This window comes from Pongo abelii, chromosome 17 (genome assembly GCF_028885655.2).
Source record: "Pongo abelii isolate AG06213 chromosome 17, NHGRI_mPonAbe1-v2.0_pri, whole genome shotgun sequence".
NCBI classification, from domain to species: Eukaryota; Metazoa; Chordata; class Mammalia; order Primates; family Hominidae; genus Pongo; species Pongo abelii.
In genome coordinates, this window is record NC_072002.2 from 41,693,916 (window position 1) to 41,766,004 (window position 72,089).

The following is a 72,089-nucleotide window of genomic DNA, read 5'->3' on the forward strand; positions in this document are numbered from 1 at the left end:
ACTCTCAGTCATTGGATGTTCAGGGGGCTGAATTCAGTTAGATGGTATATTGAACATGTGAAAATCTGTACTAGTTTAAAAAACTAATTTAAAACATGAGACTTTTTGTAGAGAATTCATACATACTGGGTGACTCTGAGAAGAATTTCCTATTACAAAATATCTAAAAGCAGTTGTGCATTTGGTTAGAAAACTCCTGTAAACTTGACCTTGCAAAAAAAGGGCATATTTTAGACCATCTAATAAATAAAATATACCTGCATTTGAACTTTTTCTCTATAAAAATGTTAAAAGGAAAGGTTTCAAAACATAAATTCAATGTCTGAGTGAATTGGCTGCAGTTTTATGATCAACAGTAAAAGCTGTCATCTGGTTTGTCAATTACATACAAACTAAAAGGTCCTCAAGAAGTTATCTATATAAAGGACTTTAATGACTCACAAAAAGTCTACATCAAAGTATGTGTCAAGGAACAGCTAATTAATAAGTGTCTGGTAAAGAAAGACTGACATTAATGTAAATTAATGACATTATGGAGTTTAGCAACAATTTGCAATTGAGGATTTACATAATCAGTCATTATAGTTCTCTGTTGTCTCTCAGGTCAATAATGTACAGTTTGAAGACACGCTAATACATATTTACTCATTAATCTACAATGCCTTTTAAGAGAGAGGCTGGGTCTCTGGTTGAATTAATTCCTATTTAAATTATAATAGCAGATAATTGTTTCACAGATTTGAAGAATAATACACGAACTCAAAGATGTAAATTAAACATTGGTCATTTATAAAACTCTTTGTGTTTATGATTAGCGTAGTAAAGACAGCTTATGATCTACCAAACATCATCGTAATTAGAGGCTGAAATGAAGCAGTATCTCAGATCTCTATTTGCTTTGGATTGCCTGAAAAGACTGAAGGGTATCTTTGGTGAGCATGGAGGAGGCAGAAGGTGGGAGGTTGGAAAGAAGAGAGAGATTTGTTACATTTTATTTGGTCATAAAAGCACAGCAGAATCTCAAAGCAAAATGGCAACAGTGATGAGAACAAATTATTCCAGGTCCTAGGTATTCTCTGTGACCCTTAAAAGTGAAAAATCACTAAATGATAATTGCATTTGACACTTTCAAGTAACTAGTCTATTTTTTTCTCCCATGTTACTGTAATCTATCACAAAAATGAATTAGAAATAAGGCTTGCTACTTTGATGGGGCCAATCGTACTGACCTATTTGTTTACATAAATTCAATACTCCCTAAACAATGTACTAGCCAGAGAGACTTACTCCCACTTTTTCCAAGTACAAATTTCCTATGTGCTATACAGTACTATTTCATAACTATCTAGGGGCTATTCTGCTGCCAAAGTCTTTACAGCCCAACCTAGAATGAAAAATATATGATTAACGGTGACTGTGGTCATCGTTAAAATTACTTAAACATGAAAGCTAAGCGCTACTTCTTACTGCTAGTGATAGGGGCCAAACCTCTTCTTTTAAGATCTAAGCAAAATAGTGTAGGCTTATCTCTTAGAAGCTAAACAAAATGTTTTCAGGTTCCCAAATGGCTTATGTTTTGGATGAATGGCCTTTCCTGCTTTAGTGAGTTTACATAGACCAATGTGAGGAAATTTATCATATCATGATTGAAACGCCTCTTAAACAGGTTGCAAGGCAATGCTGTCACAGCATTTGGCTGCACCAACACTTCATTTAGGGATCAGCATTAATCCCTCATTTGCATGGACACTGACTTTGCTCCTCTAATGATATTAACAGTCATCGTAAATCTACTTTTCACTTGCTATCACTATGCCAAGATATAACGGAATGGGAAAGAATTATATGGGAATTACTTTGGACAGCTACTCTATGTACACGGTCAGCATCATTCAATGTCCCTGACAGTCAGAATTTGATAGCTTAAAGACAGGACATAGAACATACAAAAAATAATAATTTATTTGCTCAAGTTAAGGAAAGGCTGGTGCATAAAAATTAAAACCAGACCATCTCAACTGACTGAATGGTAAAGGCGGCATACTATGTTTTTACATTGTGTGAGAACTTCAAAATCCAGGCAGGAGAGAATTTTTGAGGGGATAAAAAATGGGGTAAAATATGTAATAATGAATGACTCCTAGGAAAAAAAACTGTAATCAAAAGCGTTAGATAATTTATAATTAGCTCTATAAATTTGAAGATTGTGCCCCAGATAAAATGGTTGCATACTATATTAATTAGCCATTTTCAGTGGCAATATAGTCTATGTTCAGGACAATGCTTTCTTAAGAGACAAGTAGGGAAGGGAGAAAATAGGGCAATTTTCGGCCTAAACCCCACAGAAACTTTTTACATAGGTGTTGAAATAATATCACTAAAAATGAAACTTCACATAAAACTCAGCTGGATATAGGTCTAGGGTGATCATGTACAATGGCCATCCTCCAGATTAGTCTTGTTTATCCTTAGAGTTTGGAGTTATTTTACTTTGGTTACTCTTCCATAGGATGGATCATGCCTGAGTGCTCTGCCCAACCCCCCCGCTTCAATTTACTTTTTAAAAGAACTGTTCTCTAAAATAGGTCTAAAGAGTAGCTCTCAAAATCCATAGAAGTGTGTATTTCCTGACTAGGTGGATTCGTTTGTGGTAGATCAATGCACACACTATGAACAACTATATGTAAATACAAAATATAAAAGTCATCTTTTTTTTTTTTTTTTTTGAGACAAGGTCTTGCACTGTCACCCATGCTGGAGTGCAGTGGTGTGATCATGGCTCACTGCAGCCTTAACTTCCTGGGCTCAAATGATTCTTCCATCTCAGCCTCCGGAGGAGCTGGGACCACCTGTGTGTACCACCATACCTGGCTAAATTTTGTATTTTTTGTAGAGATGGGGTTTCGCCATGTTGCTCAGGCTGGTCTTGAACTCGTAGGCTCAAGTGATCTGCCTGCCTTGGCCTCCTAAAGTGTTGAGATTACAGGCATGAGCTACCATGCTCAGCCCCAAAGTTATCTTCTAAAGGGTACCAGAGAGTTCCCTAAGCAAGGAGTATGAGGGCAGTTGAGATTCTATACAGAAGATAATTGCAGTCAGCAGTTTTTCCCTAGAGGCACTTGCCCATTTTGAGTGTGGGATACAGGCTGTGCATCTAAGATTTATTTGGGTAGAGAGTCAATGCAGGGGACAGAGAAACCATGAAGGCTCCCAAAGGGTTTATGGAGGTGGAGTGATAAAACTGGATAGGTGATTGACCTCTAACCTCTGCTCAATTCTGAAGGTACACAAAGTGGGAGAATAAATAGCTAAGTCACAGACTTCTGAGAAGCAGAGTCGAATTTTCTTAATCTTGTAGTATGGAGAAGACAAAGATTAGAGTTCAGAATCTGTCATGGATAAGGACATCAATAAACACCCCAAGGCCTTATTTGAAAAACCTGGTGGGCTATCGCCTAGGAATCAGGGTGGACAAGAGACTGAGGCATCACTACCAAACCATCACTACCATCATGCCTGATGAGACTAAGGTGATTAGCTCTCTAACCCCACCTGCTGAGCAGGAGAAAATGTTATTTCTCTTTGGAAAACGGTAGTATTGTTTGTAATCTCTGTAGATTTTTTATACCCAATGTCTACAATTCCATATTAAAAAACATTACTAGAAATGCCAAGGGATGAGACCATTTAACTAAGAGAATGAAAAAAGACTTGTGACTATCCAGATATTAAAGTAAGTAGGCATTCTGTCCTAGTATACTAATAAATGAATAGAAATTTATAGACAGGATTTAAAAATAATTATCATACATATGTGCAAGAAAATAGACACAAAGAAACACAGATGAAAAGATAATTTTATCAAAAAGTTGGAATCTTAAAAATTATCAGTTGGAAATTGTAGGCCTAAACAGAACACTAGCCCAAATTATTTAAAAGGGTTAATAGCAACTGACACAATAAAAGATAAGATTAGTGAACTAGAAGACGATGTCAAAAGAGATCTTCTATCTAACATTGTACTAAAGATTCTAATCAGTGCAATAAAGCAAGAAATAGAAATAAAGAGCATAAAAATTGAAAAGGAGGACATATAATGCTTATTAATTATAAATGGCACACTAGTATACAGTGTGCATCAAAAATGCAAAAAGATTTTACAGACAACTCTTGGAATCAGTAAGAGAAATTATCAAGGCCACTAGAGGCAAGATAGTATATGAACTTCAATTGTATTTCTATATACCAGCAACAAATTAATAGAAAACAAAATTTTAACATTTTTACACTGCATCAAAGACATCAAATATTTAGGAATCAATAGAATGAAAACCTTGGTAATGTAATAAAATTTAGTGAGATTTTAAAGGCCTGAGTAAATGGAGGGTTGTATCATGTTCATGGATTACATTAATTATTGTAAAGTTATAGATGGCTTCCAGATTGATTTATGGATTCAGTGACGCCTAATCAAACTCCTGTCAGTATCGTGTGTATGTAAGAGTGTGTGTGTGTGTGTGTGTGTGTGTGTGTGTGTGTGTGTATAAAATGACAAGCTGATTCTAAAAGGTATATGGAAATACAAAGACCTAAGAGTGGTCTGAGTAATACTGAAGAAGAACAAATACACTATCACTAACAAATACACTAACACTGAAGAAGAACAAATACACTATCAAATATCAATATTTTCTTTACAACTCTATCAAAATTGTGTAGTATTTATGCAAGCATAGACAAATAGATCATTACAGTAGAAATAGAGCAGAATTGCAATAGTTATATTGCACCACAGTAGGCGAAAGATGATCTTTTTTCATTAAATGATGCTGGGTCAATTGGATGGACATATTTTTTAAAATTAATCTGGACACCCTACCTCACAGCACACTAAAAATTCAATTTCAGATGGACGCAGGTATAAATGCAAAAAGTGAAAGAAGGATTCTTAACAATGGCAGAAAAATGCCTTCATAACCTCTAGGTCTGAGATGATCTGAAAAGAACAGATATCTCTAACAGTATATTTGGAAACATGACCATCATCCCATAAAGCTTTGACACCCTTGTGGGAAAAGGAGGACAAGTGAAGGAAAAGCAATAAAAATTTAGCAAATGATGAATCCCTAAAGGCCAAGCACTCTGAACCCAGCCACTTGGTCTGCTTTTCCATCTCAGTTGACGTCCCTCTGAAGGATGAGGAACAGAATCTGTGTGGAGCTTTACAAAGTATAGACAGCCCCTGGAAAAGAACTCATTATATGGCTTGTCCAGGCATGTGTGGTCTCAGGCAATCTCAGTGAGTATCTCTGGATTAAGTGTGGGCGTATCTGAGGGGCAGGGCAAACACTTAGATTCTAGGTATAAGCTGGGCCCGGTAATATGAGAGACAATGGAATTCACCATGAAGTTCAGGAGCCGAATTCAGAACCATATGGAGAATTAGCATCTTCAACATCTAAGATGCAGAGTTGCACATGTCTTCCCTGTCCTAACTCCATCAACTTTCAGTTACCAACTATTAACTTGGTAGTGTCACATAATAATACAAAAACAATAGCTAGAATTTATTAAGGGGCTCACTATGTGTTAGTTCCATTGTAAGTGCTTTTCATATGTTAACTCATTTGATCGTCACACAATTCTATGATAAAACTATTGCTATTATACCCACTTTACAGATGAGTACCCTAAAGCAGAAAAGGTAAAATACCTTGGACAAGATCTTAGAAATAATTACTAATGCAGCCAGGATTGAAACTCAGGCAATTTGGCTCCCACAAGAACACATTTTCATTGTTTGAGAAGTAAGCCTTGAGGATGAACTCAGATTATAGTTTTTATCCCACAGGAACTCAGTACCCTTGAGTTCAGCATTGAGTATTGACAAACTAATAAATCTACATTATATTTCTTACATGTTTGTGTTTGTGGACTAAAGTCTGTATTTGCTTTATAAGCAAAAGTAGAGAATATGCCCTGAAAAGTAGGCATACTACATGCCAGGCATTTTTGCCTATGTAATCTTGAAGGAGAAATTTTTGTTTTAATTTTTGAATGAAGAAACTAGAAATTCATAGATTTATATACATAGAGTTTCCACACATATAAAGTGGCAGAATTAAAATTAAATTTCAGGAATCTTCATGTCTAGTTTATTATTCTTTTCACAATAGTCATTCTCAAACCATTCTGAAAACTAGTTTAACAAAAACTAAACATTATTAATTAATAGATAAGAAACATTTTATGTTCAAACCTCGTTTGACTTCTAGTTATAGGTGATTAGGAAGAAAAACATCAGTAAATAATCACCTAATTGTTTTCTAATTTAGATTATGTGACTTAGCCAAGGAAAAGTAATTAGATATGATTTATTGCAGTTTCTTCTTCTTCTTCTTTTTTTTTTTTTGGCAGGATCTAGCTCTGTCGTCCAGGCTGGAGTGCAGTGGAATGAATGTGGTGCACTGCAGCCTTGGCCTCTTGGGCTCAAGGATCCCGCAGTCTCAGTCTCCTGAGTAGCTGGGATGACAGGTGTGTGCCAGCACGCCCAGCAATTACTGTGGTTTCTAACCCACCTTCTAGGTAGAATGGTGAAAGCCTAGAGATTTTTTTCACCCAAGATCCTAATTTTCTATGAGTTTCCCAAAGCTATTTTCATTTTAAACCATAGATTTCCAGAGAAGAATGAATTTTTTCCATAGCAATATCTACCTTCTGTTACTAAGAAGCAAGAAATAAGGGGTGGTGGCATGTGAGAAGATCCCATCAGGAGAACAATACAGCTTCTATGGCCTTGATTTTGTCCATTTCTGGACTTCACATTCTTCACAACTCAGTGGCAGGTGAGATATATTTTCCCAGCCAGATCAGTCTTCTTTCTATAGAAACTTTAATATAGATTTCGGACCTCAAGTTAAGCCCTAGATCTTCAGGACTGACAAGACTCTCTGGGATGAGGTTTTCAATGCTGAAGATGAAGCCACATTGATGATATTCTCAGATAATCACTGATCATCTTCATCTGATTACATCTTTACAACAAGCCCACAGAAAGGATTCTTTCCCCATTTACCAAGGCTCAGAGAGATTGGGCTGCTGCCTCAAGGTCATTAAGTCAACAAATGGTAGGGCTGGGATTTGAACCTGCATTCTCTCTGACTTCAAAACCCAAGTTCTACACTACTGCCCTGCTGGAAAATCTCTTCGCTACTTTAATGAGGTAAAAAATGGGGATTTTGTGTATTGATATATTGGAATTTTAAAAAAAAGACTTAGAGAAATACAACCCTCAATTAACAATTTGAAGCTGTTAACTTGATGAATGATGTATAATGATAGAACATGAATTGTACAGCACCTGTTAATAATTTCCTGAATAATTGGACAGCTCATTTATTATCTGAGTCCTTTCAGCACCCTTTGGGTATTCCAAAGGCACACTGCTTTTGGGACCAGTCATGTTCAGCTGAACAGAATCCTAAATCACCTAACATGGCTTCGGAGTAGGATGACTGTGTTTCACTTTAAAATGACTAGAAATTTTGTACCTTAAGCTAAATGAATATACTAAATTTTAGTCCATATTGTCTAGTTCTAATGAAACAGTCACTCCTTCCACCAATCTAAGGGCATTAATTGGTCTAAGTCCTGGGGTTAGTCAGTGTTATTAGTTTATTAGTTTCCTGTTGCTGCTGTAACTAATCACCACAAACTTAGTTGCTTAAAGTAATACAAATTTATTATCTTACAGCTCTGAAACCAACATGGGTTGAAACCAAGTTGTTGACAAGACTGGGCTCTCTCAGGAGCTCTAGGGGAAAACATATTTATTTGCCTTTCTCAGTTCCTAGAGCTACATTCTTCAGTTCATGCCCCTTTCTCCATTTTCAGTTAGCAGTGGAGCACCTTCAAGTCTCTCTTTGCTTCCAATATTCTGTAGCCTTCAGTCACCCTAATCTCCAGCCTCCCCATTGTAAGGACCCCTGTGATTGTATCAGGCCCACCCAGATAACCCAGAATAACTTCCCTATCTGAGAGTCCTTAACTTAATTACATCTGCATTGTCTATTTTGCCAGATAAAGTAACATTCATAGGTTCTGGGGTTAGGACATAGACATCTTAGTATGGGAGAAGAAGACATTATTTACATACCAAGTCAGACAACATTTTTCTATTTTACATTTTAAGATAGTGAAAAGAGGTTTTAGGTCATGTCTTAGTTTGTTTTGTGTTGTTGTAACAAACAACCATAGACTGGATAATTTATAAAGGACAGAAGTTTATTTTCTAACAGTCCAAAATCTGGGAAATCTAAGATCAAGTTACCAGCATCTGGTGAGGGCCTTCTTGCTGCCTCATCCCATGGTGGAAGTGGAAGAGCAACAGTGAATGACAGAGAGCAAGATGGGAGCCTGACTTGACCTAAAAAGAACCCAGTTCTACAATAATGAATTGATTCCCACAATGACAGCATTAATCCATTCATGAGAGCAGTGTCCTCGTGACCCAAACAGCTCCCAATTGGGCTCCACTTCCCACTTCCTAGGCTCAAGTGATCCTCCAACCACAGCCTCCTGAATAGCTGGAACTACAGGTATGTGCCACCACATCCACCATGCCCAACTAATTTTAATTTTTTTGGTAGAGATGAGGGTCTTACTATGTTGCCCAGGCTAGTCTTGAACTCGTAGGATCTAGTCATCCTCCTGCCTTGGCCTTCCAAAGTTCTGGGATTACAGCCATGAGCCACTGCACCTGGCTTTGTTTCCATCACATGAAGTTTGGGAGACACATTCAAACCACAACAGGGTGTATTATCAATATTCAACTACTGGTAAGCATTTTAGGAGTGGTTTATTTTTCAACTAAGCTCATTGTAAATAGTCATTATTATAGAATAAGTACTTTATTTGGAAAAACTAATCATAAACTAAAGCAACACGGATGAATTAGAAACCACTTCTTGAAATACACATGGTAATTGTTCTTCAAAGATATAGTGCTCTTCACCTCATTGGTGAAGTAAATAGGAATCTTGCCTCAAATAGTAAAGAATAATAAAAATAAAAATAAAAACACTTAATGTTAGCCACTTGTGATTCAGAGGGTTTTTACAGTGTTAAAAGCTTTTCATAAAACCAGGAAGTTGCAATAATATTTAAATCAATGTCACTCAGATGTCTTTGCAAGGCAAACAAAGCTCTATCAATTGAACAACCAAACCACTGTTCAAATTAATCAGTAGGAACTTGATAAATTCCACTGATGTAGAAAATTAGCACTTTGCATGTTTCCCAGATTTTGATTTCATTTGGGCGTCTGGTCATGAATTATAACCACTCTTCTTGGACTCGAGCTATTTCACTTGAAATCCATTATTTCTAGCAGAATTATGAGTCTTGTTAAGGAAATGCCAGCTATTTCCATTTTGAGCATCTGCACTGCAGTTCTATTATTAACATGGAGTTCATTTTAAAAAGAGGGAAGAATTAGATTTGTGTCTTAGGGCATTGGGGAGGGGGCAGGTGGTGGTGATTGGAGCTTCAGTGAAACAAACAAGCTCACAAGGTGGCTTCCAATTGACACAGCTGTCATGTAAATATCTGTCCCTGCTGTATAGCTAAGGGATCCTGGGCTTAAAGACCTTATAGCCATATGTAAACAATGCAGTGCTGATGACAGGTCTATAGCACTGGAGAGAACATGTGCAGCTGTTTCATCTTCCTTCCTATGGAGAGATACAAATGTTCAGGAGGCAGATCACAGATGCTTAAAACTCAGTTTTAGAAGCTTACAAGGCTAGTCCTGCTTTTGTGATGCACTTCACATCACTGCCTTCCGGGTCATGCCGTAATAGCCCATGGTGTGAATGCTTCTGTGCGGGCTCCCTACTGGGTCTCTCACTACCTCTCTCTTCTGCTCCTCCAGCTTCAGCCCAATTGTTTCCCCTGAGTGGCAGTTAGGCAAAGCATCTCTTTCACCACTGGATGCAGAGGGAACCCCTGACCCATGCCTCTGCATGTTGCATTGATCAGAGGGTTCCCCAGATCAAAGAATCGAAGATGCTACTGCTCAGATAGGTCATTTACTCTGTTCTCTGCTTACTGCTCTCTTCTCTTCACAGCATTTTTTCCAGTATTTAGCCCAGGCTTATTACAAAATAATCAAACAGGAAACAAAGTATTGCTTCAGCTAAGGTTCACTTAGTAAAAGCGAAAGCACAGTTGATGTGACATAAAAAAGTATTATGCACATGTCAATTTGAAGGCAATAAATTTTTGCTTCCTCTTTCAGTTCTTCAAATTAAAACTGAGGTGACTATGTACAATTTTTCAGGTAAGTAAACTCGTGTTGAGCTTTGGAGACTTACCTGGATTCTTTGGGTTAGCATAGTATTTCATGACCTGAATTATTCAGAGCCCCAAATTATTTCAGTATATTTTTCTGGTCACATTATGTGTTTAACAGACACAAGTCCAATAGCAAGGCTGATTTTTAAACAGGCATTTTCTTTCTTTTTTTTCTTATTTGAGCCACTTCCTTAAGCAGCAGTTAGATGTTTGAGCTCTACTAGCAGACTAAGTCAATTTAAATCCAGACATAGCCACTTATTAAATCTGAGATTGTGGGCAAGTTATTGAAACTATCCAAGCTTAAAATTCCTTATTGTAAACTGGGGATAATAACACTACTTATCTCTTAGGGTTGTTCTGAGGATTAACTGGATAATCCATACTAAGTCTTTAGTTTAATTTCATGCACATAAAACCACCCACTAAATATGAGCCATGATTGTGATTCTTATATTTGGAAGAATACCGGCGTAAATTAGAAACTCTTAGCTAAAGAAAAAAAAAACACTTAATAGTAATCCATACATAAATGCCTTCTCCATCTTCCAAACCTGTAACCTCCAAAGATTTACACCTAGCTGTAGTCTCCCCTGAAAACTACCACCTTTTGTGCATCCAAGTACGGTATATTATCCAGGAAACCCCCCCTCCCCTTCCATAAATCTAGAATTCTTACCCTATTTTTTTTTTATTCAAAAAATGCTGGGGCAGAGATCCAAATAAATGCAACTCAGAACTCATACAGTTCTACTTTTATGAGAATGGGTAGAAAGCTCTAACTGGTGTACCTAACATATTGGGTTTTTAAAAAATATTGAGTCGAGATGCTCAGTGATAGACTGAGCTGAAAAGGCTTTTGTAGATGAGAACAGGAATTTAAACATTCTGAGAATGTTGTCTTGAGAGAAAAAGTTCAGCCGAATTAAATGTGAAGGAGTTTAATTGAGCAATGAACAATTCGCGAATCGAGCAGCCCCCAGAATCACAGCAGATTCAGAGAGACTCCAGCACAGCCACGTGGTGAAAGATTTATAGACAAAAAAAGGGAAGTGACCTACAGAAATCAGAAGTGAGGTACAACTCAGCGTTTGCCTTAGTTGAACACAGTTTGAACACTCGACAGTGTATGAATGGTTGAAGTATGGCTGCTGGGATTGGCCAAGACTCAGCCACTGTTACAGGTGCACACTCCCAAGATAGGTTCTCAATTTTGTCTACCTATTGTATTAAGTTAGGTTGCAGTTCCTCCACAGACTCAAATATAGAAGTATGGAGTCCTTCTCAGACCATATGTAGTTCGATTTAACAGTTGTCTCTTTGGAAAAGTTTGTTCTGAGTTCCAACAATTGACATGCAAGTTGACCTGGGAACACAACCCCTCCATGAATTGATCAGTTACTGAAACTCCACAAAATAAGATGAATCCATTTACATTTTAAAATAAATAGAGAAATGTAATGAGGATGCATCTTTTTCCTGTATCTTTTTTTTTTTTAAGCAGACTTTATTTTCTTAGAGCAGTTTTAACTTCAAAGCTAAATTGAGCAGAAAGTACAGTGTTCGCATACACTGGCTGTCCCTACACTTGCACAGCCTCCTCTGTAATCAACATCTGACACTAGAGTGATGTATTAGTTACAATCAATGAATCTGTATTGATGCATCATTATTACTTAAAAGTCCATAGTTTATAGCAGGGTTTACTATTGGTGTGGTATATTCTATGGATTCTTAAAAGAAAATTCTATGGATAAATAGTAGTGGTACATTGTTATGAGTTTTGACAAATGTGTGACATGATCACCATTATAGTATCATACAGGATAACCTCATTGCCTTAAAAATCCTCTATACTCCATGTATTTACCCTCCTTTCCTTCTAATCCCTGGCAATCACTGATTTTTTTTACTGTCTCCATAGCTTTGCATTTCCTAGAATGTCATGTAGTTGGAATAATACTGCATGTAGCCTCTTTAAATTGGCATCTTTCACCAATCTGAATGCTTCCAAAGTTCCTCCATGTCTTTTCATGGCTTGATAGCTCATTTCTTCTGAGTGTTGAATAATATTCCATCATTAAATTGGATTACCAGTTTATCTCTCCATTCACCTAATAAAGGACATCAGGGTTGCTTTCAGTTTATAAAAATTAAACTGAAATTTACAGAAATTTATATTTAAAGAAATTTAGAGTTTATGGAAATTAAAGCTACTGAAAATATCCATGTATTGGTTTTTGTGTGGGCATAAGTTTACAGTTTATTTGGATAAATACCATGGAGCAGAATTGCTAAATTGCATGGTAAGAAAGTGCCAAACTGTTTTCCAAACTGGCTGTGCCATGTTGCATTCCCATCAGCAATGAATGGGAGTTCCTGTTGCTCCACATCCTTGTCAGCATTTGCTGTTGTCAGTGTTTTGTATTTTGGCCATTCTAATAGGTGAGTAGTGGTATGTCATTGTTGTTTTAATATGCAATTTTCTAATGACATGTGATGTTAAGTACTTTTTCATATGTATATTTGTCTTCTGTATCTTTTTTACGAGGTGTCCGTTCAGGCCTTTCGCCCATTTTCAACTGAGTGGTTCATTTTCTTATTGTTGAATTTTAAGATTTTTTTGCCTATTTTGGATAATAGTCCTTTGCTAGTTGTGACTTTTGCAAATGCTTTCTTCTTGTCTGTGGCTTGTCTTCTAATTCTTTTAATAGCACATTTTGCAGAGCAGAAGTTTTCAGTTTTAATGAAGTTCAGCTTATCAATTATTTCTTTCATGGATCATGCCTCTGGTATTATATATAAAAAGTCATTACCAAGTCAAAGGTCATTTAAATGTTCTCTTATGTTATCTTTTTTAGTTTTGCATTTTACATTTACATCTATGGTTCATTTCGAAATATTTTTTGTGGAGCATGTAAAGTCTGTGTCTAGATTCCTTTTCAAAATTTTTTTTGCATGTAGATGTCATATTTCTCCAGCACTATTTGTTGAAAGACTATCTTTTCTCCATTGTATTGCCTTTGTTTTCTTGTCAAAGATCAATTGACATTTGTGTGAGCTTATTTCTTGTCTCTAACTGGTCTCCATATTATGTTCCATTAAACTATTTGTCTTTTTAAATTTTTATTATTTAGAGACAGAGTATCACTCTGTTATCCAGGTTTGAGTGCAGTGGCGAGATTGCATGATTGTAGCTCATTGCAGCCTCAAACTACTGGGCTCAAGCTCGTCTCCTACCTCAGCCTCCTGAGTTGCTGGGACTATAGTTGCAAGCCACCATACATGGCTAATTTTTAATTTTTGTGTAGAGACAGAGTCTCACTTTGTTGTCCAGGCTGGTCTCAAATCCCTGGCCTCAACCAATCCTCCTGCCTCTGCCTCACAAAGTGTTGTGATTATAGGCATGAACCACTGCACCAGGCAATTTTTTTTTCTTTTTGCAATAGCATACTGTCTTGATTGCTGTAACTTTATACTAAGTCTTGAAGTCAAGTAGTCCCAATTTTGTTCTCCTTCAATATTGTTTTGGCTATTCTGGGTCTTTTGCTTCTTCATATAAAATTTATAATTAGTTTTTTGATAACCACAAAATAACTTGCTGAGATTTTGATTGGGGTTATGTTAAATCTATAGACCAAGTTGGGAAAAATCATACTGAGTCTTTCTAGTAATAAACATGGAATATCCCTCCATTTAGTTCTTTAATTTATTTCATCAGAGTTTTGTCATTTTCTTCATATAGATCTTGAACATATTTTGTTCGATTTATACTTAAGTGTTTCATGGTATTTGTTGTTAATGTAGATGATACATTTTAATTTGAAATTCCACTTGTTCCTTGCTCATATGTAGGAAAGTGATTGATGTTTGTATATTTACCTGTATTCTGCAACCTTGCTATAATCACTTAATAGTTTCAAGAAGTCTTTATGTTGTTCCAAGACATTTTTTTGTTGTTGAATCTGTGGGAGTTTCTTTCTTTCTTTTTTGGTTTTTGACTCCTGATTTTATTATTCAATTTCTTTTTTTCATTTAAAGTAGTCTTCCATGGTTGGAAAGGTTCACCTCCCAAGACCAGAGTCAGTTGGAGCTGGTTGTTGCTGGAAGGGGGTGGGTTGGGGAACTGGGATGGGGGCAAGGAGACCCTTGCTCTGCCGGTGGTCCCAGGTGTAGAAGAACTGCAATTCACAGAGCCTGGGATACAGTGGGAAGGGGATGAGGCAGGAGCAGCAAGCTGGGGAGAAGGCCCCACCCCAGTCCCCAGCTTCCTTTTCTTCTAATGTTTCCCCACTGGTAGCGTTCTCTGCAGTCTGGGAGGCCTTCTTTTTTTTTTTCTTCCTGGGTTTTTCAACTTGAAGAACTCTGTAGGAAGGTCTTTAGCTGTGGATCCTGGACCTCTATCTCAGACTTGTAGAGGTCAGGCTCAAAGGGACCACTGGTTATCAGCATGGAGCCATTGGGCATGAGCAGAACTGTAAATTTAAACTGGTCAACAGATTCACCCTTTTTCTCATACAGAACATTAAATGGTTGCAGCAGTCCATGTTTGGTGCACTCCACCACATCCATCCAAGCCTGCTTCTCATCTTCAAATGCTCTTGAAGTAAACAACACAGCATCAAAACACCTTTCCACCTTGCGGAAGAAGGCACATGAAGTTTGCGTTTGTAGTCCATATTATTTAGAGGGGCCTCCTTTGTAAATAGTAGTCCTGCATCCTTGGCCTTGCCCTCTCCTATGCTGATGAAAACATCAAATTCAGCTTTTTCATGGTCCTTCTTCTGCTGGTCTGCGGGGTTCTGGATAACGGTTTTCTCACCATCAATGACATGCTGCTTCAATTGGTGTGACAGCATACCTTCTACTGGTGTGCAGTTAAATGAATGAGCAACTTTGTTCCAGGCTTCTGTCACTTGTGTGTTATGGTTTCCAGGTTTGACCAGGTATAGGGCAGCTTCAACACAAAGGTGAGCTGCCTTAATAACATCTGCTTTCTGCCCTGTTATTTGGATCCCCTGAGCTACATCCACCACAAAAGTATGAGCTACATTAGTGATGAAGCCATCCACATGGACACCAAGGTCAATTTTTACCAGGTCACCTTCCTTGAGAATACAGTCTTTGTCACTCTTCAAAGGAGAGAAGTGACACACACAGTTATTTACTGAAATGCTGGTGGGAAAAGCAATACCTTTCTTCATTTCCTTTTCTTTCTTGAAGATTTTCCCTGTTTCTGCCATAATCATGGGATCACCTTCCTCACACATGCTCAGTACCCACACACTTGAGCTGGATGCTTCCACCAAGGACCAAAGTACCCAGTTGGTGATGTCACCCACCCATCTGATACTTGGTCATGACCAAGTCCTCAGCGATAATTTGCTCCTGCTGCTCATTCCTGCTCAACATCTTCCTACCACCAGCACTGCAGCCTCATTTTCTCTGAGCCACCTCCTCTATCTCCCATCCCAGCTGCAGGCTGTGGTCAGAGCACCTTGGATCCTCAAGGAGGGGGCAAGCGAAAGCGCAAGTAAGCAAGAGAGCAGGCAGGCAGGCGAGAGCGAGATTTTGGGGATTCCTATATATGGGGATACATTTTAATGTCAATGTTTATTTTTTAGAGTCTGTTAGGAAATTTCTGTATTTGTTAAACCTAGTGTTCTCCCTATTATGTATAATGTATAATTGAATCAGCATTAGTAACTTGATAATTTTTTTGTTGTTTTCGGGTACTTAGGGTTAAGGAGAAAGCAACAATTTGTTGAAAATATATCTTTAACACCTTTCTAATGATTGCTAGTACCCATTCTTAAAAACATGAAAGCCATTATTGACCACTGATCAGGAAACTGCATCTAAGTATGACTTAACTGTATTATTTAGTTTTCGTTTTATTTATTTTTATGTATTTACCATGCATTTATGGCAAACGGTATTAATTTCTTACTTATGGTACTGATTTAAACTTTATATTTTAAATAATTGTGTTGCAGGACTTTTCCTTACTTCAGCTAAAGACGGGGTTCTTGTCTGGCCCACAACCATGAAAATTTAGGTTCACAGATGGTTTAAAGGGTGAGTAAAGCAGGGTTTTATTGGGTGAAAAAGGGAAAAAAAAAAACAAGGTAGAAACCCTCCGCTACAGCGCTTCCTGCCAGACGGTTGGAATCCTAGGTTCCACACAGGAAGAGGAGGGGCCAAGCTCCAACCCACGGCAAAGGGCATGAACTTCCCGAGGCTCCACCTCTGTGGCGAGGCTGGTTGGAGTTTCTCCAGGGACTACCTCCCTCCTGGCTGTCTCAATTGTTTTTAGGTATAAATAGCAAGTTGATACAAAGAAAAATACATAAAGTAAATCATCATGGAGATTATATGTGATTTGGCAAAGGTCATGAAGGATACCATCACTGAAACTAAACTTTGGAATAAATTAGTCTTACCAAATTACAAAGGTAAGATAATTTTTTTTTTCTTTTTCTTTTTTTTTTTTTTAAGACGGAGTCTTGTTCTGTCACCCAGGCTGGAGTGCAGTGCGCGATCTCGGCTCACTGCAAGCTCCGCCTCCTGGGTTCACGCCATTCTCCTGCCTCAGCCTCCCGAGTAGCTGGGACTACAGGTGCCCATCACCAAGCCCGGCTAATTTTTTGTATTTTTTTTTAGTGGAGACAGGGTTTCACCGTGTTGGCCAGGATGATCTCGATCTCCTGACCTCGTGATCTGCCCGCCTCAGCCTCCCAAAGTGCTGGGATTAGGGGCGTGAGCCACCACGTCCGGCCTGGTAAGATAATTTTTAAAGGTGCTTAACAGTTTAATCATGATCTAGGCCAAATTTTTTAAGTGGGAATTGCTGGTCAGTAAGCTGTAATCACTTTAAGACTGAGGACTGTATTATAATTGCATGGGCAAACTTGTGGCTAGCATAATGCCAGAATTCAGTAACTATTTGTGGAATAAATGAGCAGATGAACAGAATCTGCATTCCCATCTTCTTTCTGGCATCAAGTCTCAATTTCAAAAATTTCTTCTTTGTCTTCCAAGTACCTGGATAACTGACTCTACCCCTTGGCTGTCACAATGCCTCTAAAAATCTCATCTGTACTCTGTAGTTCAAAATTGTGTTTCCTCCTCTCATGGCCAAAGCTTCCTATTGTTTTGAGATTGATATTAAAATTATGAGATTATAAATTCATACCAAGCTGAAGAACTGACATGTCTAATTGCCACAAAATGGATGTGATTTTAATTGATGCCTTTATGAATTCATAGTAATGCCTAATTGACAAAATGCATTAATAACACTCATCTTAAGACTAGGGACTTTCTAGATGTAACATTTATATACTGCACAAAAAAGCAGAACCCTATCATTCACTCATTCACTGGTTTTTCAAGTTCTTGTCAGTGTAAAAGAATTAGGAGAACTGTTAGCAGTCCTTCTAACACTGGCTGGCTAGGTTTTAGTAATAAAAGCACCTAAGGAGCTTTCTTAAACTGCAAATTCCTGGGCCTTATCTTCCGGATATTTGCTTTTAGTTTTTCAAGTGAAGATATCACGACCCAGTAAGTTTCAGTGACCTACCCAAGGTCATACAGACAACTTGCTATCAGCTGGAACTAACTTTCCTAGCTCTCACTATAGGGTTCTTTCTATTATAGAGACTACGATGATTGAAAACAGCTCTAAAACTTTTGTTAAATCCCTGAATTCTTATTTTTTAAGAAAAGGAGACATGTTACTAACAAGAGATATTTTTGAAAAGGGCTTGACATTTTATGTTTATGTGTTTTGCTGGCATGGTTAATAGGAAAGCATCTTACCCAGCACACACTTACGTTTGTATAGTTGGTTATCCATGGAATATGTTTCCTAGCTGTGAATACTTATGTGTCTTACTCATTATTTTTACATAGCATCTACCTGTCCGTAATGGATTCTAACAATTGTTTGAATAATTAAATTAATACGAATAATAATAACTAATATTTACTGAGCTTTGATTACATGCTGGTACTATTCTAAACCCATATACATGTTTTATGTGGTTAAAAACCTCAGAGGTGGCCGGGCGCGGTGGCTCATGCCTGTAATCTCAGCACTTTGGGAGGCCGAGGTGGGCTGATCACAAGGTCAGAAGCTCAAGACCAGCCTGACCAATATGGTGAAACCCTGTCTCTACTAAACATACAAAAATTAGCCAGGCATGGTGGCAACTCGCCTGTAGTCCCAGCTACTCAGGAGGCTAAGGCAGGAGAATTACTTAAACCTGGGAGGCGGAGGTTGCAGTGAGCCAAGATCGCGCCACTGCACTCCACCTGGGCGACAGAGTGAGACTCTGTCTCAAAATAAATAAATAAATAAATAATAAAAAATAAAAACCTCAAGAGGTAGATAATGTTATTATAAATGAATTAGTGACTAAAGAATAAATGAAAGAACGATAAAGAGATGAATATAAGCAATTCAGCCACTATTTTGGATTTAATAACTATGGTTTACTGGAAACTACATGAAACATTTTAAATGCACAAGAGAATTTTTGTGAAATACGTTGCTAGCAAGAAGATTCACAAATAAATCTTTGTTCAATCGTGATGAAAATACAAACCAATACAGCAGCTGAGAAAATGAAATGTAGTCCATAAAACAATAACTAAAGTTGTTCAAAATAGAAGACCTAATTAATAACTCAGGTTATGTGATTATGAACTTTCAAAGGCATCTGGATTTGACAATTTTGTGTGTCTCTAAGAGAACTAATGAAATTTAAAAATCATATCTTTCATCTCAAAAAGCAGCATTTGCTTTAGCAGAATAAATTCATTAATAATGTCAAAATCAATTCATACTATTAGATATATCCTCCATCAAAAGCTGGAGTTTTCAAATATTTCTAATTATAATGTGGTTCTAGTGAACATGTTGTAAGCAACGTGCCTACCTGAAGGGAAATTCTCAAGACGTATTAAACTTCGTAGTGTATGCAGTTCTTACAGTTTCACATTTGATAGACTCATAGCCTCACATTTGTTGTAAAAAGAGTGGTTATTTACTGTTTTAGCTTGTGACTTTAATTGGAAGGTTTTCATATCCTTGTTGATACTGGTAATTTTCAGTATGTGCTAGAAATAATGACTATGTTTATGACACACGGAATATTTTTATTCTGTGCTCTCTCTAATGGGGTCACAAAGTATTTAAACACAAGAAATTTATAATCACTCTGCCATCTATGAGTGAAACAGAATGCACGGAATTTTAGTGTGAGATCCTAATAAGTAAGAATTTCTTGTTCCTAATGCCAGATACAGGTAGTGAAGATAATTTGATGGAATAAATTGAGTCCTCCTTAATAGTAAGACTTCTCCTGGAACAAGGTTTAGTGTATTATGGATATATAAAATCAAGAAGGAAATGTTTCAAATTGCTAATCTATTATGCCTGCATTATCTTATATTCTATAACTCAATGGCAGCAGACCAGAGCTCTGCCAACTTCTGCAGAATGCGGTCATACTGCTCCCCCATGCAATGAAGTATAGAACAAATCTACCAATCCTGGTATGTGTGTGCTAATGAGATCTACTTGGTGAAATGCTTGTTCATTAAAAACCTAAGAACAGAAATAATGGGATACATGGGAACTGAACTTCCAAAATGTCTCAACACTAATAAATAATAGTCAAATCATATTTGGTAAGTAGCCACATGTATTCAGATCGCTTAACCATCATGTAGCCAGGGGTCCTGCAGTAAATAAATTCTGTCCACCTCACTTCTAGGACAAAAAATCTGGGCAATGCCTTAATTAGATAGTGACTGGGGAACAGGAGGTGACAGTAATGGATTCACAGCAAAGGCAAGCATTTTGCTATATTTCCAATACAGTTGCTCTACACAAATTAATGCCAAATTCAAATCAGATAAATATTCATTTTATTTCTTTTTTTTTTTTTTTTTACTTATGCAAACATTTATTTTCAAGGAGCAAGGAGGTTGTTATCAAGACCACACATAAATCACCAAAAAGAAAAAATCACATATTTTTCCAGGGAAATTTGAAAGCCCCAGCCCCATTCTATAAATGTGTTGCATTAGTAATGACCCCTTACTAGACTCCTCAGGGGAATAATAGATTATGCCAAAAAATAAAATGGTGTTTATTTTATCATTCAGTAACTACCTGGAAAAAGGAAAGAGTAAAAAGGAGGGAAGCATTGACTTCTTGTTTATTGACTGTCTTGTAGGCATCAGATATTTTCATGTTTAATATTTTATCAACTAGTTATGCCAGGTGTTATGATGATGATCATCACCACTTCAAATAAAAGGTGAAAAGAAGGTCAAAGAAGATAATGAATTTGCTTATAGTCACAGGCAATAGTTCATTTATTTAAATAAATATTTAATGAGTAGTTACTATATACCGGCCATTATTCTTAGTGTTAAACCCACAACAGTGATTCACAAAGTTCTGTCTATGTTAAAATAAAAATCTAATAAAAGTAAAGATAAGTACAGATTGTAGTAAATGCAGTATAACAAGTAAAGATGGTGTTGTTCATAACAGAGAGTGGGGAGTGGAGAAGTCTCTTAAGTTGGGTGGGCAGGCTAGGATGTTTTGAGGAGGAACTATTTGAGCAAAGATAAGGTTGTGTAGGAATAAATCATTTGGAAAGCTCTGGTAGTAGTGTTCCAAGATGAACAAAAATGCAAAGTCTGAGAGACAGGAGGTTCTTTGGTGTGTATGAGGAACAGAAAGGCTGATCTTATAGGAGTCAGTAAGTTCGGGGGACATTAGTTAAGGTAAGTTTGAATAAACAAGTTGCGTCCAGCTTTTGTGGGACCTTGTAGAAATACTAATAATTAGGTAGTTGGATTTTATTTTAAATATATCATGAAGCCACTAATTTTTTTTGTTAGTTTATTTTTAGGTTAAAAATATTGCTTATGTTGAGTTTGGAAGGCAGACCGCAGAGTTGCTGTTTTGAGGAATGGCTGACAACGTGTTGTAGAATAACCCCCCTGCTGAGCACACAAGAAAAGAAGGACAACTAGCTATTCTTCCTAATCTCCCTCTTCACTGAACTTAAAATAAAAGTTGGAAATTAAAAAATAATAATAAAATCATAAGAAAAAAAGATGGACAAGATATAAAAATCATCTGCTTGAATACATAACAGAGCTAGCAAAGCATGAGAAATTACAGGTCTTAAACCCTCTGGAGGAAGAAAACTCAGGTAAATAAGCCAGACATCTGGGGATAGCTTTTCTGCAAGAAGCATCTGCTAAACCAGAAGAAGCATTTGGGAGAGTGAGACATTGAGTAGACATTTTAAAGTCTTCTGAGCTAAGAGAACAAAGATTGCTCTTCAATGTCTGCCAAAGATGAGGAACTCTAATAAAATGTACAACTTTAGATGGAGATTCTGATAGACTCTATCTTATTTGTAAGTGTGAACCAGAAAGAAATCAGCTATGAAACCTACTAAAGCCCAGCTTCAAAAAGTCTCAGTTCCTAAAATTTGATCAAAATGATCTGTGACTGCTAGTGCCTCAGACTGTCTACCAGAAGCAAAGGCAAACCTTCTCTAGATTAAGATGACATTATCCTAGGCTTCAATTTTTTTTAACAACTTTACATATATAGTCCCATAACAGAAAAAAAGGAGACAAGACAATGCAGTAAAAATATGAGAAATAATAGATAATGGAAGATAACAAAATTAAAAATATAGAGGATCCAAAATATGGAGTTATCAAACACATACTTTATTTTTTATTTATTTATTTATTTTTGAGACAGAGCCTTTCTCTGACGCCCAGGCTGAGTGTGGTGGCATGATCTCGGCTCACTGCGACCTCTGCCTTCTGGGTTCAAGCAATTCTCCTCCCTCAGCCTCCCAAAGTTGGGATTACAGGCATCTGCCACCATGCCCGGCTAAGTTTCATATTTCTAGTAGAGACGGTGTTTCACCACGTTGGCCAGGCTGGTCTCGAACTCCTGACCTAAGATGATCAACCTGCCTCGGCCTCCCAAAATGCTAGCATTATAGGCTTGAGCCACTGCATCCAGCCAAACACATACTTTAAAAGACACAGACTATTTGAGAACTTGGCAAAGAACTGAAAATCATAAGGAAACTAATGAAAATTCTAGAACTAAAAGGTACAATAACTTAGCTCTCAATAGGTTAAGGAGATGGCAGGCTTAACAACAGTTTACATACAGATAAACAGAATAAGTAAAGAGAAAGTTGGTTAAAATAAAATATCTAGAATGGGGGAGAAACAAAAGAATGGAAAATATACAAAACAAAGTAAGGAGTATAGGGGATATATTAATAGTTAGGGTATAAAATATAAGAATTTGAATTCCAGAAGAAAAAGTAATAGAGGAGACATAAGGAATATGTGAACAAATAATTTTCTAAAACTGATGACATCAAGTTAAAGATTCACAAAACCCTGTAAACTCCAAGCAGCATCAAAACAAAGAAAATCACACTTATGAGAACACTCAAAAACATAAACACAAAACAAACAAAATTACCTAAAGGAAACTAGAGAGAATGACAAATTATCTTCAAAGTTGTAAGATTAGATTATATTTATTCTCAGTCTTTCTCCCTGTGGGATGCCTTCAAGCTAGCTGTGTCCTTCCACAGGGAAAGCTGTGTTCTTCTCAAGGTAGCTATCTGGACAGAACTCAATCCTCTAAGGTTCTTGTAACCACTTCCTTTCTAGGGTAGTAACAACTCTGCAGTTACCAGCCCTGGTGGTACTGCAACTATATCCCTCGTGGTGTCCTTACACCCTACCAATACATTTTCATTTTATTAAACTCTCTCAATTTATTCTAATTTGAACATGTTATAAGGGACATTCTCCTTTCTTCCACAGCTTATAATTCCTTGTATCTTTTACAAATATTGCTGTTGCGTTTACATTTAAAAATATTGCTACTAAATCATGTAATTTTTTTTGAATTGTAAACTCATGGAGATAAATCATAAATGAGAAAGGCAGAAAATAATAATGAAATTTGGATGTTCATGGTTAAGGCCAAATGTAGCATTAACTTGCAAGAAAAAAATAAGATTAGACTGACAGCTGGTATCTCAAAAAAAAAAAAACTGTGAAATCCAGAAGACAATGAAGATACTGTCAAAATGTTGGAAACAATAATGCTAACAATGCTTTGCTATCTAGTTTTAAAATATCCTACAAAAAACAATGAAATAAAAACATTTGAGACAAAGAAAAAACAGAATATTTGTCATCAGAAGACTTGCACTAAAGTAAATATAAAAGAGTGTTTGGAGAAATAAACTGATACTTGATAGAAGCTGGGAGAAAAATGGCATATCTAAATGAATATTGGCAATATTAAAATATAATAACAATGACACTGTGTTTCAATATACAGTGAGAGATCCATTTCCAGAATAGTGGCATGAGAAACTCCATAGACTTGCTTTCCAGGGAAACAACTGTAATTGGTGAAAATTATATTTTAAAAGCTCCATTCATAAAAGCCTCTGAAATTTATTCCAAAAACATACAGCAATGTTCTACTAAATCTTGGTAAGAACAGTAGGAGTCTATGGCTCTTCAGCCACAGCCTACACCTTTCTCTATCCTCTGACATCTCAGTGTGACAGAAGGTCCACTCTGGATGGGTATGACCAAGAAAACAGAGTTCCCATGTCCCTCAGTCCCAAGCTATGGTATCTTTTGGAAAGAGGCAGTCTGCAAGCATTTCTCATCTGCCTTAGTTCCATGTTGTAGATTTGCTTTCTCTATCCAGTTCCAACTCATAGAGTGGTGGCTCTACCCCAAGAACCTCACTCAGGCCAATAATGTTGCGGCCCCAGTTACCTTGTCCTCATCCATGCTTCCTCCCCAACTCGCTCATAGGTCAGAGGTCCACATCTGGAGAGTTAAGATAAGACGCCAGAGGCTACCTCCCCCACAAAGTGTCCTGATTATAAAGCAGCAGTGTCACTGCAAGAGAAGTGGGCCATTGCCCATGCCTCTAGCTCCAGAGCAGGACTCAGACATTTTACCCAGGTGAAGCAACAGCATAAGAACAGAGAGATCCTAAGCCCTCACCAAAGGAACAGTCTTTTTTAAAAAATAGAATGTCAGGATAGTCAAGGCAGAGGGAGCTCTAAATTACAACAGAATTTGGGTGATACGCCACTAAACCTCAATAAATGTAAAATGACTGAAATCAAACAAAGATTGCCCTCAATGGAATAAAATTATAAATGAATAACAGAAATTTTGGAAATTCAAATATATGAAGAAATTAAACATTGCACTTCTAAATAACCAGTAAGTCAAAGAAGAAAGAAAAGGAAAATAGAAAATACTTGAGAAGTGAAAACGGAGACACACTGTACCAATAATTATGGGGTGTGGCTAAAGCAGTGCTTAGAGGAAAATGTGTCTGTAAATGTCAATATTCAAGAAGAAACGTGTTACATCAATAATCTGGTTTTCTACCTTAAAACACTGGAATAAAAGCAAGCGGAAGGAAGGAAATAATAAAGATTAGAGTACAAGTTGGTAAAAATATAAAATTGAAAAACAATAGAGAAAAATCAATGAAATTAAAAGTTGATTCTTTGAGAAGTCAACAGAATTGTCACACTATTAGGTGGTTATGAGCAAGAAAAAAAGAAAGAATACTCTAATAAAATCAAAAGTGAAAAATGGGACATTACAACCAAATCAACACAAATAAGTAGATTATAAGGAATAAAATTAAAATCTGTATGCCAATGAATTAGATAACTTAGATAAAATAGATTAATTCCTGGGAAGACACAATGTACAAAACTACTATAAAAGAAGCAGAAAATCTGAATAGACCTATGGCAAGTATAGAAATTGAATTAGGAATTTAAAAACTACAAAGACCAGAATGAGACAGTTACACTGGTGAATCTGAATTCTACCAAATTAACAAAACAAAACAAAACTGATATCAGATTTCTACAAACTCTTCCAAAAAAATAGAAAAGGAAGAACACTTTAAAACTTACACTGTGAGGCCAGTATTATCCTGATACCAAAACCAGATAACGATATCACACACAAAAAATAAAACTATAGACCAATATCACATAGATGCAAAATCCTCAACAAATTACTAGCAAACATATAATAACAGTAGTCAAAGTGACCTTTGTTTTCTAAGACCAGAAACAAGGTAAGGATATCTCCTCTCAACACTTCTGTTCTACAGTGCACTAAAGGCTCTAGCCAGGGCAACAGTCAAAAAAAGATACAAAAAGGAACCCAAATTGGAAAGAAAGAAGTAAAACTATATTTACAGATGACATGATCTTGTATATAGAAAATTCCAAGGAATTCACTAAAAAAGCTTATCACTAATAAGTAAGTCCATCATAGTTGCAGGACACAAGATGATATACAAATATCAAATGAAGTTTTATACACAATCAATGAAAAATCTGAAAATTACATTAAGGACAAAATTCTACTTTCAATGCCATCCCAAAGAATAAAATACCTAGAAATAAAATTATTTAAGGCAGTGCAAAAGTTAGACTCTAAAAAAGTACAAAGCATCGCTGAGATAAAGTAGATCTAAATAAATAAAAGATTTCTCTTGTTAATGGATGAGAAAACTTAATATTGTTCGGATATTGTTATAATACTGTTTTAAAATGGCAATACTCTTCAAAGTGATCTGCAGATTCAATGTAATCCTTATCAAAATCAGAGCTGGCTTCTTTGCAGAAATTACCAAGCTAATTCTGAAATTCATATGGAAATTTCAAAGACCGAGAATAGTTAAAACAGTCTTGAAAAAAGATGAACAAAGTTGGAAGACTCACACTTCCCATTTAAAAACTTATAGCAAAGTTACAATAATCAAGACTACGTGGTACTAGTATAAGTCCAGACATATAGATCATTGACATAGAATCAAGAGTTTAGGAATAATCTCTCACATTTACATTAAATTGATTTTTAACAAGCCTGCTGAAAATTTCAATGGGAAAAGAATGGTCTTTGCAACAAGTGGTGCTGGGACAAGTGATTATGCAGAACAACAACAAAATGAAGTCAAAACCCCTCTTTACATCATGTATAAAAATCAACTCAAAATTGATCATAGACCTAAATGTAACAGCTAAAACTATTAAACTCTTAGAAGATAATGTAGGCATAAATCTTCCTGACCTTTTGCAAAGCAAAGCCTTCTTGGCTATAACAGTAAAATCTCAGTGACAAAAGAAAATGTAAGTAAATTGGGTTTAATAAAAATTAAAACCTTCAAAGGATATCATCAAGAGCGAAAAAAGAACAACCACAGAACGATGAAAATATTTGCAAATTATGTATCTGAAAATAATCTAGTATCCAAAATATATAAGAATTCTCATAACTCAACAACAAAAAGATAAATAGTCCAACTGAAAAATGGGAAAGGAACCTATGTAGATATTTCCCCAGTGAATATATATATATGGCTAAAAAGCACATGAAAAAATGTTCAACATAATTAGTCATTGAAGAAATGCAAATCAAAACCACAAAAAAAGATCACTTCATATCCACTAAGGTGGCTAGAATTAAACAAACAAAAAAACAAACAACAAAAAAACAGAATACAGGGGTTGACAAGAACATTCAGAAACTGGAACCCTCGTATATTCCTTGTGGGAATGTAAAATGACTTGACTTCTATGGAAAATAGTTGGGTAGGTCTTAAAGTTAAACATAGAATTACCATATATCCCAGCAATTCCACTCCTAGGCACGTACTCAAGAGAATTACATATATATGTCCACACAAAAACTTATACACAAATGTTCACAGCAGCATATTCATAATAGCTGAAAGCGTGGAAACAAACTGATGGTCATTCATGACCCATCAATGAATGATCAGATAAACAAAATGTAATAAATACATACTATGGTATTATTCAGTCAGAAAAAATGAATTAAGTCCTAATGTGTGATATAGATTGAAAGAACCTTGAAAACTTCGCTAAGTGAAAGAAACCTGTCAGAAAAGACCACATATTGTCAACTCCTTTATGAGTAGTATCCAGAATAGGTAAAGCTACATAAGCTCAAAGTAGATTAATGGTTTTCTAGGGAGAAAGGTTTGGGGAAAAATGAGGAGTGACTGCTAATGGCTATAGGGTTTCCTTTTTGGAGTGATAAATGTTCTAAAATTGATTACAGTGTTGGTTGCATAACTGTTAATATACTAAAAACTATTGAATTATATACCTTAAATGGCTGATTTTCGTGGTATGTGAATTTTATCTCAGTATAGCTATTATATAAATATACACACATGTAAATATAATATTTACATATAATACATATATAGAAAGAAGGAAAAAGAGAGGGAGTGAGATAGAATATTAAATTACATTTTAAAATGTACTAAATCAGGAAGTATATAAAGTTAGATGAAATGATCAAATGAAGATACAAATACCAATTAAATTATATCTTGATAATTCAAGGATGCATGTTTGAATCTTGAATATAACCATTGAAAGGAAAATAGTATACAATTTCTAGGTTAATGTACAGGGAAAATGAAATAATTAAAATAATCAAGTAACAATAAGACAGGAATCTTTTTTAAAAAAAACATAAGACTGATGGAAAGCAAAGAATAAAGTACATATATAAGCAAATAAATCTGCAATTACATTAATGTAAGTGAACTAAATTCTCTAATTATAAGACAGATTATCAGACTGAAAAGTCCCACTATATGATGCTTAAAAATGACAAAACTAAAATATGAAAATGCTGGGAGGTGGAAAGTAAAATGATGGAAAAATTACCGTGCAATTATTTGTCACAAGAAATCTGATGCATCTGTATTAATATGGGACAGAGCACAGAACAAAACTACAATACAAAATATCCTTTACAGTGACTAGTTTAATTCATCTATCACATACAGAAATTCTAAATTTGAATTTGTCTAATAATATGACCTCAAAATGTATGAAACAAATATGACAATACTACAAGGAGAAATAGACAAATATTCACTCCTGATAGAGTTTTATATACCACTCTCAGTAAGTGATAAAAAGAAGCAGACAAAAACTAAAATTTCCAAAAAAAATTGAAGTACATAATTAATAATCTTGATTTACCTGACATACATAGATCACTACAACCAAATACTAGAGCATATATTTTATTCAAGTACTCATGAAACATTCATAAAAATTGAACATCTGCTGAGATATGAAGTAAGTCTCAATTTCAAAATATTTAAATCATACAGAGTATGTTTCAACCATATTGAAATTTAGCTCGAAATCAATATCAAAAAGGTAAGTTAAAAAACCTACAAGCTTAGAAACCATATTTAGAAATTTCTAAATAACCCATGGAGCAGAGAAGAAATCACAGTAGAAGTTAGAAACTATTTTAATTTAATTATAACTAACATACAATATAGCAACATTTGTTGGATAAACCTAAAACTTTGCTGAGAGAAAAACATATAGACCTAAATACATAGATCAGACAAAATAAGTAAATAAACAGCTCAATAGTCAATAGTAAGCATGCATTTCAAGAATTTAGAAGAATAAGTTAATTAAAACCAGAGAAATTAGAAGAAAGAATGTAATAACTTTAAGAATAGAATTAGTGGAAAAATATGATGGGCTCCACAAAGCCATCAGTGGATCCTTTGAAAAATAAAGTTGGTAAACTTATTGCGATGAAATTCTAGAAAATAAAAGAAAGGTCACACACTCACCTCCTGCCCGCTCTCCCCCACCACATACAAACAATATCAGGAAGTTACGAGAGTACTCTAGATATTTTTCAGAAAATAAAAAGATAATATTATGAACAATTTTATATTAATAATTTGAGAATTTAGGTAAAGGGAAAAAATCTTAGGAAAAAAAGGAATGTAAGAGGACAGAAAAATATGAGTAATCTTAAGTGTAGTAGACACAGAGATGTGCTGTTCAGATTCTGTTTCAAGGAAGGGCTTGTCTCTTCTGCTGAGTGTGCAATGAATGAGTAGCCATCAGCTCTTAGTCACTTCAGATATTGCTTCAGTTGCAGAAAACCATCTTACAACTCTGGAGGGCCACATTCAGTGACATATTAAGTAGAGATTTTTTTTCTCCATTTTATTTCATTAAAAAATATTGAGGCAAAATTCACAAAACAGATTTAGCAATTTTTTTTTTTTTTTTTGAGACATGTTCTTGCTCTGCCACCCAGGCTAGAGTGCAGTGGCATGATTGTAGCTTACCGTAACCTATAACTCCTGGGCTCACGTGATCCTCCTGCTTCAGCCTCCTGAGTAGCAAGGAGTACAGGTGCACTAATTTTTTTATAACGTTGATTTTTGTAGAAAAAAAGGTTTTACTATGTTGCCCAGACTGGCCTAGAACTCCTGGTCTCAAGCCATCCTCCAACTTTGACCTCCCAAAGTGTCAAGGTTCATCCACATTGTAGCATGGATCATTATTTCATTACTTCTGAAGAATATTTCACTGTGTATACACTACAATTTGTTTATCATTTAATCCATTGATAGACATTTGGGCTGTTTTACCTTTTGGCTATTGTAAATAGTGCTGCTACGAACATGTGTGTGTACTTAAGCAGGTATTTGTTTAAATGCTTGTTTTGAATTATTGTGTATACCTATGGGTGGAATTTCTGGGTCATGTGGTATTTCTTTGTTTAACCTTTTTGTGAATTGCCAAATTGTGTTCCACAGAAGCTGGGCCATTTTACATTCCTACCAAAAATATACAATGGTTCCAATCCTGCACATCATTGCCAACACTTATTTTCCAATTTTTTGATTCTAGCCACTCTAGTGGGCATGAAGTACTATTTCATTGTGGTTTTGATTCACATTTTCCTAATGACTGATGATGCTGAGTATCTTTTCCTGTGCTTCTTGGCTATTTGTATGTCTTTAATGGAGAAACGCCTATTGAAGCCCTTGCCCATTTTTTTAAATTGGACTGTTTGTGATTTTTGTTGTTAAGTTGTAAGAGTCCTTTATATCTTCTGGATAGTAGACCCTTATCAGATACATAATTTGCCAATATTTTTCTCCATTTCTATAGCTTGTCTTTCCCCTTTCTTGATGATGTCCTTTGAAGAATAAAACTTTTTAATTTTGATGAAGTCCAAATTATCTACTTTTGTTGTTGTTTGTGTTTGGGATTTTTGCATAATACCTAAGAATCCATTGCCAAATTCAAGGTCATGAAGATTTATACCTGCCATGAATTAACCAGTCCTTGTTAAGTCCTGCTCTTAACAGGAGAGACATGATGATGCTTCAGGTCTCTGGATATTAATATCGTCTGAGACCTTGTGTCCATTAATCTTTGAAATGCTTGGATAATCCCCTTTTCTCAGGGTACAGACACCTGAGAAAGTCAATGTAGATCTGAGTATTGGGGTCCCTGAAGATTTTATTTTCAGAAAGTGAAAGAATTGACAAACATCTAAAACCTGACAATAACAACGTATTCTCGAGGATGTGGGGAAATAGAATTTCATACCTTCTGGTGAGAGTGTAAATTAGTAAAATTACGTTGTTCAGCAGTTTGGCAATGTTTAGTAAAACTATATTTCTTTTAAGAACTTTGTGATTCAACCAAGAATTACTTGTATGTATGGGAATGAGACTGGGGATGCTGTTTATTTTTTCCATATGCAGTTGTGGCAATAGGATATGTTTGAATACCTTACTCTCCCTATTGAATTTTTATCTCCATTTTCAAAATTAATTGTGCGTAGCTGGCTTTATTTCTGGACTCCCTATTCACTTCCACTGATCTATTAGCCTACATTTATGGTAATACCACACCATAGCATTATAGTACATCTTGAAATCAGGTAATATGAACCCTCCAACTTTGTTCTTATCATACAAGTTGTTTTATTCTTCTTGATCTTTTCATTTTCATGTACGTTTTTAAATCAGCTTGTCTTTTTTATTTTTCAAGAGAGATTGCTGTGACTTTGAATTCTGTGGAATCTACACATCAATTTGAGGAGAGCAGACAACTTAACAATGTTGTATCTTCCAAAGAACATAGTATCTATCTTCATTTATTCTGATCCTCTTTAATTGCTTTCAGCAGTATTTGTCATGGGTGAGGGTGAGATGCTGTTCTGTGCTATGTAGAATGTTTAGCAGCATATTTGACCACTAGATGCCCGTAGCACCTCCCCACCAAGTTGCCACAATCAAAATGACTCCAGGCATTACAAAATGTCTTCTGTGTGGCAAAATTACCCTTGATTAAGAACCCCTAAACTAGAGAAATAGAGAAAGTGTGGTATTAACAAAACGATAACCATATTAATCAGTGGCAATGAAAATTATCGACTCTGGATGCAACAGCAAACAAAACAAGAACAATAACTAAAACAACCTTCTAAAGGCTCTGGAAAGTTTTAAAAAAAAAGAAAAAGATCATAAAGATTTTAGAGAGAATAAACATTTGTTGCAGTGTCATTTCCCTGCTTTTGCTGTTTTTGCTGAAGTGCGGACTGCAGTTGAAGCACGACTCGAGGAAGTTGAAACCCCTGTGCAAAACTCAGCATTTTACTGTCTAGGTTACCAGAGGATGGACTAAGGGCACTCATGGCCATTGCAAAAGTAAAGGGGAGTCTCAGGAAGGAGAGAAACTGAGGATGGCAACCCCAACTCCTATGGACTGAATTGTGTCTTCTCCAACCCCCAGTTGGTATGTTGAAGCCCTAACCCTCAAAGTTCAATAAATCACACGTGTATGTATGGCTCAAAGCAGTGTTTAGATAAAGGTGGAAAAATCAGAACTGGGATGCAGTTGCCACCCATCAAAGAAAAGCTTTCCGACTTTGAAAAGTTCCTCACTCCTGTGGCCCTGCCCATCCTTCAGCAGGCTTCTGCAATGTAATTGGCAAAGATGGCGGAGAGGCAGAAATTGGCTGTCCCATCACAGCCTTAAGCCCTCCAGAGATGCAGAGCTCCTAAGGCTCCTCAAGGTAGGAAGCTCTCTCTGCTCTCCTGCTCTGCCCTTTGTCTTAGGTGGGCTGTTGCCTTGCACTCAGTGGGCGGTTTCACATACTTCAGAGGGCTCAGTGCAGTTCCATGAGAAATAGTGGCTCATCGGGTGCTGACAATCTCTGTGGCTGGATCTCTTCAATATTCTATCTCATGCCAAACCCATACACTGTTAGTAAAACTTTGTAAATTTGGGATGATTTCTCCTTTTCCTTATTACCATTACCCCCAGGGAATGAAAGCAGCCATGGGATTGTCTTCTTGAAATTATTCATCCCACCATTTAGCTTTCTTATTGTTTAGCTTTCTAATGGGTTAAAAAAAAAGTTATAAAAGCTATTCTGCGTTGCTCTCAATCTTAGTTTGAGTATGATCAGTTTAATAATTTTATATTTTCTAAAATAATAACAATTTTAAAGTTTACATTTTTCCTTAAAAAGGAATATTTCATGCTTCTTTCCTCTATAGGTACTAAAATTAAAGAGTATAGAAATTTTATCTAGAAAACTTAGATGATTTTCGTATGCATTATAAATAATTTTTAATATAAGCATTTTTTGGAGGCAAGATAAATGAAAATTGAATATATAGAACTACTTTTCTTCAACATGCTTAAATATATTTGGTAGGAATGAACTTATCATATGTCATATTTTCAAGACTTTAATAGTTTTTAATCATTTGAATAGAGAATACATCATTACAAACTGCCCAAGGAATTAGCATTAAATGAAGATGGTAAGGCAGGAAGGAGGAAAATTATTCTTCCTCATTAAATGGGAAAGAATTTGGTCAGTGTAACTTTCAAAAGGCCATGACCCAGACAAGATTCTAGTACCACAGACTTAGTTTTGCTTGCTTATTTTGAAGATATGTTCAGAAACCTAATGCTGAAATGTAAGGAAACTCCTAAACACATAATCTAGGAAGGTGGTTGCAGTTAATGGTTAGGCTATTACTAGACCAACAAGTACAAGGTCCCAGCCCAGGATTTGATTTTTTAACATAGAGAAGGCAGGTGTGTGCATACATATATATATATTCTTGGATACAAACTCAATGGCTCTTGAATAAAAATGAGAACCAGATTAAATTCATGGAGAGCACTGCTACATAAAATGTATTTTATTTTGTTTTATAGATACTCACATAAGTCATGTATGTTTTTAAAGAACACCTATAGTTACATAATCTCCTGTGTGAATTTAGGGGTTAATTTAAAAGAAAGTGAGTTTAAATTTCGAGCTGACAATGTACTAGTGATTAGGAGAAAACTGATCATTGGAGCCAAAGGAATGAATGAAATTACCCCAGGAGAGCAAAGAGCCCTGGCTAGATCCTAAGAGAAAGCCTAAATATGGGGACCAACAGAGACAAAAAAGCCATATAAGGAGAGCACACAGGAAGAGAAATAGAAGAGAGCTTCATCTTGGGGGCAAGAAAGATTTTCCAGAAGTAGATATCCTTCAATATCAAATACTGCAGTTCTAATGCCTACAGAATTTCATGTACCAGGTGCTTAGCAATAAGAAGGGAAGCTAGTTGATAGATTAGCCTTTTCACTGTATTTTTAGAAGAATACCATTTTTATCTAGATTGCATTGTTTTGAGTATAACTTGAGCGGGTGGGGAGTGGTAGCAGAAATCATGGTGATAAAGACTGAAAGCCTCCAAGCCATATTTGATTCCAAAGCTATTCAATGGCAAGCTGGGTTGTATGAAAATAAGGATGGACCACAGTTGATTTTAACAAAATGGCTGTAAGTGACCTTTCCAATGAGAGGGGAGTTTGGGAATTATATATGGTGTTAAAATACAATGTTTTCTAGAAAGTTGTCAGGAAAGAAGAAGATGGAATGGTAGCATGGTGGGGGAGGAAAAAGAAGAAGAGAGAAGAGAGGGTGAGCAAAAATAATATGTGAAGTCAGAGAGGTTTACGAAGGGTAGAAATCCACATTAGTTGCCATTGATTGTATCACTGAAGTAGGAGGCAAAGTCAGCTGAGCGTGCAAGCACCGAACTGCAGTTATGAATTTGCAACGAGTGTAAAATGTTCGGATTATCTGTTGTAAAGAATAAGCTAGGGAGTTAAGTAGCAGTGAATGAGAGGAATGATGAACTCATGGAAGTCCTGGCCGAGGTTGAGTAATAACTACGCATGGCATTGCACCAAATTAAGTGGTATGATTTTAACAAATGACCCAATAAGGTAGAGTCTATTATTATGTGGAGCAATAAGACCTCACAATGGATCATTGAGTTGGAAGTTAATCTTTGAAAGCGTATCCGAAGTTCCTTTCATAACGTTAAGTGCTGCCTCCAGACAGCATTTAAACAGGGAGCGTTTACAGACCAATGAACATAATTTTAACATTCAATCTAAAAGCTATACCTTGTTTTCACAGAAAAAATAATATGGTTTTTTTATTTCAATGAACTTCTAATGTACATAGAGATGTCCACATGTAATATATATAAAGATATTATAGTATCTTTATCAATTAACTATTGCCGGATTCGTATAAACAAGAATGTGGTTTAACTTCCCTAAACTGGAGAACTGGTAATGATTATTACCAAAATAAGGCCTTAAAAGGACTAGTCTTTAAGGAATAAGCTTTCAAAATAATTTATTCATTCCAATTTGCATTTTCTTTCTTTTCTTTCTTTTCTTTTCTTTCTTTCCTCTTTTTTTTTTTCAGGGTCTCTTCCTGTCACACAGTATGGAGTGCAGTGGCACGATCTCAGGTCATTGCAATCTCTGCCTACTGGGTTCAAGCAATCCTCTCACCTCAGACTCCCAAGTAGCTGGGACTACAGGCATGCTCCACCATGCCTAGCTAATTTTTGTATTTTTTGTAGAGACAGGGCTTTGCCATGTTGCCCAGCCTGGTCTCGAACTGCCCAGGCTCAAGCTATCTGCCTGCCTCAGCGTCTCAAAGCACTAGGATTACAAGTATGAGCCATTGTGCCTGGCTCAATTTGCATTTTCTAATTGCCAGGTCTTATATAAGACCACTCTATGCCAGGTCTTATATAAGGCTCTGAAGATAGCAGGAGGAGTGAGTTGGAATTGTTCAGTTAGAATTGGAATTATTAGAATTTCAAAGATTTCACAATGTAGATGAGGAGACAAGTTGAAAAGACATAAAATGTGTGGGCACTATGATTAATGTGCCCTAGAAACCATGGAACACAACATGGTTGCATGGATCTAGAGAGACTAGGGAGCGCTGGCAGGGAGATGACGGTTTCTAACAAGCATCAGCCCAGGGATCAGGCACTGGGCTAAACCAAGAGGAGAACATGATGAATAAGGCACAGGTGGTCTCAGGCTGTTGAGCAGTACAGACACATAAACACATTTGCAGTACACTCTGTTAGGTCCAATAATGGCAATGGTGCTGGAGGTGTGGGAAGACAGCAAAGGCACTTGCAACATGGGGGCCTAAGCAGAAGAGGAAGAGGGTCACCAGCACACAAGTAAAGCTTTCTTGCAGAAAGAAACAGCGAGCTCTAAAAGATTTAGGACTGAGCCAGGCATGGAATTGGTGGAAGAGTGGAGGAGAGCCTTTTAGGCAGAACACAGCTTAAAGGAAGAGAAGTGAAAAAGAACATGATATAAATTATTCCATTACAAAGATACATGCACACATATGTTCACTGCAGCACTGTTCACAATAGCAAAGACATGGAATCAACCCAAATGCCCACCAACGATAGACAGGATAAAAAAAAATGTGGTACATATACACCATGGAATACAATTCATCCATAAAAAGGAATGAGATCATGTCCTTTGCAGGGACATGGATGAAGTTGGAGGCCATTATCCTCAGCAAACTAACACAGGAACAGAAAACCAAACACTGTGTATTCTCACTTATAAGTGGGAGCTGAACAATGAGAACGTATGGACACATGGGGTGGGGACAACACACACTAGGGCCTGTCGGGGTGAGGAGAGGGGAAGAAGAGCATTAGGAAAAATAGCTAATGCATGCTGGGCTTAGTACATAGATGGGTTAATAGGTGCAGCAAACCACCAAGGCACACGTTTACCTGTGTAACAAACCTGCACATCCTACACATGTACCCCAGAACTAAAAATTAAAATTAAAAAAAAAAGAACATGAAGCAACTAAATGTTTCTGGCACATAGATTTCCAAGTAGAGAGGAAAGTTGTGTCAGACAGGGCTTATGTCCACTTCGTAGATAAGAAAGGTGAGGCTCATAGAAGTAAGGAAAAGTATACATTGCCACACAGATCAAAGCAGCAGGACAAAAATTCCAACCACATCTGTCAGTCACAACCTCTGCTTTTTACAGGTTTCAGACATAGTTTTTGCACATACATATCTATAATGGTTACATTATAACATAGGAAATATATAGGCTAATTTTGATTTTATCTATTTTTGTTTAGAAGAAAAAAATTCCTCATAATCAAGATAATATAATGAAATAAAAACCAAATGACAAAATACAAAGAAATCACAATAAACAAAATATTTATGTGTGTATGAGAGAAATGATGCAAGTTTTATTAAAATAGCTCAACTTAGTTATCTTTTTGTCCATTTGTCAAAAATAACTATATCAAAATTATTACTATTAGGTAAGAGATAGTATAGTGATATGGTTTTCTGACAATATCAATTGGAAAAATAAAATAAGCCGTTTGAAGTCATTCTGGTTGTCACATCTCTGCTTATATTGAAAACTCCCTCAATTTATGATTTGACTATTCGATCTCTTTAAAATGTTGAAGCTATGGATTTTTTTCTGCCCTCTTTTGGCAGGCTCACAAATTCACAATCAACAACTTGCCATCAGCTGGTCTTCATTAGCAACTTTACCACGACCCATCCAATTCTGATGCTTAGAAACAGAAAGACCAGGGAATGCTTTTTCCCCCCATTAAAGTAGCTAACAAATTAAGCATGAAGAGAAATTATGGCAATGTGATAAAAATGGGAATAAGGTAATTAAAATAAAATCATTTAATAGTGTATAACTTAGGTGAGAGGAGAATGAACTTCTAAAACATAACCCATTAAGCCACAGTAGAGGTGAAGAAAGCAACCAAATTCTGAAAATGCTATATAACCCTGGAGCTCTCCTAGTGTGGCCGAGCAACAGACCCCTTGATTAAAAGTGATTTTTTAAACCTCAGGAACTGGACACATAAGCAGAAAATAAATTATATACTGACCCATCATACTAGATGAAAATATTCATAATCAAAAATGGATGATACAAATAAAAGAACATGTGAAGATGACTACTTGGGTATTTTCCATCAAGCAAAGGAAATTGGAAGTTAAGACTCTAGATTGCCTATGAGCAAAAGCATGAAGATGGGTAGGCTAATTACTGACCAGAGTCCACTTAAAAGGCCTAGTCTTGGTTTCATGGTTAGCACAGACACTAAACCTCTAGATAATACAGTTTATTTAGTTTCTTGTTTTCCTATTGTTTGTTTTCTACGGAACATTTCAGCTGAATAAAAAGTCAAGAAACCTTAGGCACAAGACATGAGACCCTTAACTCCAGCCTCATAGCATTTAACGCATCAAAAGGCCTATACTCTTATTGCGTGTGGGTTTCGGTGGTCAATGTACCACACACTCTTAAGAACGTTTAGGGGATTTCTTTCCACCATGTTGCATGGAACAATAAATTTCAGAAAAGATAAAACTTTTCTAATAACACAATTGGAAAGGAGACCAGACTAAATTAATAGATATCACTTTTATAGAAGGTCTTAAATTAAATTTCATTTCCTGACCCAGAGTTACATATGCATGCAATTAATGGCTAATGAATGCTGAAAAATAGAGGTCCTTCCACACTGGCCTTAATATAAGGAAGATGATTATTTATGAACAAGTATTTTATATAAAATTTGGTATGATCAAGATGCTGAAATAGATTTAAAATGTGTGATTAAACCTGCAGATTAAATTTGTGTGCATTCAATAAGAATGCATGGTGCCACAAGAATAAATGATAGTTCTAACTAAGTCTGAATTCATACACATTCTAAATTTGTGTGGTTGGGAGTCATGAGGCTTTATTATACTGAACATGGGTATTTGTGCCTTCTAATTGCTGCAAGGAGGTATCTAGCTACAACATGAAATTATGTACCCTAAAAATTCTCGAGGGTGGAAGGCAGGGGAAACTTAACAGAATAAGATCTTTAAATGATACCTAAACTCAAAGGTTTGGAAAATAAATTTCTTGAAATGGTGAAAACTAACCGATTTACTCTTTATGTAGTATCCATCCAGCCATATGTTAAAAAAAAAAAAAAAAAAAAGGAATGAGGCTGAGTGTGGTGGCTCATGCCTGTAATACCAGCACTTTGGGAGGCCAAGGTGGGGGGATCACCTGAGGTCAGGAGTTCGAGACCAGCCTGGCCAACATGGTGAAACCCCATCTCTACTAAAAAAAATTAAAAAATTAGCTGGGCGTGGTGGCGCATGCCTGTAATTCCAGCTACTCGGGAGGCTGTGGGAGGACAATTGCTTGAACCCTGAAGGCAGAGGTTGTGGTGAGCCAAGATCATGCCACTGCACTCCAGCCTGAGAGACAGAGCAAGACACTGTCTCAAAATAAATAAATACATACATAAATAAATAAAAATAATTTTAAAAAAGAAAGAATGAATCAATGAATAAGTGGAAAACAGAAATGTAATTTAGTATTGGTATATGTTCTACCCCCAAAGACTAAATAAACTATTGGTTACAATAAATGAAATCTAATTAAGAATACATTAAAATATATGGCTTTCGACTCTAGAGATACATCATGCAACAATTACAAAGAGTGAGTCATTACTGCATTCTGTAATCTGGTTGGGTTGGGAGAAGGGAGTAATTAGAATCTCTGTAGGCTTGCATGTCATTTGAAAAAGTCCTCCCTGATGATTCTTAGACACTAGTCACTCTGGATTTAGATGCACTACTTTAAATTAAACAATGATGATATGCTATAGCATATTGTTTCTTTGATTTCAAAATTAAGTCACGTGGCACCTTAATTGAATTCTAAGTATTCCATGTAGCTCACTATGCCTATTTGCCTTTCACCACTCTGGAAAACATCCTCAGCCCTTTCCAGTTTAGTACATTGTCCAAAGAGCCCTACTGTGGAATCTCATGTCATTTTACTTTTTTCAGTTGGCCTGTTTTTCATACCATTTCTCATTTCCTCCATATTTCTATTATTCCCTATGAAAACATACCTAGTCTTGTCCTTCTCTTTGCTTTTCAAGATTTAGCAATCTGAAAAAAGTTAATTACCCCAATTATAGGGTGTCACAGAGTACTAATGATTCAATAAACTCACCTCGCACACCCACTAAATAACTTTTCATGGTGAAATTTGAATATTCAGCTTCACATAAAAGTCAATGAGCCAAATGCATGCTGTAATAATTTATGGAACTCACTGGGATAGGGAGCTACTGACCAATGATTTATAGGTTCATGCATGTTCCTAGAGTTCAAAGTAAGAATTATCCTCTAAACTCACACCACCAACGTGGAAGCCACCAGACACAGGAAGCTACTGAGCACTTGAAATGTGGGTCATCCAAATTGAGATGAGCGGCAAGTATAACCTACACAACAGATATTGAAGGTATAGTATTTTTAAAAGAGCAAAATATCTAATTAATATATTATATGTTGTTTACATATTAAAATAATATTTTAGATACATGATGTTACATAAAATACATATCTATATACTTTTTTTTTTTTTTTTTTTTTGGGACGGAGTCTCACACTGTTGCCTGGGCTGGCACGATCTCGGCTCACTCAACCTCCACCTCCCAGGTTCAAGGGATTCAGCCTCCCGAGTAGCTGGGATTACAGGTGCTTGACACCACACCTGGCTAATTTTTTGTATTTTTAGTAGAGATGGACTTTCACTATGTTGGCCAGGCTGGTCTCAAATGCCTGACCTCGTGATCCACCCACCTCTGCCTCCCAAAGTGCTGGGATTACAGGCATGAGCCCCCCTGCCTGGCCGAAATATATTATTAAAACTAACCTCATTTATTTATTTATTTATTTATTTATTTATTTTACTTTTCAAATGTGCCAGCTAGAAAATTTAAAATGACACGTGTGACTCACATTATATTTCCATTGGAGAGCACATCCCTAGACCCTTGCAATTCAGGGCATGTTCCTCTGATGAGCAGCATTGCATCAGTACGGGTTTATGAAAAACACAAAATCTTGGGCCTCACTCAAGAACTACTGAATCAGATAATAAGATGCCCAAGCTATTTGTATTCATATGATAGCTGAAGAAGATCTTTGTTGACTTTAGGAGAGTTTCAATTCAGACACTGCTCTCTTTTCTCTCCATATCTTTGCAATAATCATTCCTTAGCACCTACAATATGCCTTCATTTGAGGGCTTATTCAGTATTTAATCTTTATTTCACTAAATAAACAGATATTCCTTTTCTTATTACTGTGACTGTCTTTTCCATATTGAAATGGCAATGGCTGCAAATACTCTCTGTGTGAAAGTTGGTTCCATTAAGAGCTAATAAATTTATATGATTCATACACTAAAAACAACAGGAGACTATGGTCAGGTGAAATATATGTGGATTTCATGTTATTTATGTTATTATATTTCCCTTCTTGAAATAGAAAGGAAAATTTGGGATTAAAATAATTTTATGAGCAAGTCTAACAGTGCTGTGAGGGTCTAATTGTCAGCCAGCTCTCTTTGGGAGCAGAGTATACAAAGGTTATTGTTAAACAGTGCCAGCAGACAGGTTGCTGCTTTTGTCTCCTTTGCAATTTGCAATTTGGGAATGGAGGGAAACTGGGCAATATCCCTTTCTGTTTTTGGTCATTCTTATTGTTATAAATAGTTCTCATTTTGGTCCACAACTCTGCCACTACTTACAGAGGAATTTAGATTAAGTTTGTTAGTTCTGAAAGCAAAGTATCATACTAATGAATCACTAAAAAGAAAGCTGGTCTAATTATAGCCAAATGGTGCAAAATAACCTTACTTATGATTGCCCCTGATTAGGTGTAGGCTGCTGTGCTCGCTGCAGGGGGCTGTAGATTATCACTGAAATGCAAGGTGCCCACTGACTGCCAAGAGGGGAAGAACTTGCAGCAAACAAAATATTGCAGCTGTACTCTATTATTTTGTTGTAAAGTCATGTCCCAGTTTCCTATACCCAATAGCTTGAACTTGGCATTGTTCAATTCCTGCTTATTGGTGAACTGATCTCATGTTCGATAAATAAATATTAATCAACTGATAATTAAGTATTCACCCTTAGGCCACTGTAATATAGTCAGACTGTTTGCATTGGAGGAATGAGGATTTGTTTAAGCTACTACCAACAAAGAACGATTTGTTTTAAATCCAAGCAAAATCCCATGGAACTCTGATGGCAAAGCCACAGTAGTGTGGGTCTCAGGGATCTGGGGATTCGCTCTAGATCCAAAATGACTTTAGAGAACTAGGCTGTGAGAGATCTTCATTCTGGTGACCTGTGGTTACTTCCCAGCTACTCCAAGTGGGAGTGCTTCTTTCTCTTTCACTCACAGTTGCCTTCCTCTGTTGACTTCTAGTTTCTTCCCTCCCTACTCCTTTCACAGTATCCCCCAATCACAGTCCTGCTTCATGATCTTTCAGAGGCAGACTTCACTGCTTTTTGGCAATTGTTTCTTTGTTTCCTGGCTCAGATTCCTAGAGGAAACCTGATTAGCCAAAGTCATCTTTCCAAGTCAGTCCATCTTGGTAACAAGTCACATCTCAGACCCAGCGACTATGGATTGGGACCATTGGTAGAGATGTTTTTCTAATAAATGGTGGAGTAGGGCTGAAACTCATAACTGACATATCTCATATGCATACTCATTTATTGAGAGCATCCTCTGTGTAGGCACTATTCTAGTAAATAAGATAAATATGACTCCTAAACTTTTCAGTAATAATGAGTGGCAGGCAGAGAATTACAGTAGATGGATAGGGAGGAGAGTGACTGGCAGGTTGGCTAGATGGGGTGAGCAGAGAAGGATTCGCAGAGCAAGTGACATTTAAACAGGCACCTGAATGAAAAGAAGGAGCTAATCATAGGAAGATGGAGGTAAGATTATTCCAGGCAGAGGACACAGCTAGTGCACAGGCCCTGAAACAAGAAGGAACCTGACATGTTTAAGAATTTTTTAAAGGTCATAATAGCTGAAGATTGTGATCCAGAAGGAGACTGACATGAAATTAGGTCAGTGAGGTCAGCAGGGACTGGGACCAGATCCTATCAAGGTTTGCAATCCAAAATAAGGTGCTTGGATTTTATTCTAAGTGAAATGGAAGCCACTGGAATGACATTAAATAATCTCACCCCCCAAAAAATTAAAAATTGTGTTTCATAATTTTCATATTTTTTATTTAGTTTAATTTGATTTTTATGTATGAAAATGGCCAAGAAAACAGTATGAGAGGTTGCTTAACTTCATTCGTTACTAAGAAGATGCACAATGAGATCCCACTGTATACTTAGCAATTCTATTTCTAGGTGTATATTTATTAAGACTATGTATATGTTTGCACCAAAAGACATATACTAAAATGTTCCCAAGCCCCAAACTGGAAGCTTTCCCAATGCCCTTCAACAGTTGAATGGATAAGTCCATGGCAGTGTAGCCACATCACACTGCCATGGAGCAGGGTTGACAAACTACGGCCTCCTGGTCAAATACAGCTCACGGCCTATTTTATCACTGGCATTTGAGCTAAGAATGAATTTCACATTTTTAAAGGGTTTTAAAAACAACAACAAAAATCAACCAACAAACAAGAATAACAACAACTGGGGACTATATGCAGCCTGCAAACTCTAAAATATTTACTGTCTGGATTTTTATAGAAAAAGTTTGCTCTCCCTGAGTACAGCAAAGAGAATGAATAAACAATAACTACGAGCAACAATATGGATAGATTCCCAAACAATATGTCGAGTGAAAGAAGTTATACCCCAAAGCACACCTGCTATATAAAAAGAGACAAAATTCAACTATGGTCTTAGAAGTCAATCTGGCGGTTACACTCGACCAGGGTGGTAAGTGGAAGAGAGGATGAAGCAATGCTTTCAAAGAGCTGTTTATGTTTCACAGGTGTGCTCCGTTTGTTAATGTTTTCACAAACGGTGCCTTTATGACACATGTAAGCATGTATTACTCGGACTACATACATTTGACATTTTATAGGGAAAGGCAATTTAAATTTAAATTATTAAAGTTTCCCCCTCCCCCATATTTGGGTCATGTAAAAATTTGAAGGGTTTCTATGGTACCCCCAAAATTCAAAAAGACTTTTCATCTTTGGGTCGTTACAAGTGACGTCCTCATTTTCCAAATTAGTGTATTCCTTTCAGGCACTGCTACTTGCTCGTGAAACTGGTATGATTTTTCTACCACACTAAGAGCCCTATAGCCGAGGTATTTGATTCTTTATTATCAGCTGTGGGCTTTCTCTCCCATCTCATATCTAAGGCAATCCTTCAATAGTTCTACCTTCATCTAGATCCACAATTTAACCATTTTTCTCTATCTTCACTGCTACGGACATTGTTAAAGCTGCAATGATATGTTTCCTGGTTTAGTCTCTTAACTAGTCCCCTGGGGCTTTTACCCTTGTCTCCCTGTGTTCCCAGTGTCTATTCTCAGAACAGCAACCACCACGATCCTTTGAAAACAAAGATTATGTCACCACTCCTCAGGTCAAAACCCTCTTAAACTCTTTCATTCAATAAAAACCAAGTTTTACAATGGCAGCAAGACCAGCATTATCTCACCACTCTCTCCCACAAACACACACTCCCCTTCCCTACTCAGGCCTCCTTTTCATCCTCAAAAACTTCAAAAACAGGAGTGGGGAGAGATAGCTTTAGGAGATATACCTAATGCTAAATGACAAGTTAATGGGTGCAGCACACCAGCATGGCACATGTATACATATGTAACTAACCTGCACATTGTACACATGTACCCTAAAACTTAAAGTATAATAATAATAAAATAAAAATAAAATAAATAAATAAAAAACACTTCAAAAACATTCCTTTCTTTGGGCCTTTTCCTAGCTGTTTCCTCTACCTAAATCACTCTTTCTCCAGATCATCTCCATAGCTAAGCAACTTGCCTCCTAAACGTCTTTACTAAAGTTTCACCTTTTCAAAGAGATGAAGGCTCAGTGAGGCCTATTGTGATGGTTCTATTTGAAAATTGTCAGCTGTCCCTGTCAGTCCCTATCACCTTGCTTTTGTTATTGCAATTATGGCATTTGAACATGCTCTATTTGTATTTATGATTATCATTGTTTATTAACTGTCTTTTCTAACTAGCATATACATTCTTGACAGGCAGTGATATTTAATTTGTATAGTGATGTATTCCAAGTGTCTATTGTCAGTGCTTGGCACATATAAAGTTTCAGTGAATGTTGGATGAATGAAAGCCTGTGGTCCTGCCTCACAGAGACACCATTCTTCCGGCATCTCTGAATGTTGCCACATTCCTGTGCATGTGTGTAGAAACGGATCAACACAACTCAAGGGCTTCATGATCTCTTGAGTTCCTTATCAGACCTTTTTAGTGTAAAATGCTAGTTAATAACCTACACGTGGATAATTTTATGCAGTTATCTTTTTAAATTAAAAAGTTATAAATACTTTACAAAGAAATTATTTAATATGTGTCATGAGTTACGTTTTTCTAGATGTGTTTGATGGACAGAAAATTCTATGATCAAATTTTAAAAACGTTCCATCCAAGATAGAGTTTAATATTTTCCTTCTCTCAGGACTGTGCTACTTTTAGAGAACCAAATCTGGGAAGGAAATTCTTTTTAAACAGCTTAAGCATTCAGCCTTGGCCCAAATCTTCTACGCTTGGAATGAGGAGCAAAAAAGGAAGGACAAATGGTGATTTAAACCATCACCCATAAACATCTCTTTCTTTCCTAAGAGACTGGGTTGTGGAGAGCTCCAGGGCTATCATTACTGAGAGCTAAGTTTAGAGGTCTTTGCTTTAGGCCTATTGATACTAACTTAGTTTTCTGTGGCTTGATAACTGGGACATTTAGTGTCATTTTTATTTACAAGAGCTAGTCTTTATTTCAATTGGGCATTGAAAGTTAGTAGATTGTGTTTGACTATACTAAAGATTTTCTTTAAGTCAGTGTTATGATGTCACATAAAATGTACCAATTTTCCTGAGCTTGTTTTCCAAGGTCATGTTTAAACATGTATTTGTTTATACAAATGAAGTATAAATGTTTTCGTTAGTAGAAAGGCAATGTAAGACTTACTATGGAGAGACAGATAACCACAGGAAAGTTATTAATAGATTGCAATATATTAAATGCTTGGTCCTTAGAAAGCTATTTTAAATACTATTTTTTTTTTCACACAGGAAGATGATTTTAAATCCTACTTTAAAATATATTTGACTCTATGATCACAGTGCCAGGCAGAGATCCTATTCATTAGTGAGATTTATAAAAACATATTTTGATGTTATGCAACCTAAGTAAGGTTTATTCTCCCATGGATAGAAGAACTAATGGATGAGAAGGTAAAAGCCCTAGAAATGTAATGCAAGCTAATGAAGATGTTAGGGTCATTTAGCAGAAATAATAATAGTGGTTACTTAAGAATCATAACACATTCTATCAAGGATTATTTTCATTAAAAATGTTAATGACATAAAATTTTCTGTCCATCAAACACATCTAGAAAAACATAACCCCTTAAACATATTACATAAATGATTGTAAAGTATTTATAACTTTTTTAATTTTAAAAAATAACCACATAAAGTTATTTATGTATAGGTTATTAACTAGCATTTTACACTGAAAAGTTCAGATAAGGAGCTCAGAATTGACTTATTATTATTATTTTATAATTGAATGCCCAGAGAATACTTCTACTTATCATAACTGAGAAATTAAGGAAAGTCCTTAGTCTGCTATAAATCAGACCATGCTTCAAATACAGACACAGTGACCAAGTTGACCTAGGGCCAATTATTTAACTTATCCAAAGCTTAGTATCTTGATCTATAAAACAAGGATAATAACAGTGCCCACTGCATAGGATTATTGTGAAGATTAAGTGAGATGATATATAAAGCATATAGTAGAGTGTCTGGCACATATTTTAAGTACAATAAATGCAAGTTATTATTATTATTATTACTGCAGTTTTCTTTACCAAATGAAGCTATAGCTTTGCAAACTCATAGTGTTGATTTTTTGCATTCAAATACAGAACTTTATATTTATTTTCATTACATATCTTGTTAAACGTAGCTAATCTTTTCACATTATAAATATCACTTTAGATCCCAAATATATCATCCAACTTCTCTTCTATCCCTCCAAGCCTCCTACTATTCACAATTCTGATTGTCATGTAATCTAAATCTTCATCAAACTCATTTGTAAAAACAGGAAAATAAAAAGAGGATAATATTAATATTCCTAAGCTTCAACCTTATGAATTTAATTGACATCAGGCCAAAAATGAGTGCTCTTTGGGAAAGTTGTTCCACCTATTATAGAGCTTTTAACTATTCTTTCAGAGTCAATATAATACTTCTCATGTTGTACTTTGAATAACAGTGATTATTATACATTTTCTTATTCCACTATTAGACTGTAGGTTCCTTGTTATCAGGAACTATGACATTCATTTTTATTTTACTCATTTAATCCACAATATGTACCAGAGTGCTTTATATATGCACTTAGTAGATGTTTTCTGAATTAACAGAATGAAATAATTATTTAAAGACATCTCTTTGACTTAAAAATATTATGGCATTATTGAGAAAAATGTCATTTTTTTGTGTGCAATGTACCACTTCTAGAAGGACACCAGCCCATGTTTGAGATCGCTAAATGACAATGAAATCCAGGAGATCCTCACAACTATTTCATTTTCCAAACTCCACATGCTTCTTCTTTACAATCCTTCTTGCCTTCCTCTACCTTAGATTGCCTTGCATTGAAGCTTAGTTAAACCATATTTGCAAAGCTTATTGAATTCTTCAAAATAAAGATGCTATGGAATTCTGTTATGTGGACAGTAATGACATCTCTGCTCTCTCCTCGGTCATGGCTATAAATCCCATGCTACTATGAACTGGAAGCAACAAAGCAATCTATAATCTGAAGTGATATAAAAATATAACACATTTCAGCTAAGTGTTCCTAGAAGACTTTAGGAATGTGTTTTCTTTTAAAGCATAGATCCCTTACGGTTTTTCTTGCTAAAGGGCAATGAGCAGAAGTTGAAAACCAATTCCAGTGCTGACAATAACTAACATTGTTTCACTGAACTGTGATAGGCAAATTGAATGACTTTGGACAGTCCTTTTACCTTTTAAACTTGAGTTTCTTCATCTACGAAAAATGGAGTCAGAACAGGTAATCTCTCACCCACCTTCAAGATCCGCCAAAATGTCAAGCAAATAGAGCTGGGTAATTTCTTATGGACAGATTTATATACACCATTGTATATGACATTACAATTCTAATTGGAGACCTCTTAAAGACTAGGATGACAAATGGGTTCATGATTTAAATATAAGTGACTTAGGGCAGGATTGCAAAATTTAACTGTCTTAAATATTAACTGTCTGGAATGTCCTCCTACTTACTCTTCACGTAGATGTCTCCTGGCCACCTTCTCAAGTCCAGCACTATGAAGGGTCCCTCCTCTGAGCTATCCTACATTGTTGTTTTACATTTATGCCCCTACATGTTTTCATTCTCCCTCTAAATTATAAGCTCATTGAAGAAAGGCATTATGTTTTATACTTCTATTTATCTTCAAAGGGCCAACATATCTAGGCATTAGAGACCTTGAGCACTCAATACTTAAGTAGCTTTTATAAATAATCTGATCACTGCAAGAGCTGCATTACCATTAAAATTAAACATGAGTCACTTTAAATGACCATCGATATATTACAACGAGAATTAACATGAGTAGAAAGCCTGACTCTGCCATTTACCCAGGGTCTCTACCTCTCAGTTTCCAAATTTGTAAAATAATGAATTGCCACCTGCCTTTTAGAGCTATTACGAGTATTAAATAAAATAATGTGGGCAAAGCTGGTACATAAAAGATATTTTATAAATGGTAATTATCAATGGTAACTTATTTTTATTCTTATTAGAGCCGGTATGATACTATTCACTTGCTTTTGTATGTTTACAAAACTAATCAGTAGACTTTGATTTCTGTGTGCAGCAGGATCTCCTTAAATATTTACCTTCTTAGGACCCAGCCCTAAAGAGTCTGACTTTGGTGATTCTCGAAACTTGCTTTGAGAAATGCTGTCACAGAGTCAAATTGCTCATAACTCAACCTTATTCTTAAAATATTTCCAGTGGATATTCCTGACAGTTCCAGAGTTTCAAGCATTTCACTCTCTACTAAGTATTACAATATTATGGTATTTTAACGCCTGCTGTCTTGAAAGTTAGGTGGCTTGGTGAAACAACCTGGAAGCTATTAGCTTGAAAAATAGGAATGAAAAACTATTGAGTGTAATCTTTCTGACCAAAGAAAATAATTGCTTTCTCACAGCCTGAAAAATTACACAAACGTGTTTTCCCCCCATAGTCCAACTGCCATTTTCAATTTCCAAGTATGGCTAAGGCCTCAGGTTATCCACAGTCTTTTTGAACTTCAACATCTTAGACAATTATTTTTAAGAAAAGGTTTACCTTGGATTTCATTTCGTTGTTCTGCCAATTGGCAATATCACTATTACAATTGCTATTAAAACTGATGTCAGTAAATTGCTTCAGCCAATACTTTTTTTATATATTGGTCCTTAGCTCAATTTTCACACACTTTAGAATTCAGAGAGAAAACCATAGAAGATGAAGGGCACCAGGACAAAAACCTTCAGGATTATAGATATAAGCAGTCTCTATTAGCATAGATTTTTAAACTACAAAATTATTTTACATTTTAGTCTTTAAACTTGTATTAGTCTGTTCTCACACTGCTATAAAGAACTACCCAAGACTGGGTAATTTACAAAGAAATGAGGTTTAATTGATTCACAGTTCCACAGGCTGTACAGGAAGCATGGTTGGGAGGCCTCAGGAAACTTACAATCACGACAGAAAGCAAAGGGGAAGCAAGTCCGTCTTACCATGGCAAAGCAGGAGAGAAAGAGAGTGAAGGCAGGAGTCCCACACACTTTTAAACCATCAGATTTCGTGAGAACTCACTCACTATCATGAGAACAGCAAGAGAGAAATTCGCTGCCAGAAGACAATCACCTCTCAACCAGGCCCTTCCTCTAATTTGACATGAGATTGGGGCAGGGACAAAAATCCAGACCATATCATAACTTTTTAAAATATTTAAACTTTTAGTCTTTGAAAAATCTAAGCCATTGTGGAATTCTAATTAGGATAAAGAAACTGACTTCATTCTTCTCAGAATCTAAGTCATTTCCTGATGAATTAATTCGGGCATATGTTTGAATGCCATAAAAGAGAATTCAAAATAATGGTGGTTTAAAAAAGATGAACTTCCTTCTCTTCTTGTAAAAGTCTGGGTTGGTTGACCAGGGCTAGAAGGAGGTACCACACTCAACAGAAGCCTACACTCCTTCCATCTTGTTACTGTGTCATCCCCAACACAGAGCTTGCTTTTCACTATTCAGGAGGGATGGAAGCACACAGCAAACATGCCCACATTCTGCCCCATGGGAAAGGGTCTTTGTAGGGGTTATTCAGGGTTCTTTCTTCGAAGTTCATGACCCAGAAATAACACCTATCCAATTAATTCACATTCCAATTGGCAAAACTTAGTCACATGACCATATGAAGCTTCAAATGAGGATAAAAAATATAATCTTTAACTGGGCTATCATATCCTAGATATAACTTCTATTACTATGTAAGAAGTGAAGAATGGGTATTGGAAGGCATCTAGCTACCTCTTCTACACCTGATACTAGTAAGTTCAAGTAGACAGATGCAATGCATGATCAGAGTGCTAATGAGCCAGTATACTAACTGGGGGCCTTAGGGTGCTGAGTCTGACTAAATTATATGGCAGGTAGAAACAGTACTAAGAAAGAGGAAGCTAGAATACCAGAGACAAAATATACTTACTTTATAGCAATCCATTTCCCAAAAACCAACCTGATGACTTAATGGTCTAGAAATGTTCAGATATCTTTCTAGACATCTAACTTGCTAACCAGTAGGCTCAGTTACTGGAATCAAGTACTACTATTACCTACCATAATATATTAGTTGGAAAAAATGGGTCTTGTCTAAGAAAACCAGCACAAGTCTGATATCAAGGATTTAATTTTGTGACCAAACAAGTACAAACAGCTGGAAATGTTAAAATTTGAATATACAAACTCACTCTGGAATATGTCCTGTGATTACTCCATAGAAATATAAAAACTAATGTATTTTCCCTTTTAGAGCTGCTTAGTATTTGATTGTGTAAATGTACCAGTTATTCAACTAGTTCCCTATTGATGATCATTTAGGTTGTTTACACTCTTTGCCACCACAAATCTTGCTATGGTAAATGGCCTTGAGCGGATTTTTATTTGTTTACAATACTAGCAGCATATCTTTGGGACGGAATCTTAAAACTGGCATTTTATACCTTAAAGTATTTAAAGAGTACTGTGTGTTTGTTCTGAAGATTTACATTATACTGTGAAATATCCTTAGATCCATCTTTTTGGGTGAACCCAAGGGTTCTCTTTGTTGGTTCCCTACTATGAATAATAGTGAAATGATCCAGTAACTCCCTTCTCCCCTCCCCACTGGGAAAATGTGCTATTCTTTTTCCAGAATCTTTTATTCTTTTATTCCCTATTAATACCTATAAGACTATTTATTTCAATAAATAGTCTTATAGGTATTAATAGGGAATAAAATGAAAAAATAACTATTTTTTCATATAATCTCTCCAAACTTGTTCCGTATTTTACTGATTGTCAGAGAATACAATCCCTGCATGCTACATGGTTTTCTTTATAAGCATTATTTAGTCCTAGTTCTGCAACAAAACATAGTTTTAATGCTCATCACCACTCCTTATGCTGGTGTCACTCCAATAATTTTGGTTGTTTGAAGTTTCTTTTCTAATAGACTTTTTGGAGAGTGCTCATAGGAACAATATTTCTTGAATTTTCAGAAGCTCAGAAGCATTTGATTTTAGCTTTTATAACATAAAGATCATTTTGGGTCATGTCTTTTTTTTCCTGGGTATCTTAAATATGTTACTCAATTTGCTTTCTGGCATAAAGGCCAAAAACTCTGATATTCCTTCCCTTGTAAGTTACTTGGTCCTTTTGACTGCATGCTCAAAGGAGACTCTATATTCTTTTTCTTTAAAGTCTAATAGTTTTACTAGAATATGAATCAATGTTGACCATTCTGGGTCAATTTTCCTGGATATTCACTAACCCCTTTCAGTTTCTGGCTTCTGGTCTTTTTATCTCAGGGAATATTTATTGATTTCTAGTGTTTGTTCTATTCCTTCGCTTTAATTATTCTTGGGCAATTTCTATTTTATGCATAGGAGTTCTTTGTGTTTTATGTTTTTCACTTTCTCTTGCATTCTTTGTATTTCTCTTTATGTTTTGTGTTTTAATTTTTTTCTGTCAATCATTGGTTTATCTTAAGGCATTATCTGTGGAGTTTGTTCACTTCTGAGCTTCTTTATAGTTTGTTGTTCATTTTTGATGTGACTTTTTTCTTTTATTTCTAAATCCTTCTTGAGCTTTTACAGATCTCTAAATTTTTCTTTCCCAAATTATTTTATTTTTGAGTTTTTCTAATTGTCATTTATTCTATTTATCCAAAGCTTTCATATGTATCATTTTCTTAAGTTTCATAGGATATTCAAATATTAGGCTCAGAACTTCAACTGCTCTGCAGCTGTAACTTTCTGTTCTATCATTTATATTAACATTGTATAACTGTTCTATGGTCCTTTTCTGTTATATGGTCCTTTTCTGTTCTTATGTTAAGATAGACGAATTTTCTTTTTCTCTTAGGAGATGAGGCTGGGCCAGAATAGGTTTACTAGTTCAATCACTCTGGACTCCCTCTTCTACTCTGTCTATGAAGTATTCAAATGTATACTCTGGTACATGCTAGACCTTCTAGTTCTATTCTCCTTTACAATTTCTCTCCAAATCATCCCTTCTCTTTGCCTCATGGTCCCAGTCCTGATCAGATTTTACTCTACTCTCAGAGGTTTCTCCTCAGTAGGAGACTTTGTCGTTCATTTACTTTCAGAAGTGCTTGGGGCTTAAGCCACTCTAGCCCTTATCAACATACCATGGTTCCCCCTGCACTCACCCCTGAAGTGGGGACTGCCACGACCCCCTCCCTGACTCAGCTCCTGACCTCAGATTTGCATCTGAGCTTTGTTGAGATGAGGCATTCCTCCTGCAAGCCTGATGCCATATGGATCTCTCTGCTGTTTTTAACTATTTTCTACTTGCTTGTCTTTTGGAGTTCATGGGAATTCCCTGTCACCCAGTTTTGTTATACATATTTGCTATGGGACTTTTGTTCACCTATCCTACTTTTCTGCCTGTTTTTGTGCAGGATTCAGAGCAGTTATGCTGCTGTAACTCCCACCTCTTTTGATTCCTCGTCTTTGAACATATGTTGTTTCAGAAAATACGTTTTAAAACAACCCAGATTTTGGGTTGCATTGATTTTGCCATGAGATTACCAGTGATTTTGAATTGTAGAAGTACAGAGAATTGGATTCCATGCTGCCTCATTTTGTTCTATTTTTTTTCTGCACTGCCATCATGTGATGATGGACATTATAATATTGTGTGTAACAGCAAAGGCTGTAGCAGTCAAGTGGGAAAGTCATGACTATTTCATGTCTTTTATATTGAGTGGGATTTCAATAAGTGTCCATAAGGAAAGTGAGTATGGATTTCAAACAATGAGAATATCAACTGAAGAAAAGAGGTATTAGAGAATATAGATTGAGTTGCATTGGAAGGAAATGTAAAATGAAGCCAGACCCTTAAGAGTTTTGAGTATTATGCCAGTCTTAACTTGCCACAGGAACATTTTCAGGAAGGGAATGAGGCTACTTTTGAACTTATATTTTAACAGAATGATTTTGGTAGCAGTGTGAAGGTTAAAGAGACAGTGTGGGAGCTAAGGTCACTGACATGATAAAATTCACTATATTTTGGGTTCCTGAAGTCAAGAGAGAGAAAGAATAATTTGATACAAGTGAAACAGTTGCGAACATATCTAAACATAATTTTCACATTAGGAAAAGTGACACAAACCATAAAAGAACTTTAGATTAGGGGGAAGTTCTATCATAGTCAATGGTTATAGAAAATCACTCTACATACTATCTACTCCTGAGCAGAAAAACCTGCCAGTTCCTGCCTGTTGGAGCAGAGGATCCAATGGGAAGCTGCTTTCCAGGCCAGCACGTAAATCTCAACTTTGCTGGGGAAATCACTCAGACCTACCACTAAGAAAAATTACAGGTAAGAAATCTAAGATAAAATAAATTTGAAAATGTTTGCTTGTTTAGGATGAATTAGCTGTTTCTGTAGGCACGGCAATTCAAGTAATGATGAAGCAGTGATTAGATGAGCAAGAATATAAACTAGGAATATCAGGCAACTTACTAAGAAGTATGCAGTAGACCCTAGTTGCCTTGTTCCATGTCCCCTGAGCTCATTTCTAGACATACTTTCAGACCTTGAGGGAGAGTATGCAGGCACTCTGACAGCGTCCTCCACAGATTCTTCTCTGGCTGAAAGCTTTCTTCGGCCCCAGGGGAGTTTTCTAAGCTCAAGTCCAGGGCAACCTGGAACTGCCAGGATTCAACACCCTGAGGACATTCTTTAAGCAAAGAAGGACAGCAATCAGGGGATAAATACCCGAGCTTTTCCATAGCCTAGTGGGGAAATTCAGAGCTGCTTTCTGCAAGGTTCCTTGGAGTATCCCCAGAAGAATTGAGCCCTAGTCACCCACAGTCCACCCATCTACACACTCATGATTGGCTTTCCCCCTTCCAAGCCACACTTGCCTCACTTCTCACATGTCCTTCCTGGAACGACCCTTAAACATATTTCCTGTAACAAAGTCCTTGTCTCTGTCTGCTTTGTGAGGAATCCAAATGATAACTAGCAAAAACTTTCTTATAATAAATTATTCCCAAATTGTTTTACCTTCTGTTTCAAGGCTCTACTGGAAACTTCCCAATATCTGGTACTGACTTGTAGTGATTAATAGAATTCCTTTTTCAATGCAGGAGTTGCATTTTTCATCTTGATATCCATAGTGCCTGACCTGTTCCCCAGCATAGAACATCTGGACATTAAATAATTGTAGAATGAATGAATGAAGTTCCAGTAGGCAAGCAGACTATCTAGAATCTAGCAATAAGCAACCAGAGGGTGTTTATGTAGGAATAGACCATCAGGAAGCAATAAATAGACACAAATCTCAGGAAGCAGGTAATTGCATCAATCCAAAAATAAATAACAAAAAGAGTCAGACATAAGATATCAGGAACAAGGTCCTGTCTCCAAAGAAGATTGCAGTTCATAAGAAAATACGTAACTTCAGAGGGAGAAGGAGAGGATGAAGCCTGTCAGTATTCATTTAATCCTTATAATGGTCCTAAAATACAGATATTATGTGCTTTATTTAATGAATAGAAAAAATAAATCCTAGAAAGGTAAAGGAAAATGACCCAGTTTATATTGTAAGTAGTGATTGAAGAACCAAGATGCAAGTTCCCTGGTGTTTTAGCTGTAATTACTAGAAGTGAAAACTCCTAGAAGGACTCAAAAGGATTCCTGTTTCTGAGGAATCAATCTCCAGGGTACCTACCTCCCTGTATCTCAAGATATGCCTAGAGCATAGGAATAAGAATTTGGGAGCCACTGTAACTGTTTTAGAATGTAACATCTTATAGTTTCTTTGAAAACAATGGAAGAAATGTCCCAACAGAGTTACAGGATGGCCAAATTCTGACCAACGGTATTCAAAAGAAAAATAATAAAGGAATATATGCATTATTCTTTCATTTCTTCTTCTTTTTTGTTCTGTATTACTGAACATAATTTCCTCAAGCATAACACAAATGAACTCTCTCTCTCTTTTTCAGTCAATGTGCTCCCCTCCTATGATTCAAAATTACAGTGCTGTTTTGGAGGCATCATTTTGCTTCCATGCTAGCAATTTGTCTAAATCTTTGCCTTGTGGCCTCAATGAATGCATTTGGCAGGAGGAGCAGGATGATAGGAAAAGGGGGAGCTTCTGTGAACACAAGTACCTTGGGAAATCAGCAATGATGTGAAAAGAAATACATAAAAGCTACCCAGCACAGGCTATATGTTTTTAATGGGACTTCATTATATGTATAGACTTCTTAAAGTTTGCCTCAGCATGTGGCAGTGGGTTTCTATGGAGGAAGTTTGAGAGCACTTAGAAGTTTTCTTTTACTTCTCTTCTTTTTAAGTCACTCCCTACAATCACTGATAAAGAAAAGGAGAATAACTGTGGGTTCATAGTAACTTTGTAGCAGGATTTATACCATCTGCCATTGATTTTCTGAAAACTATAGAATCAAGGCCAAGGGGGAGCCTTAATTTATGAAATGAGAAGCGGAGACATCGGAAGAGTGGGCTTAGCAGGGATTGCATTTAGAAGCATTGCACCCAAAGAGATGAGCATTCAGAGATGTTCCAGAAGACAGCCTTTACTAATGCTGTGCTCAGAGGTAGGGCCCTGAATCCTAGCAATGTCCGGCACAGAGTTGACCCTCAAAGAATATCTACTTAATGAATGAGTGTCCCACTAGTGGAAGCCAAAACCCAGAATTCAGGAAACAGAACCAGAGTTTCAAAGATGGGAGTTAAAAGCAAGAAATCACAGGGTTAACCATAGCAAGCAGGAGACTGTGGACACCATGAGACTTGGATTTTTACAGAAGCAGAAAAAATATTTCTTAGGTGGGCTGAAGACGGTGTGAGGTGATCCTTAAATGCTAGAAAGATTAGCTGTCACTTTAATCTGTAGGCAATAGAGAGCTAGGAAAGGTTTCAAAGTAGAGGTATCAAAATAGTTTTTTAAAAGCTTATCAGCAGAATTGTTTTGAAGGGAAGAAAACATAGGCATAGGAATAAGTCAGGAATCTAGTCCCAGCAGGAGGATGTAGTGGTTAGGAACAGATGCCTCCAAGCCAGACAGACCTGGAATTGTAATCCAGATGTGCAATTCACTAGTGAAATTCTGAGTAACTTATTTCTTCAAGCATCAATGTTCTCATCTGCACAGGCATAATTTATTTATTCATTCAATATTTTTGAGCATCTGTTCTAGAAGCTGAATGAACATGTATACAATAGAAAGCCTTCCTTGAAACACTTTGAAGAGGTGACATTTATATCAAGAACCAAAAATAAAGGCGGGGGGGGGGTGAAGGGGTGCACATAGCAAGAGATAAACATGTCATGAAGAGGAAATCATTGGTATAAATGCTTTGAGGCAAGAATGAGAGGCACACTGAGGGAACTGAGAGGTCAATATGGACTTGTGGGTAAAAGGAAGAGTGATTGAGCTGAGGACAGAGAGCTGGGCAAGGGCCAAGTCATGGAGAGCTTCATAAGTCAGGCTAAGAAGACCAGATGTATTTTAAATGCAATGGGAAATGTATAGAGTGTATTTCTGTAGATCACTATCGCTGAATAGAAAATGGATTGCTGTGGGATGTAGATTGGAGCTGGGAGACTAGTTAAAAAGCTGTTGCAGAAGTCTGGGAAAGAGATAATGGTGGCTTGAAATAGGGTTGATGATGAAGAGAGGGAAAAGCACAGATTTGGGACATGCTTAAGAGGTAGAATCAGCACGACTTGCTGATAAACTGAATTTGGGGAGTAATAGAAGGCAAGGAATTAAAGATAATCCCTATATTTCTGGCTGGAGCAATTTGCTATAAGGTTATGCTTTTTGTAAGGAACGTTTTATGGGGAGAAGCAGATTGGCAAATCAAGAGTGTGTTTGTGATTTTAGTTGAAAATGTATGCTAGGCATCCAAGTGGAGATGCTAAGTGATATGTGCCTGAAGCTCACTCTGGGGATAGGTTAGGGCTGGAAGTTGATGTTTAGCAGCCATCAGAACACAGATGATTTTAAATCCATGGGATTGGCTGAAGCCTCTAGTCGTGCACAGAGAAGTAAATGGGGTTGCAGAAAATACAGTGGATTGATTCATAATATCCATTCCAACCTCTTAGTGTGTCTTCCTGGATTGCAGAACCTTAAAAACTAGTAACTATGTTTCCCAGGCTCCCTGCATTTGGGTTATAGCTAGGATTTAGGTTCCATCTATCAGCTGCACTTGGGCAAGTATGGAGGTCAGAACCGAGACCTGGGGAGTAAGGTAGGGCATAGGCATCATTTTGAGAACTGATCTTGCTGTGGTTCTAGATTCAGCCACCATAAATGCTGGCTTCTCAACTTTGAAGGTAGCTCCAAATTCTACAGCTTCCTAATTTTGGCAGGCATAGCAGCATTCTCAGAAGATCCCTTCTTCAGTGAGACTCATTTGTGGAAGCTCAGACAAAAGTTTCTTTTTTAGTTTATTATTTTAAATGTTTAAAATATTTAATTCTCTGCCTAAAAGAAGGCATCCCTTCCTGCTTAAACTGGCAAGAGTGCATTACATTCTGAGCAACACAGTGCCTTGGCTCAGTGTCGTATCATTATAGCATCAAAAGCCTCTTCAAAGGGGAGAAACTAGCAAAGCAGAAGACTAGAGAGACTGAGAAGGAACAGCCAATGAGGTGAAAGGAAACCAAGAGTCTGATGCCATGGAAACCAGGGAAGAATATGTTTCTTTCAGAATATCATTTGGTGCTGAGTGGTCAGTCGAGAATTGCGTGGTCAAATAAGAAAGATGCCAAGAAGATCCTTTGTGAGCTTGCAAAGAACAGTCTCTATAAAGTTGTAAAAGCAAACACCACTGGGAGTGGTATGAAAGGCAACAAGAGAGCTAAGGAAATGAATTCAGCAACTACAGGCAACTTTTCAAGATATTTTAAAGAATGTTAAAATGGGAAGGTAATGAGCAGAACAGGGGTTGCGTGATATTTGTTTGTGTGTATGTTCATTGTAAAGATAGGAACTACTATTGCACACTGATAGGCAAATTGTAAGCTACTCTCCAGAAAAGAGAAGATGGATGATGTGAAACAGAGGAGATAGTTGAAGTCACAAGGTATTTAAGAATATAAATACTTTGATTACTCTGGAAATTTCTTTTCTCTCAAGGAACTGCGAGGTAAAGCCATCAGCTGAAAATGAGTTGGGGTTGTGAGGTGTAAACATTTTGAGAGAGAAAAAGGAATGCAACGGTGGTTTTCCTAAGCAGGGATAACAACAAGCAAAAGAAGAACTATACATAATGCGTCCAAATAAATCTTAGGTCATAAATTTACATTGATGTTGGTCTGTGTGGTTTTGTGACTTTTTCCCCAGCAATGTGTATTTTGAGTACAGGCACAGAGTGAGCTTGAGAGTTGCATTTAACTAACATTCAAGCCTGACAAGTTAATACAGTACATAGAGAAGGGTTACAAGGAACTAATTGTAATTATGGAACATCAAATCTAAGTTTGGTAAAAAGTGACAAGAGGAAATGAGAGGAGTCACTGAAGGTGAGACAGTTGTAGTTTCGCTTAATGATGCATTGATAAAGTTGAAGACTGATTGGATATAATTAAGTAGGAGAATGGTTAGAGGAAGTGGTAGTTGAAGTTGAGGCTTAAGAAATAGAGAAGCTATCTGTGATGACATGGTCAAGGGTTTGACCGTGGAAGCAGGTAACTGAAACAGGGCAGAGAAAACATTTACCAAAGTGAGGAAGTTCAGGAACTGAGAGGTAACAATGTTGGTTAGATTTTCATTTGGATGTTGAAATTGCCAGGAATGGTGACAGGAGTAGCAGTAGAAGGAATACAGTGATCTAGGTGTGAAAATCATCAGTGAATGGGGCAGGATTATTTAGGGTCAATTGATGGTAGCCAGGCAGGGTATTAAGTGGGTTTCCTCCACCTTCTTGCCAAACTGCTATGCTTCTCAGAAAGAACACTATTTAGCAGCTACCTGGTAGAACAGCTATTAGAATGACATGAGATCATGTGCAATTCAAAATGCCTAGAAAAAGGTCTGGCACATTTAATGGTGATGCTGTTTTTATTGTCATATTAATGAATCAACTTGCACTAACAAAATGTCTAACATATGCCTATCATGGGAATAGATGCTATACATTTTAATATATCCTTTGTTTATTTCTTTGACCTAGAATCATAGATTATTAAATCTAGACAGGATGTCAAAAGTCATCTCATCCAAAGGTCCCCTAACAAGAGTCAAAGGTTAGTTAAATGCATAAAATTACCTGTGAAGCCCATTAAATATATAAATTCCAGGCCTCCACACCTGATAATTCTAATCTTCATGCCTGCAGTGCGACTTGGAAACTTATATTTTTAATAAGCTCTCTAACAGGTTTTGATTCACAGCCAAGTTTGGGAACCACTGCTCAGCATCTTTATTTTACAGATGAGAAAATTGAAGACCAAGATCGCACAGCTGGTAAGTTACAGAACCAGAACTTTTACCCACATTTTCTGCTTTTAAGCCCAGAAACTAGATCCTTACTGATAGTGGCACATGGATACCCTGGGATGGGAAGCAGAATGAATGTTTACACCCTTCATTTGTTCTTCCTAGGTGGATACACTGACTATGGCAGCAATATAAACAGTGTAATTTTATGCCATCAATCAAATGAGCTTTATGATAAATGTGTAAGAAAGATGATATGCAATGTAAAAGGTGAAAATTACAATGAGATAAGCAGGTAGCTGATACAATAATCCAGACCCATAACTATGGTGGTAAAAGTAACATGAAGGTGTAGACATAGTTTTTTAAAACGCTTTTTGAAGGAAAAAATGTCAAGACATTTTTCATGGTAATAATGTGAGTAACAGATTGACAAGGTCAATATGTGAAAATGGAGTACAAGTAATAGGCAACCACACTAACCTGTCCTACCTTGGTGAGGTGATTCCAAAACCTGTCTACACACTGGAATCATGCTCTGCAGATCCTTAATGAGTAGGATCTATGCATTTGATATACAGAGTTGTATAAATAAGAATCTCGGGAAATTCCTATCTTGTACAAGCTCTTGAAACAACCAAGTGTGAGCACAGTAGTTTATGCTCAAGATTCTGCAACCATACCATCTGTGGACCACCCCTAGCCATGTAACAGGATTAGGAAGATAAAAATGAATTCCAGTGTGTTGCCATTAGCAGTAATGGTAGCTGCTTTACCAACTCTAGCCAGCTTGGCAAGTGGCTTCAAATAAAATAGTGTGAGAGCAGTCACCATGTCACTGGACTTTGAAGTCAGGGACTGGATACAACCTAGAATATGTCACCCAGCCCACATAGGAGGGTGCACTTCTCTGTGAAGCATTTATAACAGGGAAGACAGTGGTACTACACATAAAGACGTTCTCTCTTCCATTCTTACTGAATATGCAACAGCAGCAAGGTACCATTGTCTAGCAAACACTCCTAATGCTGACAGCTCAGTATGTTACCAAAGCTCACTGTATATATTATTTTCCTGCTCTGCTAGACAATGAAAATTATTGTAACTTGGAGAAACAGGTACAGAGAAGAATAATGACCCTCTGCACACTCTTATTTTTTAATTTACAAGTACAGAAACTTTAGGCAGAGATGCTGCTGTCTAGGGTACCTCTAGGACATTACACAATTGAGATGGAACACTTTGGCCTTCTCTGGAGACAAATGATGGACTCCTCCAAATGTTGCTCACAACCCCAGAGGCTTTATTTCAGTACAAGTAAGGAATATGCCTCTAGAAACAATGTGTGAGGTAAATCTTCCTTAAGAATAAAAGATGCTAAGACTGGGAAATGGGAAGGCTTAAATAGCTGCAGCATTTACACGTGCCCAATTATCTCTAATAATTACAACATCTAAAGCCTGAGAAACTGACATGCCATTGTTCTAATCAGTGCCCAGCCCTCCACCACACAGAGGCTTTCATTCAACGTTTCAGCTCTGAAGTCTCTCGATGGAGCTGCTGTTGTCTGAACCCTCACAGACCATGGAAGACAGGCCGTTTTTGAGAACCTGAGTTAGGGGCTACCCAGTATTCAGTTTCACACTTGTTTGGCCTGATTCTTGGGGTTTTTGCTTTGCTAAGATCAAAATTTTCAAGGTAATGAGGAACTCACGAGCTGCTATGGGATCAGAATAGAAATGTTTCTGACATTCCTAATAGGTTGACCTGATATTTAAAATTCTACCAAATAACAGAATGAGGAAGCTTTTTATTGCACTAATTAATATAAAGATAGATTTAAAAGGATATATTTTAAAAAGGAACAATATTCTCTATTTCATTTGGATTTTTACATATATTACTACCTGCATGAAATTTTGAAATACAGAATTCTAGGAAGTAAATTTGGAGAGTCATTCATGAACTAATTTCCCACCTAATTCCTACTTATAACCTAACATCTTAATAAAATTATGTTCAAAATTAAGGCCATTGGTCATGTTATTAAAAATGATTACTGTTACTGGTTTTCACATCTTGATAAATAATTCTTGAGCTATGTTTTTAACTTAGTCATGTTGCTACTAAAAGATATACTTAAACTAAAATGAGAAAAAGAATAAAATAAACAATTAGCACTTGCAAAACACAAGATTTGAAAAATAGGTCATATTAAAAATTTTTCAACTCCCTTCATCTTTTTATCTTCTTTAAACAACTTTAATGCAATTACTTTACCTTTCAAAAGGCAAAATGGAAAAACAAGATGGTTGAATAAAAGTTTCCCCTAATTGTCTCCCCCCTCCACAAGAATATCAATTTAACAACTATCTACAAAAAGAAAAAATGACAACAACATACAACAATGTAAACAAACAAAAAAAAACCCCACCTTTATAAGAAGAAAAATCAGGTGAGCACTCACAGTACCTGGTTTTAACTTCATACAGTTGAAAGAGGCACTGAAGAGGTAGGAAAAACAGTCTTGAATGACCAACATCATCCCCTCCTCCATCCTCTGGCAGCAGCCAGCGTCCATGTGGTGCAGAGAGCATTTTTTTTTTTCCACTGGGGAGAAGAAGAGCGCAGCAATTGTGAAGCATTGAACTCAGTTTTGTCCTGTAATAGCAGAAAGGAAAACTGGGCCAAACTCAGCTGATTCCCATTCACAGAGGGAGGATTTAAACCAGCCCTAGCTAGAGGGGAATCATTGACTCCAGCTGTGGGAACTTGAGTTCCTGCAAACCTTGCCAGTGTAGGCTAAAGTGCTCTGGGGCTCCAAATATACTTGAAAGGCAGTCTAGGCCATAAGGACTACAACTTTTAGGCGAGTCTTAGTGCTGAACTGGGCCCAGAGCCAGTAGACTAAAAGGGCATGTGACCTTTTGAGACACCAACTGGGGCAGCTAAAGGGATTCTGGCATCACCTCTCCCCAATCCCAGGCTGAACAGCTCATGGCTTCAAAAGAGGCCACTTCCCTCTGCTTGAAGAAAGGAGAGAAGGGGAAAGAGTGGGGAGGACTTTGTCTTGCATCTTGGATACCAGCTCAGCCCCAGCAGGACAGGACACCAATCAGAGTCATGAGGCCCCCCTTTCTAGGCCCTAGCTCCCAGGTGACATTTTTAGATACACACTGGGCCAGAAGGGAACCTGCTGCCTTAAGAAAAGTACCCAGTCCTGGCGAGATTCATCACCTGCTGACTGAAGAGGCTTTGGATCCTGAATAATCAGCAGTGATACTCAGTTACCATGTCATGGGCCTTGGGCAAGACTCTGAGACTTGTTAGCTTCAGGTGAGATGCAGCACATTCCCAGTTGTGGTGACTAAGGGGCAAGACTCCTTCCACTTAAGAAAAGTAGAAGGAAAAGCAAAGGGGAATTTGTCTTGTACCTTAGTTACCAGCTTGGCCACAGGGGTTAATGCACCAAGTGAGCTCTTGGGGTCTCCAATGCCACCAGTTGGCACTTGGACAGCATTTCTGGACCTGCCCTGGGCCAGGGAGGAGCCCACTGTCCTGAAGGGTGAGTCCCAGGCCAGGCAGCATTCATCACAAGCTGACTGAAGAGACCTTGAGCCTTACGAAAACATTGGGGATAGTCTGGCACTCCTCCCCTTGGGCCTATGGTGGTGGTGGCCATGGGATGAGGCTTCTCTGCCTTTGGAAAGGAGAGGGAAGAGTGGAAAGAGCTGCATCTTGTGGTTTGGGAGCCAGCTCAGCCACAGTATAATGGAACACCAAGTAGACTTCTAAGGTTTTTGACCCTAGTTCGTGGCTCCCAGATGGCACATCTGGACACACCTGAAGCCTGGAGGAACTTGCCACCCTGAAAGGAAGAACACAAGTGAAGAACACAAACCTGGCTGGCCTTGCCACCTGCTGACTATAGATCCTCAGGGCCTTGAGCAAACATAGGCCATAGCCAGGGAGTGTATACAGCAAGCCTTGGGAAAGACCCAGTGCTGTTCTGGCTTTAGGTCTGACCCATCACAATCCTAGTGGTGGTGGCCACAGGGGTGCTTGTGTCACCCCACCCCCAGCTCCAGGTGGCTCAGAACAGACATAGAGACTTCATTCATTTGAGAAAAATATGTGAAGAGAACAAGTCTCTGACTGATAATTCAGAGATTCTTCTGGATCTTGTCCAAGACCATCAAGGCAGTACATTTATGAGTCTGCAAGAACCACAGAGTTACTGGGCTTAGGGTGCCCCCAAAGGGGGCACAATACTCAAGTCTTTGAATATCTGGAAAGCCTTCCCAAGAAGGATGGGCACAGATAAGCCAACGCTGAGAAGACCACAATAAATACCTAACTCTTCAATGCCCAGACACTGAAGAATATCTACAAGCATTAATAACATCCAGGAAACATGACCTAACCAAATGAACTAGATAAGCCACCAGGGACCAATGCTGGAGAAACAGAGATATGTGACCTTTCAGATAGAGAATTCAAAATAGCTGTGTTGAGGAAACTCAAAGAAATTTAAGAGAACACAGAGAAGGAATTGTGGTGGCTTACACCTGTAATCCCAGAACTTTGGGAGGCTGAGGTTGGTGGATCACTTGAAGCCAGGTGTTCAACACCTGACTGACATGGCAAAACCACATCTCTACTAAAAACGCACAAAAAAAAAATAGCCAGGCATGGTGGTCAGTGCCTGTAATCACAGCTACTTGGGAGGCTGAGGCAGGAGAATCACTTGAACCCAGGAGGCAGAGGTTGCAGTGAGCCAAGATTACGCCACTGCATTCCAGCCTGGGTGACAGAGTGATACCCCATCTCAAAAAAAAAAAAAAAGGAATTCATATAGAGTCAACAAAGAGATTGAAATAATTAGAAAGAATCAAGCAGAAATTCTGGAGTTGAAAAACGCACTTGGCATACTGAAGAATGCATCAGAGTATTTTAATAGCAGAATTGATCAAGAAGAAAGAATCAGTGAGCTAGAAGACAGGTTAATTGAAAATACATGGTAAGAGGAGACAAAAAAATACAAAAAACAGTAAAGCATGCCTACAGGATCTAGAAAATAGCCTCAAAAGGGCAAATCTAGGTTATTGGCCTTAAAGAAGAAGTAGAGAAAAGATAGGGGTAAGAAGTTTACTCAAAGCGTTTATAACAGAGAACTTCCCAAATCATAGAGAAAGATATGAATATCCAAGTACAGGAAGGTTGCAGAACACCATACAGATTCAACCCAAAAAAGACTACCTCAGGGAATTTAAAAATCAAACTCAAAACTTCAAAGATAAAGAAATAATCCTAAAAGCAGCAAGAGAAAATAAACAAATAACATACAATGGAGCACCAACCTGTCTGGCACAGACTTCTCAGTGGAAACTTTACAAGCCAAGAGAGACCAGCATGAGACATTTAAGGTACTGAAGGAAAAATAATTTACCCTGGAATAGTATATCTGGTGAAAAAACCCTTCAAACATGAAGGAGAAATAAATACTTTCCCAGACAAACAAAAGCTGAGGAATTTCATCAACACCAGACCTGTCCTACAAGAAAGGCTAAAGGAAATACCTTCAATTAGAAAAAAAACCTTCTGAAGGTATAAAACTTACTGGTAACAGTAAGTACACAGAAGAGCAGAATATTATAACACTGTAACTGTGGTGTGTAAACTACTCTTAAGTAGAAAGACTAAATGATGAACCAATCAGAAATAACAACTACAATGACTTTTCAAGACGTAGTACAATAAGATATAAATAGAAACAACAAAAAGTTAAAAAGTGGGGGGATGAAGTTAAGGCATAGAATAGTGTATTCATTTTCTTTTTGCTTGTTTGTTTATGCAAACAGTGCTAAGTTGTTATCAGCTTAAAATAATGGGTTATAGGATAGTTTTAGCAAGCCTCATGGTAACTTTATTTTTTATTTTTATTTTTAAAATTTTATTATTATTATACTTTAAGTTTTAGGGTACATGTGCACAACGTGTAGGTTTGTTACATATGTATACATGTGCCATGTTGGTGTGCTGCACCCATTAACTCGTCATTTAGCATTAGGTATATCTCCTAATGCTATCCCTCCCCTCTCCCCCTACCCCACAACAGTCCCCAGTGTGTGATGTTCCCCTTCCTGTGTCCATGTGTTCTCATTGTTCAATTCCCACCTATGAGTGAGAACATGCGGTGTTTGGTTTTTTGTCCTTGCGATAGTTTGCTGAGAATGATGGTTTCCAGTTTCATCCATGTCCCTACAAAGGACATGAATTCATCATTTTTTATGGCTGCATAGTATTCCATGGTGTATATGTGCCACATTTTCTTAATCCAGTCTATCGTTGTTGGACATTTGGGTTGGTTTCAAGTCTTTGCTATTGTGAATAGTACCGCAATAAACATACATGTGCATGTGTCTTTATAGCAGCATGATTTATAATCCGTTGGGTATATACCCAGTAATGGGATGGCTGGGTCAAATGGTATTTCTAGTTCTAGATCCCTGAGGAATCGCCACACTGACTTCCACAATGGTCGAACTAGTTTACAGTCCCACCAACAGTGTAAAAGTGATCCTATTTCTCCACATCCTTTCCAGCACCTGTTGCTTCCTGACTTTTTAATGCCTCATGGTAACTTTAAACCAAAAAAACATACAATGGATATACACACACACACAAAGGAAGAAACTAAGTCATATCACCAGAGAAAATCATCTTCACTAAGAGGATGACAGGAAGAAAAGAAAGACGGAAGAAATACAACAAAACAACCAGAAAACAAATAACAAAATGGCAGGATTAAGTCCTCACTTACCAATAATAACATTGCATGTAAATGAACTAAACTCTTTAATCAAAAGGCATAGAGTGGCTTCATTGATTTAAAAAAAAAAACCAATGATCTATTGCCTGTAAAAAAGAAACTCACTTCACCTATAAAGAAACACATAGACTAAATATAAATGGTTGGAAAAAGATATTGCATACCAATGGAAACCACAAAAGGGCAAGAGTAGCTATACTTATACCAGAAAAAAGTAGATTTCAAGACAAATACTGTAAGAAGAGACAAAGAAGGTCATTATATAATGATAAAGGGGCTAATTCAGCAAGAGGATGTCACAATTTTAAATATATATGCACCCAACACTGGAGCATCCAGATATATAAAGCAAATATTATTATGTCTAAGGAAAGACATAGGCCTCAATACAATAATAGCTGGAGAGACTTCAACACCCCTACTTTCAGCATTGGACAGATCTTCCAGACAGAAAATCAACAAAGAAACATCAGACTACACTTAATCTGTAGTATAGACCAATGGACCTAATAGATATTTACAGAATATTTTATTCAACTGCTGCAGAATTCACATTCTTTTCTTCAGTACATGAATTATTCTCAAAGATAGACCATATGTTAGGTCACAAAACACATCTTAAAACATTCAAAAAAATTGAAATAATATTAAGCATCTTCTCTGCCCACAATGAAGTAAAACTAGAATCAATAACAAGAGGTATCTCAAACCATATAAGTACATGGAAATTAACAATATACTTCTGAATGACCTGTGGGCCAATGAAGGAATTAAGAAGGAAATTGAAAATGTTTTATGAAACCAGTGATAATGGAAGCACCACATACCAATACCTATGGGACACAGCAAAAGCAGTAATAAAAGGGAAGTTTATAGCTATATATGCTTACATCAAAAAAGAAGAAATGCTTCAAATAAAAACACCTAATGATTCATCGTAAAGAATTTGAAAAGCAAGAGCAAACTAAAATCAAAATTAGTAGAAGAAAAGAAATACTAATAACACTAGTATTTATTGAGGGTTTCCTTTTTTTTATTTTTATAAATATTTATTTTCTTTTTTTTTCTTTTCATTATTATTATTATTATTATTATTATACTTTAGGCTCTATGGTACATGTGCGCAACGTGCAGGTAAGTTACATATGTATACATGTGCCATGCTGGTGTGCTGCACCCACCAACTCGTCATCTAGCATTAGGTATATCTCCCAATGCTATCCCTCTCCCCTCCTAAAGATCAGAGCAGAAATAAATGAAATTGAAATGAAGAAAACAATACAAAAGATCAAGAAAACAAAAGCTCGGTTTTTTGAAAAGTAAAACAAAATTCACAAATCTTTAGCCAGATTAAGAAAAAAAAAGAAGATACAAATAAAATCAGAGATGAAAAAAGAGACATTATAACTGATACTGCAAAAATTCAAAGGATTATTAGTTGCTAGTATGAGCAACTACACAACAATAAATGGGAAAATATAGAAAAAGCAGACAAATTCCTAGACACATACAACCTAGCAAGACTGAACCAGGAAGAAGTCCCAAACATGAACAGACCAATAACAAGTTAACAAGATCGAGCCATAATAAAAAGTCTCTCAGTAAGGAAAAGCCCAGAATCCAATGGCTTCACTGCTGAATTCCACCAAACATTTAAAGAACCAATACCAATCCTACTCAAACATTTCCAAAAAATAGAGGAGAAGGGAATACTTCCAAACTCACTCTATGAGGCTAGTATTACCCTGATACCAAAACCAAAGACACATTAAAAACAAAAAAAGAAAACTACAGGCCAATATCTCTGATAAATATTGATGCAAAAATCCTCAACAGAATAACAGCAAAGAGAATTCAACTCTACATTAAAAAGATTATTTATTATAACCAAGTGGGATTTATTCCTGGTTAGCAAGGATGGTTCAACATATGGCAATCAATCAATGTGATACATCATATCAACAGAATGAAGGAAAAAAACCGTATGATCATTTCAATTGATTCTGAAAAAGTACTTGATAAAATTCAACATCCCTTCATGATAAAAACCCTCAAAAACTGAGTATAGAAGGAACATACCTCAATATCATAAACCCCAGATATGACAGACCCAAGCTAGTATCATACTGAATGAGGAAAAACTGAAAGCCTTTTCTCTAAGATCTGGAACACAATAAGGATGCCCAGTTTTTCCATTGTTATTCAACATATTATTGGAAGTCCAAGATACAGCAATCAGATAAGAAAGAAATAAAGGGCATCCAAATTGAAAAAGAAGTCCAATTATCCATGTCTGCAGATGACATAATCTTATATTTGAAAAAAAAACTTAAAGACTCCACCACAAAACTATGAGAGGTGATAAACACATTCAGTAAATTTGCAAAACACAAGATCAAAACACAAAAATCAGTAGCATTTCTATATGCCAACAATGAACAATCTGAAAAAGAAATCAAAATGTAACCCATTTACAATAGCCACAAATAAAATTAAATACCTAGGAATTAAGCAAAGAAGTAAAAGATCTCTATAATGAAAACTATGAAAGAGTGATGAAAGATATCGAAGAGGACACCAAAAAATGGAAAGATATTTTATGTTCATGGATTGGAAGAATCATGTTGTTAAAATGTGCATACTACCCAAAGCAGTCTATAGATTAAATGCAATCCCTACCAGAATACCAATGACATTCTTCACATAAATAGAAAAGACAATCCTACAATTTACATGGAACCATGAAAGACCCAGAATAGCCAAAGCTATGCTAAGCAAAAGAACAAAACTGAAGAAGTAATATTACCTGACTTCAAATTATATTGCAGAGCTATAGTAACCAAAACAGCAGGGTACTGGCATAAAACCAGACACATAGACCAAAAGAACAGAGTAGAAAACCCAGAAACAAATCTACACACGTACAGCAAATTCATTTTTGACAAAGGTACCAAGAACATACACTGGGGAAAAGACAGTATCTTCAAGAAACGGTGCTGGGAAAACTGGATATCCATATGCAAACCAATGAAACTAGACTCTGATCTCTTGCCAGATACAAAAATCAAATCAAAATGGATTAAAGGCTTAAACTAAGACCTCAAACTGTGAAACTACTATAAGAAAACATTGAGGAAACTCTCTAGGACATTGGTCTGGCAAAAATGTTTTAAGTAATACCCCACAAGCACAGTCAACCAAAGCAAACATGGACAAATTGAATCACATCAAGTTAAAAAGCTCCTTTACAGCAAATGAAACAATCAACAATTTGAAAAGACAGCCCACAGAATGGGAGAAAATATTTGCAAAGTACTCATGTGACAAGGGATTAATAACCAGAATATACAAGGAGCTCAAACAACTCCACAGGAAAAAAAATCTAATAATCTGATTTTAAAATGGGCAAAAGGTTTCAATAGACATTTCTCAAAAGAAGACATACAAATGGCCAACAGGCATATGAAATTGCCTGTTGATCATCAGAGAAATCCAAATCAAAATTAAAATGAGATATTATCTCGCCCCAGTTAAAATGCCTTGTATTAAAAAGACAGGCAATAACAAATGCTGGCAAGAATGTGGAGGAAAGGGAACCCTCATACACTGTTGGAGGGAATGTAAATTAGTACAGGCACTATGGAGAACAGAAAGGGAAGGAAAGAAAAGAAAGGAAATCAGTATATCAGACAGATAATTGCATATCCATGTTTGTTGTAGCACTGTTCACAATTGCCAAAATTTGGAAGCAAACTAAGTGTTGATCAACAGGTGAGTGGATAAACAAAATGTTGTACATAGATACAATGGAGTATTATTTGGCTATAAAAAAGAATGAGTTCCAGACATTTGCAACAACGTGGGTGGAACTGGAGGTCATTATATTAAGTAAAATAAGCTAGGTACAGAAAGACTAATATCACATGTTCTCATTTATTTGTGGTATCTAAAAATTCAAACAACTGAACTCGTGGACATAGAGAGTACAAGGATGGTTACCCAGAGGCTGAGAATGGTAGTGGGAGGGTGGAGGGGAGGTATGAATGGTTAATAGGTACCAAAAAAAAAAAAAAGAAAGAATGAATAAGACCTAGTATTTCATAGCACAACAGGGTGACTATAGTCAACAAAAATTTAAATGTACATTTTAAAATAACGAAAATAGTATATTTGGATTATTTGTAACACAAACGATAAATGCTTGAGGGGATGGATACCCCATTTTACATGACGTGATTGTTACGCATGCATTGCATGCCTGTATCAAAACATCTCATGTCTCCAATTTATATATGTACCTACCATGTACCCATAAAAATTAAAATAAATTTTTTTTTCAAAACCAGATATATATCTTAAAAAAGGTAAACTGGCTTATTTTTCCTGCCTTTCATGAATTTTACTGGTAGCTTCAGGCTGTATTCCCTCAAAGTGTGACCTGGGAAATCCTGCATGAGATTTACCTGGGAAACTGGTGAAAACTAAATTTCCAGGCCAATTTTAGGTACTGGAGCCCAGGCATCAGCATATTAGAAGTTACCTCAGATGATTAATGGTGATACTGAAGGTTGAGAATCACTAGGCTTTATTTTTTAAAATAGATTCTGTTGTATATATTTAAGGTATACAACATGATGTTTTGGTGTACTTATCGATAGTAAAATTGGCTTTTTGAAAATAAACCACATCTCATTTGAGTTGCAGAGTTCCAAAGAAGACTCAGATCCATAATTGTTTAGTAAACAAAGATAAACAACTGTGCAAAACTTACCAGTCCACAGGATTTTTCTCAATTTTATTCAACGTAAGCAACATTTTCTTAGCATTTTGTGAGTCACTAAATAAAAATAAACCAGACTCAATGTCCTTGACCTCATAGTGAAGGAGATTGAAAGTTCTATTTTAGATGCTAGGCTTCTAAAGCTGAATAAACTTCTTTCTACATAATAGTTCACTATCCCAAATACTTTTATCAGTGGGAGGTAAGAGGTGTTGAAAAAGCATGAAGTAATTACCACAAGGAATTCAAGTGCTACTGAGGGTCTATGAGACCGTGCCAATCTGAATTCTTCTAAAGTCATCGATTCTGTTTGTTGTTGTTTTTAAGTCAGTTTTATTGA

The 72,089-nt window shown here is 36.6% G+C and overlaps 1 long non-coding RNA gene and 1 pseudogene across 1 annotated transcript; one reads left to right on the forward strand and one right to left on the reverse strand.

The window, feature by feature from the left end:
* Positions 1 to 11,278: 11,278 nt before the first annotated feature.
* Positions 11,279 to 15,726, reverse strand: LOC134760291 (proliferation-associated protein 2G4-like; annotated as a pseudogene).
* Positions 15,727 to 16,576: 850 nt separating this feature from the next.
* On the forward strand, positions 16,577 to 28,039 carry LOC129051675 (uncharacterized). The gene is made up of 3 exons (XR_008516102.2): positions 16,577 to 16,808; positions 17,017 to 17,134; positions 21,288 to 28,039. It is a non-coding gene; the product is annotated as an uncharacterized LOC129051675 (long non-coding RNA).
* The last annotated feature ends 44,050 nt before the right edge of the window (positions 28,040 to 72,089 follow it).